This window comes from Cajanus cajan, chromosome 10, assembly GCF_000230855.2.
Source record: "Cajanus cajan strain Asha chromosome 10, NIPB_CcT2T_4, whole genome shotgun sequence".
Classification (NCBI taxonomy): domain Eukaryota; kingdom Viridiplantae; phylum Streptophyta; class Magnoliopsida; order Fabales; family Fabaceae; genus Cajanus; species Cajanus cajan.
Genome location: NC_138526.1, coordinates 17,332,258 through 17,404,346, shown reverse-complemented (window position 1 = coordinate 17,404,346; position 72,089 = coordinate 17,332,258). Strand labels below are relative to the sequence as shown.

General features: G+C 30.4%; 7 protein-coding genes across 9 annotated transcripts; 3 read left to right on the top strand and 4 right to left on the bottom strand.

Moving 5' to 3' along the window:
• Positions 1-10,510: 10,510 nt before the first annotated feature.
• On the bottom strand, positions 10,511-15,097 carry LOC109817156 (uridine 5'-monophosphate synthase / UMP synthase (PYRE-F) (UMPS)). Of its 2 annotated transcripts, none has more exons than XM_020382368.3 (7): positions 14,943-15,097; positions 12,977-13,821; positions 12,677-12,760; positions 12,323-12,405; positions 12,119-12,206; positions 11,778-12,032; positions 10,511-10,833 (listed from the first exon to the last, which is right to left on the bottom strand). In XM_020382368.3, exons 2-7 carry the CDS (start codon positions 13,775-13,777, stop codon positions 10,705-10,707), a joined length of 1,440 nt encoding a protein of 479 aa, XP_020237957.2. In that variant the 5' UTR covers positions 13,778-13,821; positions 14,943-15,097; the 3' UTR covers positions 10,511-10,704. The 2 variants fall into 2 exon arrangements, with proteins under 2 accessions (XP_020237957.2, XP_020237958.2); XM_020382369.3 differs by lacking the exon at positions 14,943-15,097 and adding an exon at positions 14,587-14,681.
• Positions 15,098-24,321: 9,224 nt separating this feature from the next.
• Positions 24,322-36,019, top strand: LOC109817142 (putative ADP-ribosylation factor GTPase-activating protein AGD11). 2 transcript variants are annotated; one of them, XM_020382342.3, is made up of 11 exons: positions 24,322-24,430; positions 25,005-25,129; positions 26,414-26,500; positions 29,171-29,255; positions 29,814-29,889; positions 31,041-31,204; positions 31,313-31,550; positions 31,941-32,057; positions 32,149-32,244; positions 33,021-33,258; positions 35,436-36,019. In XM_020382342.3, exons 2-11 carry the CDS (start codon positions 25,078-25,080, stop codon positions 35,447-35,449), a joined length of 1,167 nt encoding a protein of 388 aa, XP_020237931.1. In that variant the 5' UTR covers positions 24,322-24,430; positions 25,005-25,077; the 3' UTR covers positions 35,450-36,019. The 2 variants fall into 2 exon arrangements, with proteins under 2 accessions (XP_020237931.1, XP_020237930.1); XM_020382341.3 differs by lacking the exon at positions 35,436-36,019 and having other exon boundaries at positions 33,021-33,448.
• Positions 36,020-41,378: 5,359 nt separating this feature from the next.
• On the top strand, positions 41,379-42,718 carry LOC145952345 (uncharacterized). Its single transcript, XM_083064692.1, has 2 exons — positions 41,379-42,437; positions 42,635-42,718. Exons 1-2 carry the CDS (start codon positions 41,379-41,381, stop codon positions 42,716-42,718), a joined length of 1,143 nt encoding a protein of 380 aa, XP_082920818.1.
• A 2,552-nt stretch (positions 42,719-45,270) lies between these two features.
• On the top strand, positions 45,271-47,474 carry LOC145952344 (uncharacterized). The gene is made up of 5 exons (XM_083064691.1): positions 45,271-45,462; positions 45,596-45,719; positions 45,807-45,869; positions 46,478-46,986; positions 47,226-47,474. Exons 1-5 carry the CDS (start codon positions 45,271-45,273, stop codon positions 47,472-47,474), a joined length of 1,137 nt encoding a protein of 378 aa, XP_082920817.1.
• A 2,399-nt stretch (positions 47,475-49,873) lies between these two features.
• On the bottom strand, positions 49,874-52,810 carry LOC109817145 (heparanase-like protein 2). Its single transcript, XM_020382346.2, has 9 exons — positions 52,535-52,810; positions 52,390-52,426; positions 51,965-52,145; positions 51,696-51,853; positions 51,331-51,564; positions 51,011-51,200; positions 50,781-50,906; positions 50,470-50,569; positions 49,874-50,203 (listed from the first exon to the last, which is right to left on the bottom strand). Exons 1-9 carry the CDS (start codon positions 52,736-52,738, stop codon positions 49,874-49,876), a joined length of 1,560 nt encoding a protein of 519 aa, XP_020237935.2. The 5' UTR covers positions 52,739-52,810.
• A 10,815-nt stretch (positions 52,811-63,625) lies between these two features.
• On the bottom strand, positions 63,626-64,180 carry LOC145952343 (uncharacterized). Its single transcript, XM_083064690.1, has one exon. The coding sequence runs from the start codon at positions 64,178-64,180 to the stop codon at positions 63,626-63,628; it is 555 nt and encodes a 184-aa protein (XP_082920816.1).
• Positions 64,181-66,107: 1,927 nt separating this feature from the next.
• Positions 66,108-67,868, bottom strand: LOC109817154 (uncharacterized). The gene is made up of 2 exons (XM_083065592.1): positions 67,560-67,868; positions 66,108-67,158 (listed from the first exon to the last, which is right to left on the bottom strand). Exon 2 carries the CDS (start codon positions 67,128-67,130, stop codon positions 66,387-66,389), a length of 744 nt encoding a protein of 247 aa, XP_082921718.1. The 5' UTR covers positions 67,131-67,158; positions 67,560-67,868; the 3' UTR covers positions 66,108-66,386.
• Positions 67,869-72,089: the final 4,221 nt, after the last annotated feature.

The window sequence follows — 72,089 nt, the reverse complement described above, 5'->3', positions numbered from 1 at the left end:
GGTTAACATCATGTATACCTGAACATCCTCTTTCAAAGTCACCTTAACTTGATTGACATTCCAAAAAGTCCTCACTCTTACCCTCGATAGGCTGGCCAAAAACAATAATGGTTTTATTTGAATAGTTCAATAGGACATGGTTGGAAGATAACAAATTCATACCAAGAAAGAGATATGTTTGACTCTAAGGCAAAACAATATAAGTTAACTACAAAACTCCTATCAGAAATTTTCAAAGGCATTTAAGACAACATCAAAGACAAAAATTGGCCCACTAGTTGGTGTTTTCCCCATCACCTGAGTTATCACCTACAAGGCAACAACTAAAGTGTGATTGTTCTTCCCCACCATAACTCAAAACACTCAACATAAAACATACAAGTTTAGAGTACACATAGAACATGGCAAAAACATTACATATTAGCCAGATGAACCGATCGGCTCTGATACCACTAAGACACCTTTTTATCCCATATAAATAAATAAATATAAATATAATAATATAAAACTTTTTCATCAATAATTAGTAAAAAGGTTAACAAAAATTTATCCATCACTTTCTTGAATAAAGAAAACATAAAATATTATTTGAACCAAAATAAGGCACAACCTCCTAATTAATATTGTTACAACAATAAAACATAATCAAAAAGAAACTCAATAGTTGAACAATTACTAAAATTAAAACCTTGTCTCAATGTCACACTATCAAAGCATAACCCCTCTTTATATGTTTCTCCCTCATCAAACATATCTTCTTGTATCTGCTCTAATTCTGTATATGACATTCATCACAAGAATAAATATACAAACACAGGGAGTAAGAATACATCTCATCCATAAACATCATATACAAGACATAAAGGTAGATATATACACATTTATACCTCAATAACATCTTATATACTCATAAACATTCTCACTCATATCAATAATAACAAACATTCTTAATTATATCAATAATGACAATCAATATACCTCTATTCATCATTCTTTATCATATAGTCACTCAATAAAACATAATCATAATGTAAGACTCGTAAAATGCATGCTCCTAACTCTATATGCATGTGATACCGATCTCCTTCTCATCATTGAGAATATAGAATAACCTAGAAGTAATGGAACGGGATCACCTCATTGAATAATGTAGTGACCACTTATCAATAGTGATCCCCTTGAACCACCTCAACTAGGGGATGTTTATCATTGTCTTGTTGAAGTGTTACAACTAGACACAGTATAGCCTTCCATTCCCCTTAGAGATTTAAGTAATCCTTAACCCATGTTGAGTAAATCACCAACACGTATTGCATTTCCCCTATTATTTTTGTAGTCACCCTTAGCCAATTGCTAAGTAACTCTCAATACTTGTCGAGTAAACCACCCTCATAACTCATAACTATGATGTGTTTACAAATTTGAGAAACCTTATCAATTGATAAGGGTTTCTATGTGACTCTCTTAGGATATGAGCTTCCATTGAGGAAGTATTCTCACTCTTTCTATTGGAGATCAAATTACAAATGTGTATGGTGAGAACTTTGAATCACAGAGTATGAAGCAAGTAATTATAACTTTATCTAGATTGGATATTGATAACTTTCAATGTTCTTTCTTTCTTGAAACAGTTCCCTTGGTTTTCTTTTTATAGACTCCAAAATAGGTCCGTTGAAGTTGGCTTAACTTATAAGCAGTGTTGACATCATCTTGTACTTTTATTCTAGTGCTATCAGCATATCCTTCAAATGTAGTGTGCTTTTGAGTAACCTTTTGAACATGGTCTCTAGTACCACTCTTTTGAGAAGTTGAATTTGAACTAAGACTTTCTGCATGGGAGGCTCTACTAGATAGACTATGATTTAGGTTCCTCAAGGTATCTTTCCATGAGAAAAAAATGTTCATACTTGAAGATCCTTAATGTATAAATCTTGAGCACTTCGATCAAGGAACAAAGATAATCAATGATAGTTTTATGTTTTTAAGTGTCCTTTTGAACAATATATCTTAGAAGGTGTAATACATTTAATCTAAAATACTTGAGCAAATATGATAGAAATTATTTATAACTCTTCCAACATTTTGAACCAAGGATTTTTCATTATTAAAATCATTTAGGGTTCAACATCTCTGGTGGCTCCCATCGCTAGTTCTTTCCTCCCTCGATATACTCCTTTAGGTCTCCTCTTGTGAGAACTTTAGGTTTTTAGAAATACGCTTAATGACCTAGCCCTTCTCTATTTTTCTTCTTGAATTAGTTTCTAGGTTGGGCCTAGAGTCTAGCCCAATTGTCTTAATGAGCTCTCCCATTTATTTTAATTAATAAAATATTTCTCTATTAAGTCCTAATTTATTCTAATTCATTAATCATTTTTAAAAACAAGATGCTATAAAAAGATCTACTAGGATCTAGTCGAAGCATTATAGTTTGTTGTGGTTGCCCCCACACTCATTAGGGACTCCTTACCATAACGCCCCGAAGGTCTAAGTAGAAGACCATAGAGACCCTCTTGCATAAAGTCACACATCTCAAAGAAATTATGCATGAAATTCATGAACTCCACACAACATTCTCAATACAACAACAATGCAATTTTAGTGGCAACAAGGACATGCCTCGCCTTTCTGTCTGGACTTCTCAACACAATACCAAGCATTAGCTAGATTTCACCATTGCCAAGCCTTTGCCTAGACTTATCTTATCATTATCATTATCATTTTTGTATTCTTATTATCTATTTTCATCATACTTATTTCCTTTCTATATTTACTCATTTATCTCTTTTGTGCCCGACATGGTTACTTCCATGCCCAACTTTAAGAAGTCATGGGCCCATTTAGTGTTATACACTAAGCGTGATCCTAGTCATGTCCAATATCATCTTCTAGAAAAATGACATCAAATTGTACCAAGAGAGACACCCCTTTCCCAACACCAAGAAGATAGAGACTTATTTGTCATAGTTTTAAAACTTAAACTAGACCATTTGGCTCAACTAATTTAATCGAAACTTGATTATATGTTCAATTCGATCTTATATTCAAATAAATATGTATGTAAACCACTTTAACCCATAGGACTTGGCAATAAACTAGTGAAAACTAGTCACTTAGATTGAACTAGAGTGGAACTTTGAATTTTTTTTTACACTTTTATTACTATGCATTTTACATTGACACACTGCCCAATGTTGACAAGCTCATGGCTTGAGAGTTGAGACATTGGAAAGTGCTTCATGGCTGATTAATGTTATGTTCATTAATGGTATACATTGAGAAATGAAATGCAAAATATGGTAAAAGTGAACCTAGTATGTTATGGAAACCCTCCTAGCATTGATGAAGAAGAATTATCAATGGGAGGTCTCCTTGACTCCAAGGATCATGATTCTTCAAGTATTCTAGCCTTGGATGATGAAGATGGACAAGAATGATGATGGAGATAAGGTGTTTGATGGAAGGTTTAAGAAGCATTCTAAGGTTTGACTCACTTCATGGTGGATGAAGGCCACTCTTAGGGTTAATTCACTCAAGGTGAAGATAGGCAGGGTTTGGTCGAAAATAGCCAAGGGACTAAGGAAAGAAATTAAGGCACAAAGGCTCACTCAATATCTATAAACTCTAAAGTGAATACATGAAGCATAGCCTAAGGTATATATAGATTAGGATGTGAGGTCATGGCTATCCATTTAAGGTGACGACTAGGTATATATGTGTGCACATTTCCATACTAAATGTGAAGGAAATGCAACACAAATCCATGCCAAATGCAACCCTAAATGACACGCCTACTTGGTGACCAAGGATGGAATCTTTGGTTTGGCTAAGCTACATCTAAGTGCATAATAAGATTATGCAACCTATGTGCCCTTGTTTTGGGCCTAAGCTTCTCCAAACCCAAAATAACTCCAAAAATCACCAAACAACACATCTAGGCCATTTCTCCCACCTTATTATGATTCCCTAGCTATAAAATAAAATCCTATAATCTATGATACCCCAAAATACAATGATAAAATGGGAAATACAAGTAAAATAAATCATATGTCTAAGGTACCCAAAATACAAGGGTAAAATAAAAAATTAAAGACAAGGGCAAAATAAAAATAAAATAAATCTTATACTAACAAGGCTTAGGAGAATGATCAATACTCTATAATCATGAGGAGCATGTCTCTAGGAATGTTAGCTCCCATATCCTCTTCCACTCTCCTAGCCATCAATTTAGTGATGGGTCCTACATGAAATTCTAAGGATGGTCCTCCATCAGTATGATTTGATCCATAATCCTGACTACAAAAGAATTATTTCTTTACCAATGTGCCAATTGAAATTTATGAAAAAGTCATACACAAACACACACACACACACACATACCTAAATTATATTTTATTTAACCGATTCATGCAGTTCAATAGGTGACTAGTCAATTTGCTTAATGATATATTGACCCAGTACCTTTACTAGGTCAATCATTGGTCTAAGTTTTAAAATATTTATCTTTTTTGTTCCCACGTCTGGGTGATCCTCTCCATGCCAGCATGAAGAGTTTCAGTTATCACTCTTATCGTGTTAAATTTGGGTTCGATGCCACCGTAGATCTTGCACTTCACAAAATTGCAAACCTCACAATTCAGTGTCTACTAAAGCCATCCAGATCCATCTAATCCTTCATTCCCCCATATCAATAGGTGAAACAGTCGTATATAAGTCATTGAACAAACATATGATATCAAATCACTCCAATTCTTTCATTTTAGTCAAAACACCCAACTCCTACAAACCCTCAAAGAGGCAACATGTAGCACATCGTTCATAATTCTACATCTCAGACCATGAGTTTCATCATGATTATTCATGAAAATCATAAAAACAATAATTATATAGTAACATCAATCTCAAACCATTCACATAGGCATCAACAAAATTCAATCAACAACTTAAGAGGCTTAGGGATCGCCTTACTACTTATACTCCTCATACATGTCTATGAATGAGACATTCTCACTCTCCTTTACCTCAAGTGATAACTTTTGAGGCACCAACATAGTCTTCCTTTGTCTTTGTTGCTACATTAGAGTTACTTTATTTAAATAAAATACATACAAATGCACGAAAATGCTTTCACTCTTCTATTAACTTTATAAATTAACTTATTATGTGCATTGCATAAATTGAAATACTAATTAATTTTAAATACTATATCCTCTTTTCATATAAATTAGTGTAATTATTTTAAATGATTATTTTTAAATAATTTTTTTATATATTTAAAACTATTTATTTATTAAAAGTTAAATTATATAAGAAAGACAGTCATTTGTGTATTGTAGAAATTGAAATATTAAATTCAAATTCAATTTTTTTTGATAATTTTTTTTCATTTTTTTATAGTTTTTATGAATAGATATAAATTAAAAAAATATTAAAGAATTTAAAGTCTAAAATATTGTTTAAATTTGAATGTAAAATAAATCATAAATTTTGGTGTAATTAACATATTAAAATTATAAATTTAATTAAAAGTATTTTAAACAAATGAAATTAAAAGGGTAATTACTATAGTAAAGATAATTCACATATCCAATTATTTTAGGGAGGAGTTAACACCAATTAAATGATGAAATATGAATTTAATGATGTAATATTTGACTTAAATGCAAATTCAATATGAAGCACTTTTGGTTTCAGTTAAACCGCTCGAATCTAACAAAACAAAAATTTAGCAAAAGAAAATAAGAGTTAAAAAAAAAAAAAAAAACTTGAGGCGCTTAAATGTAATCTCTTCTTTGAAAATTTTCCACATACTATATGTTGTAAGTAGAATTCTTAGTTTGAAGTGATTCAATAGGTCATCTGCAACCTGGATTACTTATAAGCAATCCACTGTGTTACATCACCTCTTTTTATTGTTTAAGTGTTAATGAGTTGCTTAAATTTTAACAAAGTTGCTTGTAGAAACTCTGTTGCTTAAGAAAAAAGAGAGAAAAAGTGCTAATGTGACAAGTAAATTACTTATAAACAACCCACACCGGAGATGTCTTATAGAGGTGTTTTTATTTAAGGGAGCTAGTTTCTCTAAATTTCAGTATTCTATCAACGTGATTTTTTCATCTTTGATATTGATCAATGAAAAACAAATCACAAATGAATGAAATGGAGGAAGATTAATTCAACAAAATGGATTTGGGTTTGTTCAAGATGAAGGAAAGTTCGTGCCAAGTAGCAACTCGAGTTACGTGCATAGATTAAAAGTTGGCAAGAATTGAAAAGTTTCGTGAAAAATATTAAACAAATATTGTGCAAGAATCTGTCAATGTTAAATCAGATACTAAATATACGAGAAGTTACTGTCAAAACAAAGTTTCTTTAAAATATTTTTTTTAGAGTAAATACTCAAATTTATATAATATAGTGATGATTTATTTTTTATTTTCATTTAAATTAATAATATTTTTTAATAAAAATTTAAAAGACAATGAAAATAATTTTTTTTATATAAATATTCAAAGTTAGAGATTAAAAAAATAAAAACAGTTTCATAAAAGTTAAAACAAATATATGCAAAATAATCAAGATTAATTTGTAATTAGTTATATATTAAACAAAAAACAGTATTTTAGTAGTACACAATTCATCAATATTTATATAAACATGGGTATTACACATTTATCGTCTCAAAATAATACTCCCAACTAAAGGTTCAACAATTATCGAGATCATTGAGTTAACCCTCCACTATTAGACTGATCTCATAAATTCTTTTATATAATAATAAGTGTACTAGTAAGGCCATTTGGCCACCTGGTTCGGCCACTCGGCCACCTGATAGCCGACACCCAATCAGCACCTGAATGACCGAACCAGGTGACCGAATGCCGTTCGGCTACCAGGTGATCTATGAACTCAGATTCCTACTAATAGAGGTAAGAATGTACCCATAATTAAGGATTAAGGGTTAAGCATACCCGTAAGCCGATTAGGAGCGTATTACCTAATCTGGTAATCTGGTTACAGGGCCCATGGAAGTCTGGGCCCATAAATGTCAGTATAAATAGCTCTTGTCACGAGGTAAGGTCACGATTCATTAATTGCTATCGATATCTGCGCTTTGTCCTGACTTGAGCGTCGAAGTGCCTTTTGCAGGTACCTCCCCCACACCGGAATATTGGTTCGGAGCACTCATTCGGCCCTCAGAATACGAAAGGATTATTGGTGTATCCTTTAGACAGGTACAATAATAATGTATCTATTTATATATTTTTGTGATGAATAAAATTTGATAGGTAATATCCATACATTATACATAAAATATGTAATGATACTTGAATAACTAGAAAATGCGTTGAAGCAAAATACTATTTAGATATTTGATATTTGCACATCTTTGAATGGAGAAAATAAACTTATTCCCAAAGCATTGAGCCGAAACATATTGGGCCTAAATGTAAAAAGTGATACCATTGGGTGGGGACGTGCTTTCTTTTGCAAAGACATGTTTGTCTAGATCACAACACCAGACATGTTTTTCTACATTTTGCATTTTCGTCCTTTGCCATTTTTTATTTTATTTTTGTCCAGTCCTAACTCCCACATAGCATTTGAGCCACGGTATAAATTGTGCATTACATGTGTGTATTAAGAAAGTAAAAAAAAAATAAAAAATTATTGAATTAATAAGAAAACTATACAATTAAAAAATAGTTAAAGAAAAGTTAAGATAAAATAATATCAATTAATGGAACGGTATCATATAATATTGAATTAAAACAATCGTGCATATATATATGAAATAATACAATTTAAATTAATATATATATATATATATATAATTTAGAACAGATAATTGTTTGTGTATAATCCGCATAGTAATATAAATCATATATTGAGTCTATACATGTTATAAAGGGAATAATCTATTTTCATATACATAATTTTTAGACTATTTTATCTTTAAATTTTTAAATAATAAAAATAATATTAAAAATTAATTAAACTCAAGACTTGAATTCAAAATTTTGAAGTTCAAAAATTAAATATAGTATCAGTTGATTCAATAAATATTAAAAAAAATTAAATATTTTTAAATAAATATAGTAACTTATAATTCTGATTTATTTCACACTCAGAGCAGAGTGAGGGGTCACGCTCATCAGTTCCTGATGGATAAACTATAGTACACCTTCATTCTCTATCTGCTTTCCATTCTTTCCACTCAAATTTCTTTTTCTACCTAAAAAAGTATAAACTTTATATTGTCATCTCATAATGACAATTTGTTTTCCACATCATCTTTAGCATGAGTAGAAAGTGCAGGACAAAAGAAGTAGAAACTAATTTACAACATAAGGAGGATTTTGTACGGTTGACCATAATCTCACAAGAATCCCATCATGTGAGAGGGTGACTCTCATCCCATGCACTCCACCAATTAATCATCACAATTTTCCTTTAATTCACCTCCATTAAACACAATTTTGTTTTTACTAATTCTCTTCTAATTTATTCTCCTCCCCACAAATCTCTCTTAAATTACCTCCCAAACACAGGTCAAAAGTAAGGTGTATTAAAAATTTCCTTCAATCAATATCCACATCAATAGATAGTGTTCATAAATGCAAATGACAATGATTATTCTCACAAGATTAACACTTCTCGATTTATCAACATTGTAAGGAGGATAGCCACAAGGATATCCGGGGATAAGGTTATTGAGCGCATATATCATATAATATCTACTAGTTTACAAATTGAAGAATAAAGTGAGAAAAATAAATTGCAAGACATAGACAAATATTATTTACAAATTTCACTATAGTAAAAAGAATTAACTATAAGTAGGTCACTAAAATACATGTTCTCTAGAATAACAAGAATGCTTATATAAATAAGTAAATAAATGATGACCTTAATGTGCATCAATTTATGTGGTGATTGAGCATATTTTCTCTATGTTTTGGATATATTGGTTTATAGATTTCCTTAATTTTTGTTGTAATCATATAATTGATTTGGTGATTATAATATACTTTATTTTCTTTTAAGGCAATACGTTGATTTATATGACATTTCATGAAAGATAGCTAGTGCCACTGAGTATATTAATTTAATGTGTAATTATATAATGAATGTTGATATATTTGTTACTAGTGATGGGAACTTTTGAGTTTAATCCTTAAAAATTATTGTCATTTATGACAAGAGTTAGTGAAGACTGCGTGAATTGTTAATTCTAAATAATTTTATTGGTTACAGGTGTTATCCATAATAAGAAGAAGAAAAAAAAGTTATATCACTAGATTTCACTAGATTAGAAAATACGGTGTTGATTAATTAGGTCTTGGTTTTTAAAGAGATAATTCATCAATAGTTATATCACTACACTTGGTTATAATGTCGTTAGTAGGAGATCAGCTAAAAATAATTATTGATTTAGAGCTTATTACTTTGGATATGACTGGTAATGAGACTTACAATATGTTTGGGTATGCATTTAAAAAACAACTGAAATTTCTCAATTTTCAAAGCAAAAGTTAAGAAGTAAAAAGAGTCCTGTTTTAGATTGACGGGTGTTTAGAGGATTTTAACTTCAAAACAAACACACATTTATTAGTTGAAAAATCTCTAAGCAAATATGCCTTGAAAATATAAATTGAGAAATTGTGGCAAAATAATTACTTAAATTATAAAATTTATTGATTATATGAAGTCAATAATGGATTCAATTGATCCTTTGACTTTAAAACCTCAAGGAAAATATTTTTATGAAAAATAAATGCTTATTTTTAAACATTGAGAGGGATGAAATTTTTTTAAAAGAATCTCTTTTAAATCGCGTGAAACAAACTGTAATAATAATCCAACATTTGTAATTGAAGACCTTGAGTTTAAAAAAAATCATTTATTAATATTGATAAAATTAACATTGATTTTAATAAATTTTTTAGTAATTTCCTATGTGTGAAAAAATGCTAAACACTACAATACAAGGAAAATGATCTTTATAATCAAGTTTTATGTGATTATAAAAGAGTTTGACCACTTATAAGGATTTTAATCAATTTCATATCTTTACGAGTGATATTTGATTTACAACATATGATGAAATCACCGTCATAAATGGCAATGACAAAGTGTGATGGCTTGTATGAGATAACATATTTATCGATACAAAAGGTTCGGAAATTTGAGCACTTACTACACGAACCCAATTTAATATACGAAGGATAACCTTTAAAAGAAATAGAATATAAATATGCTATATTCCATTTAGAAATAGAATATAAATATGCTATATTCCATTTAGAAATAGAATAGACGAATCCTAAATCAAATCCTGGATAGTTGAGCACTTGAGATTGGGTAGCTTGCTATTTGACCACACTATTTCCTTTATATTCTTGATCAGGTGCTTTCTATTCAAGATAGTATAAGCAAACCTTAATATAGAGGAGTTGATGTATCATCATTCCTTCGTAGTTATTGTGAGAAAATCATATGAAATTCCATATTACCATTCTATAAGTTATATTTTTTATTTAATTTCCCTCAGAAAATAAAAACTCAACTTTAATATTCCGACTGAAAAATGTCTTTTAGCATTATATTGTACTCAAGACCACCTTTCCTCTGAGTTACAAGCCAGATTAGATGTCCCATTAAAACATTATTTTGGCTGATCATTTTATTCTAAGGATGTGGGCATCAAGAACATTTGGCCAAATATGCATTCCATCCTTGAAGACGGTATTCACGAGCTGCCTCAGCTGGATTTGTTGCTTTGATGATGCCACGCCCCACAATGATTATGTCACTGCCCCTATCATGAACCACCTGGAAAAATATTTGATCTGACAAAATCAGTATGCTACAAGATAAAAGAATGCTGCTTTAATGAATTTTCAATACAAAAAAGATTTTTAGACGCCTCTTATATGTATAATAAATATGATCTAGTGATGTGATATTACAGGAGAAAAATAAAGAGAAATATTGAATGTCACATGAGTGTTTAAAAATGCGAGTATCTTAAAAATAAAACCCTTCTCAATACAAGAAAAATCAAGGGTACCATTTCTAATATTCTATGCCACACCAAGTTCTCAGCAGGGAAAGATGTAGCATAAAATGAACTTGAAAAAAACACACAGAAATAAACTATGACCAACAACAACATAACCTTGTCACACTAACTAAAGTGAGCTATGTGGATCACACAACGTCCATTTGGCTCAGCTAAAAAATCAAATTTCTAAGAAACTAGTTAGTTTGCCAAAGAATTAATATAAAGAAACAAGTTAGTTTGCCAAGATGCAAACCAAGTTAGTTAGCCAAAAAAATCTTTATATATAAAGCCCAGAGAAACAAGTTTGCCAAGACGCAAATCAATAATTCATTTTGCATCTTTCATTTATCCTAATGGTGAAATTTAGGTACAAACCGTCAAACCCAAAAATATACATCACACATATTAGAATTTCAATGGCCAAGCCATATTTGATGATATCTAATAACCAAGTCAGTGTTAACTTCTCATTTTAATTATGCTTCTGTTTCATGCTCAATGCAGAAAGCAGGGGGCTGCATTGTTGTCAGCTCTTAGGACTGATGAACTAGTGCCCCCTCCCTCTCCCTTTTCCTTATCCTATTTCCTCCACACACACACACACACACACACACACACAAAAAAAAAAAAAAAAAATTCTCAACCTAAGAAAGTACAACAAATGGCGGGGCAAAAATACTTTTGCACATCTTTATCTTAACCAGAAACTTACAGAATATGGAGTGTTATATTGCTGTCCTAAAGCATCGCCACCGGTTACCATTTGAACTCCAGGGGTTGCCTGAATGAAGGAAGGATTTATAGGTGCCCCTGGCCATGATGCAGGATTGACTGAGATGAAGCCAATGACAAAGTCTGAATGATCTTCGGCAATTTTAACGGCAGCAGTGGTATAATCTCCCTTGGCAAGGTTACCAGCTGAACTCATTTCAGCAAGCAGTAATAAACCCCTACCACGAGGTAAACCCTGAGCATTGTTCGAGATACACGTTAGCCCATGAGTTGAGATGTTGCTATGGTAAAAATAAAATTGAAGTTACTAATAATACAGACCTTCAATTTTAACCCATCAACAATTCCAGGGCCTGAGATTATGTGAGCATTTACTATATGTGCCCAATCCAGTATATGAAAGATCCCTCTGAGATAATGGAACAGAAACAAGACAATGGAATAGAAACAAGTCATACTGAAAGCAAAAATAGATAAAAGGAATCCAGAAAATGGATTCCTTGATAGTTGAATGAGCAGTCTTACCCTTCATATTGCATGGTCACCGTGTTACCAATATCAGCAAATTTACGATCCTCAAAGATTAAGAAGTTATGTTTTTCTGCAATCTTTAATTGAATAAATCATATATTAGACACCATTAGACCAGAAATGTAAAAGATTGCCTGAAACTTATGCACCAAAATGCTCATAGTACATAACAACCCTATTCATATGTTAAAGGAAGGAATTGCCATCCTGTTTGAATAAATAAAAAATAAATAAATAAAATCTTCTAGTGGTTAATGTCAACAATATCAAGAACCAAAAGGTTTCTTGTGCTATCCTGAAAAGAGAAAAAGGCACATAAACAAAATAGAGTTTCTTTAAGTGTCATACCGAAAGTAGTTTTGAGCCAAAATCAGGAGTAAAATCTGGAAAAATATCCACATGAGTCTTCAGCAAGCATATCTCAGGTCCAACCTGAAAGAGTAAACCAACCAAATTAGTTAATAAAAATACATATAATCATGGCCAATCATCTAATTAGAATCCAGTTGATGTTAAGAAGCCACAAAACACCAGATTCTTTCATGTAAACGAGCAAGAAAACATTTCATGGACTAATTAAGAAAGTATTCTGCAAGCTAATGATCCAAGTGAACACAATAGTACATGAAAACTAGAGATCAGAACAACCTTTTCAGCAATTTCAAGCAATTCAGCTGCAGTTCCAACATCGGCAGCCAAACAGAGATTACTCTCCTTCGCAGCCATTATCTCAAACAACCTCTTTCCCATTGGATTCTTCGACAGCTTAGCCCTCTCCCCAAATGACAAAGCCTTGACCTTAGTTGCTGCAGGCTTCTCCACCGTTGTCAAAGCAGCAACCTTCCGATTCTCCTCTAAGAACTTTGTAACAACTCCTACCATCTCCTTGTCAAGCTTCCCATGATTGCTCAAAATTTTCACCATTTCAGACAATTTAATTATTGCATGCAGTTTGATGCCATTTTGCTCCAAATTCTCTCTCCCACCTTGCTCTCTATCAATCAAAACAACAGCATCACTGATCTTCAACCCCACAGCACGCAATGGCGCTGCAGTTTCCAAAACTGACGTGCCACTGGTAACCAAATCCTCAATGATTAAGCAACTTTGGCCAGGCTTGAAATCACCTTCAATAGCTTTAGCAGTTCCGTAATCTTTGATTTCCTTGCGGCGCATGACCATGGGAATGTTTTGAGCGAGAGAGACACATGTGGCAATGGGTAAGGCAGTGTAAGGGACACCACATACAAGGTCAAAGGAAGTGGAAGAGACTGATGATATAAGAGTTTGAGAGATTTGCTGGAGGAGAGAAGGGTAAGATATAATGAGGCGAAGATCTATGTAGATTGGTGAGGAGATGCCAGATTTGAGCTTGAAGTTGCCAAATTTGACAGCTGAGATCTCGTGGAGTTGAAGAACTAGAGACTCTACCAATGATGGTTCCGACATTTCCTCACCTTTCTCAGTCTGTTCTTGAAAGATTTAGAGATAACCTGCGTCATCCAGCATGCACAAAACTCTTCACTTTAAAATTTTGAAGCATAGGTAAAATTGCATAAGATATTGAGATACTTGTTCTACAATTTTAAGCATCACAATGGAGTTCATAGCATAACTTAATTACAGCATTCTCACCATGAAACCACAGATTGGGCAATCCTCACAACATACATAATGCAGAATAATGCAAAATGGTTGAAAAAAAAAATGAAATTTTTTGGTACAGTAGGTCACACAGACACGGATAAATCCAACAACAATACAAATTCCTAAGAAAAGAAGCCAAACAAAAAAAAAAAAAAACAATAATCAAGACTTCTTAGCATCATTATGGAACACCCTCCAAACACATTATTGGATTGAAAGTTAGATCTTAGAAACCCAAAAAATGCAATCCACCTATCAAACACATTAACATTAATGAAACCAGAGAGGATGACATGACCAAAAGATTAAAAAAATATCCATACAGGCAAAGTTCTAATATTTTCATCAACAAAGTGAGTAACACTAATAAACTAAAACTCAGCCAAAATGCAACAACACAGATGAAGCTATAAAAAAACTTAGTAAAATTAAAAAAAAAAAACAAAAAGTACTTTAAAATACTAAAAAAATAACTAATAAAACCAAACTGTGCAGAAACGATTCACTGCATGCAAAGTTCCATTTCAAAATCTTCTTCATATCAATTACATGATTAAAAAAAAAAAAAAAAAAACCTTTAACAAGAGTGAGTGAGTGAGTGAGAGAGATACCTATTATCGACTGCGTCTATATGATTCTTAAGCGACTGCGTGCAATTTAAGCAGTGTTTTTTATTCTCCAACATATGCCATGTTTGGAACTATTTACCAAAAAGGTGAAAAAGTAATTAAATGTATGGAAGTGCTTTTTATGTTTGTTAATTAATCATTCAATCATATTACTTTCACTTATTGCATTTTGGTCCTCTACAACTACAAATTAGCGAAATTTGTAACGAGGTTTCAGCGATTGGGCACGTGCAACGCAGTGGGTGGTTAGCTTAAGTACGACGTGACGTATGAGAGTGGGAACGGAAAAAACAATGCGGAAATCAAAGTAGGAAGGGAAGGAGGCGCAAACGACATACCGGAGTCGAAACGGCGGCGGGAGCGACGGCAACAGACGCGGCGGCGCAGCCACTTATGTTATAGGGTTACAGGGAAAACGGAAACAGTGGACAGTGAAAGGAATGTCTTAACTCTTAAATATGTAAAACAGAAAAGTAACAACACACTCTGCTCTTGATGCACTTCACCTCACTTATTTTTTTATTATTTTTTTAAAATAATTACTTTTATTTTTATTATATTAAAAACACATTTATTTATAAATTATGTTTTTTTTTATTAAAATAATGTAATTAATCCCAAGCGTGTGGTTCAGCGATAGAGATTGATCCACGCTTAAATAATGTTAGGGGTTCGAATCCTGCCTTGTGTATGCAGCCGCGTTAAATCTTGGGACCAGTTATCCCACATTTTTAAGTGCCTCCAACATAGCAAGAAGATTAGTCATTGTCCATGCTATCGACGAACCAAAAAAGAAATAGTGTAATTAATTAATTGTTTCAAGTTTTTAAAAATTATTGAAACAATTAAAGCATTCAAGTCGAATATATTCATATATATTTATTATTTTTACTTAAAGTGTTTATAAAATTATAATTTTTTTTAAACATGAAAAGATTATTGTAAAAGTTAAAAAGAATTTAACTTAACTTAAATGATAAATATATTTAATTATTTTATAATTATATTGTAAATAAAAAGTTATCACATATATAATATTTATGATTTTATAAATAATATTTTGAATATTTTCTAAGAATTAATCAAAAGTTTGGGTATGATAATTTGATTCCATCATGGTAAAATTGATTTTAAAAAATATTCATATGTTGATATTTTGAAATTAAATTTGATGAAAATAAATATTAGCCAATTTTTAAAAATCTAATAATTTTAAACATTAATATTTAATAATTTTAAAAATATTTTTAAATATTAAATAATTAAAAACACAAAGATATAAAAGATAAGATAAAATATATAAGTGAAATAAGAAAAAAAAAAATTCAAATCCTTATTTTTGTTTGAGAGAATTTAAAATTTTATTATTTTAAAAAATTTCACAAATATTTAAATTTAAAATTCTTTATAAAATTTTCATCCAAACAAAATACACCTCAAAAAATTTAAATTTTTTTAAATAAATGAACTACTCCATCCAAACATAATATTAAAGTTTTTCTTTTATTAACATTTCTCAAAGTTGTTTTATTTTTGTTCAATTTCCGTGCTTTACTATGGAGCAACTATGACCAATTTGGCGTGTTGTGCATCTTCAAAATTGTTATATCTTTATTCTTAAAGACCTGCTGCTGGCTGGCTCCATATCAACAAGGATTTGAAATTTCTATACACTCTTTTAAAAATTCATTTGAGGAAATGATAATTTACTATAATTAATTAGAAAAAAAAATATAAAATAGTTTTATATTATTATTCAATCACACATTATTATATATAGTAAATTTATTAACTTTTAAAATAATAATTTTAAAAATCATATCAATAGTGATCTGTAATTGGTGGACACTACACTCAAAATATAAAACTATTTTACAACTGTGATTGCATAATCTATTAAACTCCTAATTTAATGAGAAAAAAAATATTGATAAAACAAAATCTGAACCAGAATACAGTGTGTCACAGCTTGCAAGAGAATATGGTTATCCGTTGACCCAAACATCAAAAACATGGAGGCCTCAACCTGAAATATACAAGCAAATTAAAAGCAGAAGAAGCAAAGATTATAGCTAGGCCTTTAAATCTAACTTTGTTTGAAACCTCTAAAGAATAAAAAGCAGAAGAAGCAAAGCTTAGAGGAGCAAAAGCAGATGAAATAGCAAGGAAAGAGAAGTAGTAGAATATTTTTATTAGGGTAAGTTCTCACTTCTCAAGCTTTTCAATCTTCCATATTTCCATTAGTCATGTATATTTATTTTATGGTCTTGTGGGTTAAATTCTTGAATGTTATTGTTAAATGCTACAAAACATAGAAAATCTAACAATTGTGTTTCAAGATATCACCCTCATTGCTTTCCTCATAATAAAAAGAGAACATAAATTCATTGCTCGCATTGGCATTTTCTACTCGCAAGATTCTTTATGATTACATACGGAATATAATTCACACAATTCAAGTAATTTCTAATACTTTTTTTTTCTGATAATTAAAATATATTCAAAAAAGAATTTCAGAAAATTTATTATTAGCATTTCTCTGCGTAAGGTCACTAATATTATTCATATAAAGAATTAATTTCCTTGATAGTAAAATTACTTATTTTACTCTTAGGGAATGTTTATCACACAAAATTTTAGTTTCTTTGGAACATGAATTAGAAATATTAATTCCCTGCGTTTAATTTATATTTAAACATATTATAAATAATTGTTTACTTGAAATTAATTTATCATGATAAAAATATGACGCTACTATCATTAATTTATTTAAGGTGATAAATAATTAAAATTTGTCATAATTTTTTATTTATTTATTAAAACTGAATGTAAATATTTTATTTCAGAGATACATATGTAAATGTGTAAACAAATATTCGTTAGCAATAAATTTTTATTTTAGAATCATGATTTTTCACATGAACACGAATTTTAAAACATTTGAAGTGGAACACCAAAAAAGCTTGAGATGAGAATCAAATTGAATACATGCATGTACCTTTGCTGGGTGAAAATTTACTAATCACTGCCTCATCTTATATATATATATATATATATATATATATATATATATATATATATATATAAATGAGAAGGGATTCATTTTAGGGAAGACAATAGATAGGATTTGGGTATGATTTTATAGTATCCATTTTCATACCATATTTAAAAATAATACATGTATCCAGTCTCATACTTGCATGAATAACAATTTTAATCCTCATCTCTATACCCGTTGGGTACCTGGGTATCCATACCTACACTTGCAACTCACACTTGGGACACAAGAATATGGTAAGTGGTGGCTATGGAAGGCAGGACGCGATGCAAATGACGAGCAACGAGTGGGTGAGTAGAGATGCAAGAAGAAAAAATGAAGCTAGATAGGATTTTAGTTGTAATATCATAATAAAATTTAAATAAATAAATTATTATTAAGTAATTACTTATATATATATATATATATATATATATATATATATATATATATATATATATATGTGTGTGTGTGTGTGTATATAACTATGGGGCAAGATGGGTTGGGTACTATAGTTCCCCTACTTGCACATATACCTACTAAATTTTGTAGATCTATATTTGTTTATATTCATCCACATATAAGCGGATATTTATCCGTCTTACATATGGGTATTTTTGCGGGTATCCGTAGGATCCGAATCTATTTTGTCATCCCTAATTCACTTACTCTAAGAATAAATCTTAGTTCAGGATAACAAAAATACCCATACCCATAGATATTTGTAGATAAAATTCACCACAGATAATAAGAGAGTAGCCTAAATGAATATTTTGAATAATGAATACGAGTACTTTTTTTTTTACCAATTCATTGACATGATTGGAGGGGATTTGGTAGTATCCATACCTACGGGTACCTGTTAAATAAAATTATTTAAATATTTATATTTTTATCTTACATTTTTATATTATTTTTAACATTTAAAAGAAAATATCATTAATTGCAAATTTAAAAATTAATATCAATTATTTATCTTTAATATTTTATTATAATTAACATCAAATATAAGTTTAAAATTATTTTTAATATTTTTTTCATAATTTAAAAAATTTACAAATATGAATGGATATTTGCGAGTATTTATAAAATTCATGGGTATCCACTTAATGAATACTCTTGCGGGTATGAGACAAATTTTTATTCGATTAGGCAGGTACAAGCACCTTATTGCTTGCCCCTATGAGGCCCATTGCCATCCCTAGTTTTGGTGGACTTACTTCACTTAATAACTCATGTTCTACATCAAATTTCAATTCATTAAACTAAGAATTCTTAATGCATAGGTCAAATCTACAAACTTTTTAAAAAATTGAAAACTATTTGATACTTTATTTCATTAATTCAAATTGACAGATAATCATAAAATTATTTTTATATGTTGATTTAGATCTACATAACGAGCTATCATATTTAATGGTTTGATTGTTAAAATTTGATATAGAATATGAGTTATAGATAGATAGATATATGGGAAGGGTGAACTTACTCCAAGAATTAGTCTTGGTACACTTACTTGATAAGACTTGTTCTTTGGAACTATATGATTATTCATCAATTTGAACTAATAAAATAAAGTATCAAATAGTTTCAATTTTTTTTAAAAAAAATTTAGATTTGATTCATACTTTAAGAACTTTTAATTTAATGATTGGATTGTTGAAATTGAATATAAAACATATGAAGTAAATGGATACATCATCACCACTAATGTTGTCGTTGTCATCGACACCAGAACCGTAATCATCGTTGTCACCATCATCATAATTGTTGTTGTTATCGCCACCACCACCACCATCATAGTTGCCAACATGTGATGACGATGACGGGTGTGACGACCCACCATAACCACTACACTCAATGGAATCACTACTCTTAGTAGTGAAAACCATACTACTAGAACATATAGGATTAAGGGAAGGAGCATGATATACATATACATAGCATGAATATATGAGTAAAACATCCAAACTAATATAAACGAGGATGTATACATGTATATAGTAATCCTAAATAATCCTATGTCCTAGTGTCAGTCGAGCATATTTATACAAGCTACACACAATAGCATCACCATCAATAAAAGATCATGCCATCTGTCTGTAGTAGCTCTTCAAGTCTAGCCCTGATCTACTCTCTCTTTCTACCAAACCAACTCAATCATTTTTACACCCAAAGTGTTGGCTCAATCACAACAAAATGGGATACCAATCCCTTATTTGGCTTCTTGGGTTTCATCACTTACACTGGAGAAGTCTGATTCCACCATTAAAAGTGGCATAATTGGGTATAGGCATACCACGATCTTGACATGCATTACCAAGTCACATGTGGAGTTAGTTCACTGGCCATCATCATGGAACTACGTAACCTTTCCACGTACTTGGTTAAAAGTTGTAGCTCTTGACCTTCTATGTTACTCAACTACTAGCTAAGGATCTAGAAGAGACTCAACACACCTCAAAAATCCACTCCAAGAGACATATCTACTCAAGGAGGGTTTTCCAATAGTGGCTTATTTGAGCACCACTCCAAATACCTTATATAGGATCTTTAGTTTTCAAAATAATTTTCTCTCTTCAAGTCCTAAGTTAGCCATCATGCTTTAATATCACACCACATTCTCAACATCTACACCTCATCATACATCTACTATATACATCACATTCAGTCAATGTATATAGAAATCAACACACCAATTATGTATAACATACCAATGCTTAACACCAAACCAAGAATAACATTTCAATGCTTAATAATTTATTCAATAATAACATATCAATCATACATAGCATATCAATGCTTATTATCATCATCCTACATCATAAAACATGTTATAGACACAAGTATTTCATTCATGTTCACCGAATTCACCCATCATATAACATATATCAACATACAACTTATCAAAACCAACTATCATACAATGGCAATCATCACATAAAATAATGCATAAGAAGTTCTACTACCCATATCATGCTTATCCTTATCTTATATGAAATAGAAGAAGCTTTTATACACTCTCATGAAGACCTCAGGTTCTAATTCCATCATCTACCATGTTGTTGAAAATCACAAAAACTGTAACAATTTGCTTGAATGTTAACAATTTGACCTTTACTCACTAAAAAGGTTATATATAACTAAAGTTATAGACATCCTTTTTAGGTGATTTTAAAGCCATTGTAAAGCCAACATATAAGGATACAACTTTTATGAAGACCTCAAGACCAAATTTGGTTATTTACCCCTACTTCTATAGTGCTCAATCCAGCATTTCAGCGTTGGATTTTTGCCAGCCCAATTTTTTCCCCATCATTGCAACACTCAACCATCTTAGATTTCTGCTAGACCTTATTCTTCACCATTGAAACTCTCATTTCGCTACTATAGTTCTAGATCTCTGTTTGAACCTCTTATTTAAGGTATTTTCAAGACTCTAGTGTCAAAATCAACATTGAGTTCAAAGTTTTTTTTTGTATGTTCATGGTTTCTCCATCATTTATCACCTTCACTTCAAAAAATTTCTTCCTAAACACCATTTACAACTCATTTTCATTACCAAATTCCTACATGAAACTCAAAATTTCATAAAATACCACATGCAATCATCAAGATATTAAGATCACCCATTTTTTTGTCCAACTCATTCAAGAACATCCACAACTCTAACTTAACATGCAATCTACTTAAACCCAACCGACTCGGGCATGAATTTTAGGGATTCAAACAACATTCAACTTCATGAATCAAAAAATAACCCATCAAAAAATTAAGAATCCAACTTCCCTTACCTTGATTCTAAGCTCTCTAAGGAAGAAGAAGAAGAAGGGAACAAAAAACCTTGCGAGCTTCAGTTACCTAAATGAAGGAAAGAGAGAGAGGGAAGAATAAAAAACTCCAAGCTTTCTAGAAAGTAAATGAGAGGAAGAAGAAGAGAAAAATCGTTCTAAGCTCCAAATCACCCAAGCTCCACACCAACCCACATTTCTAAACTACAGGGAGAAGGAACAACATCCAGCTGTCCCTAGCACTCAAGACTAAGAGTCAATGGAAGATACAAATAGAGAAGAAGGAAAGGGTCTAAACAACAGGAACTCCAACTCACCAAAAACCACCTTAACACATAAACAACCCAAGAGAAGGATCACCTTACTAGTATAATGTTACAACGGTGGTGGTGATAGAGGGCATTTCCACCAACATCACCACCACCGTCACCACAACAATGATGATGGTTGTGGTGCAACGACAATGATGATAATGGAAGTGATGGTGACAACGATGATAGGTGGTTGTGATGGTGATATTTGTAGAGATGATAATAATAATAATCTTATATGTGGGTGTTTGCAATTAAATTTTAATCTCAATCATTAGTTATTTTTATTTTCAATCAAATGATTATTATTTATCCCTTTCATCTATCATAATAAAATATGTTTTCATTGATGACAATGATAATGGTGGTGGTAGCAATGGTGATGATGGTGTCAACAACAATTATTGTTACTCCCACCATAATCGTCCATGTTGTCACATGGTCGTGTCAACGATGGTGATAGTGGAAACAACAACCATGGTAGTGACAATGGTGGTGGTAATAGTTTTTGCGACACTAGTTGATAGTGATGTTGATAGTTGTGGAGGCAACGATAGTAATAGTTTTTTGAGAGAATGTATATGATTAATTTTCAATCTTAACTAATAATTATTTTTTACCTATAATCTAAAGATTGGAATGTTGTTTTGTCAATCATATGGGCATTGCTCCTCCCTCCCCCATTCTCAAAAAGTGCACACACCTTCCTCCATTGTTGTTTTGCTCATAACGCTACACATATTGCTTGCTTAGCACACTTTGGTAATTATTTGAAGGATTAATTCAAAGGGGATAAATGTAAGAAGAGAAATAGATTGTGAGGATTTTTTTTTGTATCATTACATGAGTTTGCAAGAGAAATCAATTACAAGAAAGATGCAAGGAGTGAAAAGGTTTTATCTATGATAAAGGAAAGAGAAATCAATTATAAATACTAATTTGAATTTTATTGAATTTAAAAAAAATATATTTAAATTACTGTAATATCCCTAAAATGAATTTATTATAATAGAAAAGATAATTGGTTTTTTTTTGTCCAACATTTCTTATGTAGGATTCTAACAAACTCTAATTAAAAATTAAGTGAAAGTATGTTAGCGAATCCTATATATATATATATATATATGTGTGTGTGTGTTGTGTCATGCTTTATCTCAAAATGTTTTTCTCTAATTGTTATTATAAGTGTTATATTTTCAAATAAATTAAAAAGTAAAACTTTGTTGGATAAAAGGTTCAAATTTCAATTTTTTTTTTATCAAATAAGCTTTAAATAAAACTTATACATATAGAAGATGAAATAATGACAAATGAGACACTTCAAATGACATTTATATAAGTTATCCAAAACTAAAGAATTCTAATAATTTTAAAACTAAACTAAAACATTTTATATAATTATAACTAAACTCCAACCCCAATTTGCCACTTATATGAAAACAAACTCAAAAGCTATAAAAAGAAGCTTAAACTTCATGTTTAACATGATTCTTATGACCTACCTAAACTTCACCCATGGTTGGCATTCAACCCAAGAGATAATTCACAAAACAAAAACAAAGTAAAGAGTGAAATATATCTCACAATATGCCTTAGTACGAATTTTAAAGGCCAAATAGTATTATCACACATCAATAAATTCAAACATATACATATTTCATCAAACCATATCATTCTCAATACAATTCTCAAAACACTTTATATGTAAACTCTTATGCATTTGGTACCAATAACACATTATCACATCATCCTTGCTATGTCCCAAAGATAGTTTTATCGGATGGCCAAGTCTGAGACATGGTCTTTGATGTAGTTTGAAAGTATATGGTAACTAAATGAATATCGCATTGTGCATATCCTTTATTCTTGCTATCACTAGTCAGATGTTCAATTGGAACAAATTAAAGTCTCATAGTTACAAACATGTATTCCTTCTCAACATGTTTATAAAAAGACCGTAATTATTAAAATCCATAAGGCCATGATAGATGATTATATAAACCTCCCCAATTGAACTCCATCGCAAAACCTCTAATAAACTTATGTATGATATGCATATTTCAAAACTAATTCATTTCACAAAAACCAAAATCAATGTTTATAAACTTTAGAAGCATGAAAAACAAAGACAAATTTTTACATGAACCAAGATCAAAATTCAATCATTTTATATGGATTCAAAACATATTTAAGTCTTATATTGTTTATAAAAGTTAACAAATTTTCCATACACAATGCTTTGTAATTGGATAATGGTATAAAGCTATTTTACATTACTAAGATGTAGCTTAATTTCTCTCAAAGTTAAATATATAAATTGATTTTAACTTATAAGAAAAAAAAATAATTCATTTTACCTTCTTATTTTCTTTATCTATAAGTATTTATAAAAAACTATCTAAATTAAATTGAAAATTCTATTTATATTTCTAATTTAAGACAATAATTAAAATGTTAAAAGATAAAATATTTTATTTTATGATTTTAAATGTAGAATTACACTTTATTTTTCAATATAGTTAAATAAAAGAAAAACTAACCGAAAAGTTCTATTTATGGATAGTAGTTGAGGAATTGATGATACCAATATGTGTTGTTTACATATTTGTTGATTTGTCATGAACAAAAGTTAACACGCCCCATGTAAGCACATTCAAGCATTTTTCCTTGAACATCAATGTTCTACGGTGGGTTAAACATTCATCACATCAATAACTTCAATCTCAATAATCGTTAGTTCTCACAATGGCTTTTGGTAGCCAATGTTCTATGTTTCCTTAAAATAAAAATAAGAAACTGTGCAATTTGTTAGAACTCAAATTCTAGGAATAATAAGTGTCTTGTTTTCTAAAATCCCTATTTAGTTTCCATTTCAATTTTTTTTTAATTTTTCAATGCACCTGAAAATTTCATGCTTGTTTCTTCAAAAATTGTCAAGCCTTGTTTCATTAAAGATTTATCTAAAATTTCTCTAACTTTTCTGATCTCATAAGACATAATTAATTAGATATTATTCTTTGATATGTGAAATATTCATTGTTGATTGTAGAGAATAAGATGCCATTCACTTGGGCCTAATTTAAGATGTGAATAGAAATAATGTGATTCGTAAGCTCTTAGAAAAAACTTTTACTTTCTTTCCTTGTTCATCGTTGTTTTTTCATTGGTATTTACCATTGTTTGTGTTTTTCTTCATGATATGTTACATTTGTTATTTTCAAGATGATCAAATATGTGAGGTAGCCTTATATCTTCATGCAGAGAAGCAATTGACAAACATATGGCTATTCCCAGATTGTAACCTCAATTTTTTTGACCTGGTTTCACATATTGGATGATGGAGATGTCTATTCAACATGAAAATTCTGATACCAATGAAGTATCTGGTAAATTATTATTCTTATAATCATTCCTTTTTTTCTCTTCCTTTATTCCAAAGGAACATTACAATTATATTTCTTTTACAAGAAGATTGAATTCATTAGTATATGATGGGTCTGATTTATTTATCTTTTCCTTTCTTTGCCTTTATTATTTATATTAAATAATTTATATGACAAACTAATTAATACATGAGAAGAGATAATATATACAATTTCTTTCCTCAAGAAAATGAAAAATGATGATTCTTATTAAATGTTTAAATAACTAGGGATGTTATTATACCAAAATTCTATTGAGTTCATTGTAGTTAAAGATTATTTGGACAATTGTTTTGTTCATTGCAAATTTGGTAGTCTTTCGATTGTTTTTTTGTTTTGATTTTTAAGAGTATAGTAGCTTTAGATAATATTTTACACCGTGGGATATTAATCCTCATTAGTTTCATTTAAGTAAATCATTAAAGAGTTCACTTCCTAAATACACCTACCCACCTTTTAGTGATAAATAAGTTAAATATATCAACCAAAGAAGCAAATGTGATTATATAAGAAGAATTAACTGAAAAAGCTTTAGATGTTTCTTTTGTGGACTTAAGGATGATTTCCAAAAGATGAAGGTCCAATCCAAGAGTTATGAATCGTAAGTATTGTCATAACGGGTAGCCATGAGTTAATTTTTTATTTTATTGTAACTAATGTTATTTTAAAAGAATCACAATTTTCATCTTTTTTTTGAAAAAAAAAATAACATAATGAGAATACTATAAATAATGGCTTTCTCATTGTCAATTTTTTTTTTGGAAAATGCCTATTTAAAATGTTCTTACTTCTTCTTTTTTCTCTCTCTCTCTTTCTCTCTCTCTCTCTCTCTCTCTCTCTCTATATATATATATATATATATATATATACACGCACATTTATTGAGAAGTATGACTTGAAATATTGCATTTTTTTTATTCTTTTTAAGTTTGTGTAAGTTTAGTTTTTCAAGTAAAAAAGATTGGCTTCCAAAAAGGTGAATTTTAATTTCTATGAAAGTAGAAATAATTATTCAAATAAGGAAGAAATATTAATTGTTAGTTTGTAACAACGAGCAAGACCAAAAAGTGGTTAAAGAAAATTAGTTTATTTAAAATTAGTAGAACATGTCATATTATTATATTTTATAAAATTAATGTCTCTATTTATTAGTAGAATTTATTGGTAGTTATTCCCTCTTGTATTTTCTTCACAATTTATTATGACATTGTATCATAATAACTATAATATGAAATGTCTTAATTTTAGGATCAAGATCTTGCCTTTATGATCTATTTTGTTCCGAAACTCCGGGTTTGGATACATTAAGTCAAAGAGAACGATGGATGTCTTCTGGTATTATTTTTACCCTTTATCTTTTTGTTTATATGTTGCATTAAATGTTTTTTCTTAGTTTGTAATGTATAAAAGGATGTTTAACTTAAAAGTATGGATTAACCTTACAGGATTTTGTTAAAGAAATGCATGAGCATTAGACTTGATCATTTAAATGAATTTCTAGTTTCATTCCTCTATTTTTTAAGTAAAAAAATAACTATTCATCTTTGTATGACATAAATTATCAATATCCCTACTATTTTCATGGTAACCAGATAACCATATAGAAATTAATTATTATTATATTATTAAAATGTCATAAACCACATGATAAAATAAAATGTGTCTTAATATAAACTTATATGAATTGTAAGTAGAAAGTACATAGTTGGGAAATGTTATTTTTAGTGATAGGATTTAGATGTATAAAATTATCGAGTTTAACCAAATAAGAATGTAATATAATACACTTGAGAAATTTTTATAACTAGATATATCTTTTGTCCAAGGGCTATAAACATGTCATGTTAAAGTATTTTATATGCGTGTGAAATATCTAATGTTCATATAAGAAACCAAATAACTACATACCACACTTGAAAAATATGCAAGCCTATACATTTTATGCCTAATGGCCTAATTGTATCATGTTTGGATATTTTAGATGCTTGTAAAATAGCTATCATTCATATAATGGATACTTCCTTAGTTTCCAGTATTCTAAATTAATGAGATTTTAATAATTAAAAGAATTAGTATAAAAAATTAAAAGAATCAAAATTCAAAATTATTGATATCATGTGAATTGTTATGTGTACCTCATTATATATATAGATTAAATGATTAATTTAGTCTTTGCAATTATATTTTGTTGTTTTATTAGTCCTTAAAACTAAGAAAAAACTAAACATTTTTATAGATTCATTTTAAGTCCCCAAATTATCCATTTTTTTTTGTTTTGGTCATTAGTCAAAGGATTTAAGTGATAACAATAACATATGTTGAAAGATCAACATGATGAAAAAAAAAGTTAATTTTAGAAATGTTAATAAAATCATTAAAAAAAAATTAGGACTTATTTGAGTTTTCTATTTGCCATAGTTTCAAAGACTAGTATGATAACGAGTTACAATTTCAAGGATTAAATTGACGATTTACTTTATAACTTGTCATTTACATAAGAATTTTATATTGATGAGATAAATATATTTTTAGTCATAAGTTTTTTTAATTTTTCTATTAGTCCTTAAACAAAAATTTGACAAGTCTAGGATCCTAAACTTTTCATTCATTAATATTTTTGGTCCCCTTGTCAAGTATCACTGTTAAACGATGATGTGAAAATTATGTTAGTTATCACATAATCAACTATTTTGATATGACTATATATATTATTTTATTCAATAATATTTTTAGTCCTTCATTTCACGAAATTCACTTTTAGTCCTTTAATAATTTTTAATAGTTTTAGTTCTTCATCTTTTCATGAAATTCATTTATGGTCCTTCAACATTTTTTAACTAATCTATGTCTTTCAATTATCATTTATCATTTTTTCTTGCCCCTTCCATCCAATATCATCATTAAACGATGATGTGATAGCCATTGTAATATTCATGTGACTTCCTTGTGGACTACTAAATGGTTTAAAAAAAAATGTAGTAAGCAAAATAAGAACCCTAAATACATAAATTAAAAATTCTTTAAGTCATAATCGAAAAAACAAAATCAACTACCCATAGTAAGCAAAATCAACAAGGATAAGAAAAATCACAAACTATTGAATCCATTAATGAAAACTCTTAAGCACCAAAACCAAAGAACCTTCAAAATTTCAAGCCTTCAACACTCCAATCTCTAACCCTTTTTCTCAAACAAAAACTAAACTCTTTCATCTTAATGTTACTCCCACAAACCTCTTTGCTCCATTAGAAGTATTGTAAACAAAAGATGGACACAAGGTTGAAACAATGGTAAGAGAGTGAGGCGGCTCTGATGAGTTTCAATGTGCATATTAAATGTTTAATTGTTATAATATTTTGTCATAAAAAAAAATATTTGAATCCTATATATATATATATATATATATATATATATTACTTAAAGTGAGTTAATCTGTTTAATGCATCATCCAATAGTGGGATGAGTTGAGATGACTATTTTGTGGCTAAACAAAAAGTAGGACGAGTAAGTTTGATTCACCTTTTTTGCCAACTGGTATCATCCAATAAAATTAAAATAAAAAATAGAAACTAAAAATATATATAACTCTTAATCAATTGATGAACCATCCTAATCCATGTATGAAATAATAAGAGTTGCAAAATAATCATTTTTTTTTTATGTTAATGCTTTTATTTTGAAATCTTAAAATTCTTAAAAATATAATGAAGTACTAATATCTTAATTAATTTTTAGTTGTATATTGTTGTTTCATAAAATGTTGTCAACCAAAACTTCTTGGTTTCAATAAATTACTATTCCTAAATATATGATATAAAGACAACAAAATGGAATAGTTTACAACTATCTATTATAGAATAAAATGAGAATATTTCAACTAAATTAGGAACAAAATACCTCTTGTATTATCTTTGGTGGAATTTTTAAATTATTATCATTTTAAAAGAAATTTCATTGCATAATTTATTGAATTTAATAGTTAAATCTTGTTCATATGGATACTAGGTCCACAAAAAAGGTTAGAAAATCTGATACGTCAAGCTGGGAATAAATATTGTGCTGATTGTGGATCATTGGAACCAAAATGGGTGTAAGTATTAATTTATATTTAAAGAAATTTACTCTATATGTATTGCAAATTTCCCATGTTGTTTTGATAACATTAACATGGATCATAAACTAGGTGTTATTTTTTGTTTGCAAATATTTTTTTAGCCTTTGTATATGTTAATTAAGAAGATAAATGTTCCTTGCATTAACTTACACTTGAATAGTAATCAATTTCAACCATTTTTCTTATTTGCTTCTTATTGTGTTGAAACATCATAAAAGACTTTGCAACTTTTACTATTTCAGCTATATATTTTACATTTGATATATCTAAGTGAATTCTTGGTAAGTTTTAGTCAATGTTTATCTCCTTAGTAAAGTTTTCTATTCTTTTTTAATGTGTCACAATAAATGATGTTGTAATGAGAGTCTTTTTTGATACTTTATTTTTTTATTTTATATTTTTAAATTGCTAAATGTAGGAAGAATATTTGGGCACATAAAATACAATATCTAAAATGTATAAACAAATAAGTTTTATAAACATGAATCTAAATATTTAAAATTAATTTTATTAACACCATTGGCTAAATACCAGGTCTTCAAGTCTTGGAGTATTTATTTGCATCAAATGCTCTGGTATACATAGAAGTCTAGGTGTCCACATATCAAAGGTATGTTTTGAACATAACTTGTAGAGATTTTTGAGATAAGATATTATAAATATTGTGTTTAGAACTTCAATTATATATGTAACATTATGATCATCTTTTCTATATCTATATTTCTTTGCCAAATTGGGAATATTGAAAGTATTAAAAATATTTTGAAATTTTTTATTAGGAGTATTAAAAATATTTTGAGCATATTTCTTCTTTAATATCTCTAACTATGAAGAAAAAAAATATTTTAGTGTATTATATGTTTACATTCTTTTAATTTTCTATTCAAATAATGATAATTTAATAGTTAAATTAAAATTGTAGTTTCTTATTTCAATTTTTAGTTTTAGTTTGGTCCTTCAAGTTTAAAAAATTTCAATTTGGTCCTTTAAGTTTAAAGTATTTTATTTTGGTTCCTTAAAGTGTCTTTGTTAAACTAAAGAATTTTTTTTAAGATACCAATTTGATTTAACATAGCCTATTTAAGCGACTGAACTAAAATTTTTGAAATTTAGAGAATCAAAGTAATACTTTTTATACTTAGAAAACCAACCTAAAACCAAAACTTGAAATATAGGACTAAATTTATAATTAAGCTTAATTCAATATTAAAAATATTTAACAATTTTTTTATTCTTAATTATTTTATAAGTTACATATAACCTATTACATAGTTTCCTAATGGTTCCCTTTTTTTTATAAATTTTTTTAATCCTTTTTTTACTGTTAACTTTCACTTATGTTAAATTTATATAGAAGTGATCTCATTATCAATCACTAGAAAGTATGGTAATAATTATTTAATGATACTTTTACTTAAGTGATTATAAATAAGATTTCTAATAATTAAGTGAAGTTCATGTAAAATAAGTTAAGAACTCATGCAATTGACAACTATCTTTGATTTTTAAACTACTATTAAGGAAGAAGTGGACAAAATGAAAAAAATAAATTTTGGTAACTTTAAATGAAAAGTTAATTAGTACACTAAAAATGTTTAACAATTTTGTAATCAAATTTGGCACCTAGTCTTTACTATTTAAGTAATTTAAACATGTTTAGATGTGTTAAAAATTTGATGATAGACAAGTACTTTATGGCCCTTCCTTTTGTCCACACATGTTTAGGAATGAAAACTCTAACATGATTTGACATTCTCGTAGGTTTTATCACTAAATCTAGACGAATGGACAGATGAACAAGTTGATGCATTGGTGAAGTTGGGTGGAAATACACTAATCAACAAGAAGTATGAAGCTTGCCTTCCAAGTAACATTAAAAAGCCAAAACCAAATTCTTCCATTGAGGAGCGCTATGATTTTATTAGGTAATTGGGAAAACACACATACACATGTACATACATATACACACATAATTCACAATTCTATAACAGAAATACATCATTGTGATTCTCATGCATTATTTTATTATTCAGGAAAAAATATGAATTCCTACAATTTTTGGATACGGAGGAGAATTTGTCTTGTCCCTTTGTACCATTTCATGCAAAAAATTCATCAAACTCACAGTACAATTCCTCAAATAACAATGCCCTACACAATAAAAGGCATTATGATAAAGTACCAACTAAAAATCGTTTTGGGAACGCCTTTCGAAATAATTGGACAAAAAAAGATTCTGATCACAAGAATGCAAAAAAGAGCAACTCATTGGTAATGTTTTATTTGATTTTTGCAACTCATATCACTCGTCCTCTATATAAATTGGATAACTCATTTTGAAATCAACTAATGCAATAAATTATGCTATACAATAAAGTAAATATGCATTATAGTGAGAATTTTGTTTGTTGTATAAATTAGATGACAAAAAAAGTAGGTCAACATAAGATTTATTTTTCAAAATTTAGACTTCAATTTTTTTTAAATTACTAAGAAGCACCTTGATTGTTTAAATATTCATATAATTTGAAACATATTATTTTGTACCTTATTTAAATCCAAAACCATGTAAAAATGACAAGTTGAAAATTAATAGTTTTTTTTCTTATTATTTTTCTCAAATATATAAACTAAATTATCCTTATTTATTTAATACTATAGGTAGGTATGATTGAATTTGTTGGGCTAATCAAGGTTAATATGGTTAAAGGCATTAACCTAGCTATCCGTGATGTAATGTCTAGTGACCCTTATGTCATCATATCTCTTGGTCACCAAGTGAGTTTTTTCATCTCTCAACTCATTGGCATCATTCATATATGTTAAATAAACTTAACATGCAATAATAATATTCATTCTTTTTTTGTAGACAGTGAAGACACGTGTCATTAAGAACAATTTAAACCCAATTTGGAAGGAAAGCCTAATGTTGTCAATTCCTGATGACATTCCTCCTCTTAAAATGGTAAGTTGAATACCATTTTCTCTAAGTGGGTAATCTCAAAAAAAAAAAATTAAATATGTCTTTTGATAATTGGAACACATAATCTTTTACTCTTTATTTGACTTTTTCTTCATTGGTAGGCTAATATTTTAGAGAAATGTTAGCAATAAACTATTTTCAACAAACTCTTTATTATTAATTTAAATGTATTAGAAATCACAAGTTTTAATGAGTCTTTCTTCTTATTTAATGAGCTAGACCTATTATTATTATTTTTTACTTTATAATAAATTTAGAGTATGATTTAGTGTGTTAAAAAAAGTGAACTAGAGATTATTTTGTTAGTGTCCTTCATAATTTAGAACTTTTGGCACAACTTTTTTTTTTTTTTGTAATTGATTGCAACATAACAATCATACTCAATGGATACTAATAACATTACGACATTTGGTGCTATTTAATAATTTTTAAATTTACCAAATAAGTAAGGTGTTATTTTGTTAAATTTGATACCTAGTGACTAAAGATAGGTATATATGTCAAACTAATTCCTATAGACCCATAAGTAAATGGTTTGGATCAAACTTGCCTGCAAAATACATGAGCCTAGACAATTGTTAGTCTACATCACCATTGTGTAGGTTGGTGGGCTAAATTAGGCTTAGTCTTGTGTAGGTTGGGAGCTAAACAAACTAACTTGTAAATAACAACTTATATATCAAGCTTTATTAGTCACTATTGTTACTTTCTTTTAGCCTAAATTTTTGAAATTTACTTATTGTGATGTATATGTGTAGGTTGTGCTTGACAAGGATACTTTCTCAACTGATGATTTTATGGGAGAGGTTGAAATAAACATTGAACCTTTAGTTTCAGCTGCAAAGGCATGCGAGAAATCATCAACCATTGAGTCCATACAACTTGGAAAATTGGTAGCGAATGGTGACAACACTCTTACTAAAGATGGTATCATCTTCCTTGAAGATGGGAAAGTCAAACAGGAGGTATCAGTGAGGCTACAACATGTTGAGAGAGGTATGCTAGAAATTGAGCTTGAATGTGTTCCTCTAACTCAGTAGTTGAGAGATGTTGAGGTTCAAAATTTAACAAAAACACTTTTTAAAAGCATGTATCGTTGTAGATTGTCTTGTCTCGGTTCATCTTTGTTCATTATTCAATGACTGTGACCATCCTTCTATAAATGATCAAACGTGAAATATCAAAAGGAGTTTTTGTTGGAACAAAAGACATTTTGAATTGTCCATCCTTGAAATGTCTCATGATCTTGATGAGAACTAATGTTATTATATTTTGGTGATCTAACGAGTTATTTCAGCTAAGTGAAAAATTCATACATCAAAAAAGTGAAAAGGTATAAACATTTTTTCTTATGCATAAGAAACTCTATTTTGGATCAAAAGCATCCAATGAACTAATTAATTTGATCATACAATGTTTTGCTAAAATCAAGTTTCAAACAAGAATTAGAAAACTAGCAACCAAATTGTTTATATCTCTAATACATAAAGTTATCGAAAAAGAACTTAAGTCCAAAGCTTATAAAAATATGTTAATGCCCTGCAATAAGTATTCTCATGCAAGTTCAAACCTTAATGAAAATTTGTTTTGGAATGAACTTACATTCTGAATACCTTAGCATTTATTGAAAAGTAGGATTTTTTAGAAATATAAAACATTAGTCTATAACTTATAATAGTGGAAACATATCTCTTTTAGTCATTGCTACTAAACTACTAAATATGTAATAAAGTATTTAGAAAATAAATAGAGTTCTTCTAACTTTTGTCCTTCCTTAAACTTATTAAATAATGAAACACCATAGACATTTTTTATAGGCAAAACTAAAGATCCTCCACCTTATTATCGTAATAACCCTTCATTAGTTCCTCCATTAAGAACCAATAAAATATGTTTATTATGATTCACAATAGTTGATTATTATTCTATAACAACTCCTTATTATCAAGTAATTAATTAGATTAATAAGGTAATTAAATTAAACACAAATTTTTATGAGCCATATAATTTTTCCAACATTCTCCAATTTTCCTCATATACCCTTTAAAGATTATCCCTATCATCAACATCTAAACATGACCATTTAACTTGAAGTTTTAAATTCCTCAAAACTACATAGAAATTATCATACATAAATCATGATGGTTATGTTTCAAGATAAACATTTCTATCGATTTATTACAAGGTATAATACTTTCTAATATCTAAAATAGGTCCATACTATATTGATTCAAATGAATCATATCTTTATATGACAAACTTAATGTGCACAAAGTTATAAAATTAAAAAGACAAACTTTAATGCAAGCCTTTGAATATATAATCCTAAAATACTATAGCTAGCAATCTTTTGCTGGATCATCGATTCTGCAACTATATGCTCAATGGAGAATAACTCTCTTTTGACCTCTACTAATTTGTTTGTCTTGACTGTCACCTTCAACATTCTTAAAAAAGAATTCTTAGTCGAGAGTTCTTAATTAGTCTTCAACAAAATTGACAACTTTAAGACTAAAAACATTATGTTTGTGATATAATCTTTTAGTATCCAACAAATATTTTTCTTTAAAGTGATATTCAAGAGTATCATATACTCCCACTTATTTTCTCAAATTTCACTTGTCAAGAATTCACTTTCATTTATTTGGAATTTTTGACTCCCACTAACTTTTGGAATGTTTGTACAAGGTGATAAAAATATATACCTTTTTTGTGATATCATATTATGATAATTCATGTTAAGTTAAAAGACGATTTTGGACCCCTCAAACTTTCAAAGTTTTAATGATAACAAACAAAATATTTTTCTAAGAGAAAATATTTTAGAGAAATACAAAATAGAAGACGTAAATCGTTAGAAAAACAATGTGTTATTAGACGAAACATATAGTTTGACTTCATAAAGTCTTAAATGCATATCATTTATAATAACTAATGACTACTAGTGACATGTCTAAGTGATTTCTAAACAGATCGAAGTAAGAAAGCTCTTTGAAACTCACAAATATGTTATAGTGAATAAAGCCATTCTTTATGCCAAAACCAATGAAAAATAGATCCTTGAAATCATGCCAAAAGTTAGCAAAAGTTGATACAAAACTTTCTCTTCACTGACACACACTATAAATAGTCCATTTAGTATCCTGAAATTGATAAGTAGCCTCCTTTATCAGTGACAATTTGGTGAAATGAATTTAATGCATCAATGGAGACTTCTCATCTCAAGAAACCTATAACAAAGACAGATGAAGGTAGCTTGTGAGGAACTCTCAAGATTTTGCAATAGTCATCTGCATCCAGACTACTATATAAGAAGCTTCATGATCAAAAATAAAAAGAACTTTTGTACTAATTATTATTCATCGATTCTTTCTTTAAAGACTTCAATTGATTGCATCACGTCTTATTCGTAAGATGAAACAAAATTTGTAAAACTTTATCCAGATATAACTATTGTTATTTGGTTGAGCTTAGAGAAGCTTGTTTGTAAAAGAATACTTGTTTTAGCATAGAAAGGATTGTTCGCAAAATAATATCTGGTGTTGAAGTTTGGAGAGGCTTTGCTTGAAAAGAATACTTGGGTAGATTGCTTGAAGAGACAATTCAAAGAACACTCATGTTTAAGCTAGAAGTGACTTGTTAAAAGAATACTTGTATCTTATTTAAGATAATGGAACTTAATCTAGTTGGATTGAGAACTACATGTAGTCTCATTGGTTAAAACGAACCAATATAAAAATATTATGTGTTTTATCTACCTCTTCTTCAACACTCTTTACTGATAGTGTTACTACTTCACTACTTGAAAAAGTGTGAGTTTTTGATTGATATTATTCAACCTCCGCTTCTAGTGTTTGTCTTTTCTCCATAATTCATAAATCAGTAAATTCAAAACTTTTGATGCAAAACATGCATAGAATTTACAAACATTATATATGGAAAAAAAATATCATAATAAAATAGATCATGTCTATGGGCATAGAAATATCCTATCATGACATTTAGCCTATAACCTTAATTAATTATTTCTTCCTTCTGAAATAACTCTTTTGTTACATTGTTTAGGATGTTATGACTATTCCAAAACATGTAATTCATATATTAATTCATGAATTAATCCTTTATCATAATTTAAATTTGAAACATTTGCAAATTGCATAATTGCAAAGTTTAAACATGATCACTTATTATTCATAATATGAGATTGATGTCAAATATATATAAATCTAAGGACATAAAACGTGTTTGTGGGCTACAATTATACTCAATTAGATTCATCACATAAGCTTATGATAAAACTATCAAATTATGTTTTTTTTCTTAATCCGTATGGGTAAGTTAAAAAAATATAATTTGATATTTTATCCTAATTGATTACACACACAACAATAATTCATGTGAGATAAAACTTATTATAATCAACTATAATCAATTACAATATTATGTCATTCTTTATGTGATTTAAGCAACAAAATATATAATTTCAATTAATTAAAGATATTATGGCTGATCAATAATTAATTAAAATTATAAGCATCACTAGACACACACACACACACACACACACACACATATATATATATATGAAGTTCTCAATAATAGAAAACTAATATGATCTTAGAAACTTTATGATTCTCACAATCATCAAGATTTGAGACATATTATTTGGTAACAATATATGCACTAACTAAATTAATTGATACCTTTGGATAATCCTAATGAATTTTAATGTACCCATAAACCAACAATCATAATGCCAACCAACTCAAGTTCAATAGTTTCTTTCAAGGATGCATGGTCTCCCTCACCATACTCATACTTTTTCCTCCTCATGTTATGGTATCTTTTTTGACTTCTAATGGTGGTCTTTAGTCTTTTCTTAGTACGGTCTAACCAATTTAGCAATTTGTGGCACTTCTTCAGGCCCTAATACAAGGTTCTTTGTAGGTTCTAACTAGCTCAAGGACATTCCATAGTTTCATTGTGCACTGTAATTATCTTGGAGTCATAAAACATCATTTATATACCCCCTTAATACCATTCTCCTATCATGGTCCAACACTAAACTAATAAAGCTAACAATAGGGATCAAACCTCTTGCCTTTCCTAATCTCACCTATCAAACTTTTGGCTTTCTTCAATATATCTCATTAAGGATGTTCTAAGGGTTACTCACATGTCAATATGGGTTTCAAAACTTATCTTAAAGGCTCAATTCTCTAGTCATCAAGGTAGATGGATTAAGAATTTCCTACCTATATGATGGAAACCTTAATTGGGAGAGACTTGATTGACATAATTTTCCCTTGAAGCTTCTTGGACGGATATTTAACTTATTGGACTCCTTCAAGCTCCTTCAATGGCTTATAATGATGTTAGAAGCCATTTCTAACACACAAGAAAAGGTAGGATCTCCCTTAGGTGACGCCACACTCTTGAAGAGTAATAAGTCTCTTCAAATTCTCACCACACTCAAGAATGTAAGAGAAAAGGAAGAAATTTCAAATAGAGAAACAAGCTTTGAAAAAGAGAATTAGAGAAAAGTTCATCCAATTTATTAAAATCTCAAAAGAAGTACAAAATGGGTCAAAACTACAATATATAGAGTTTAGTTGGCTTATAGTGCAAGCTAGACTAACCATGGTTAAGTGTAACCATGGATAGTTATCTTGTACTTAAGTTAACCAACTCTAGTTAAATTTCTAGAAGTCTAGTTAATTCTCTATAAACTTATGAAACAAACTAAGCTATTCATAGTTTAAGAATAACCTAGGTTAGCTTAAGTTAACTCCAACTACCTAACCTGATCATTATAACTACTAAACTAATGATTACTTTTAACAAGTTGTTGAGATGTCACTATCAAAATTCATGTGGCTTAATTCACAACTTGGATGGCTATATTGGCTTGGTTTATACGTCCAAACCACTTGCATGAGCAAGTGGACGTCCAAATCTATGGGCTATAAAAAAGATTTGGGCCATTCAAGCCCAATAAGTCTATAATGACTTTAGTTAGTTACACATCCCCTAAATTACTAGTTACACATCCCTTAAACTACTAATTACACCCTTAAGTAAAAACAATACAAGGATAAAATTACTTACACTACTTGACCTTAAAATACAAGACTAAAACATATCATAATACAATCACTAATAAAATGAATTATGAAAAAAATTATAACAATTATAGAAGCCCTCTAAGGTAGGGTACTCCTCCAAAGGTAGGGTAAGTGCCTTACAATTCTTCAAACCAACTTTATCATCCTTCACCATTTTTGGTCTTATCTCTTCCAAAAGGATCCTTGGGAAGTAGGTTTCCATCATCAAAATTTCAAAATCACAACTCTTAAGTAACTATAATTGTCTCACATGTATCATGCTTGACTATTTTTTTTTATCAAAAAGGTATTTAAAATTCTTGCACTCACCATAACTCCCAACTTATAATTCTAAAATATTTCTTCCAATCAATTGTTTCATCCTACCTTATTAATCACGCTTAGCGTGGCTCAACCAAAGAGTTAAAATTACTCTCTAGAAGCCTTGCACTGAGTACCCGATCTAGGGTTGAGCGCCAATTCCTCTGTTATGCTTCTTTTCTTATTTGTTTGATGGGTTCTATTGGTGCAATGTGAATCTTGTGTTACTTCTCTCTTGTGATCTATGATATTCAATGATGTGAATTTCTTGTGTTATTCAATGTTATCCTTTAATGAATATAATTGATGAGTATGTGATGTGAGAAAAATTAATATGGTGGAACAACATGATAATGTGATATGGGAATGCATAGAGTCTTGATTTACATGTATCATTTTCATAAATGTTTTTAAGGGTACAATATGGAATACATCGCCAAAGAAGGATCCCTTGTGTAAAAGCTTGGTGATTAGTCCTTGGGGATATCTCAGTTTGTAAGTCTCAGTCTCAACCATCGTATCCATGATATGTATCTTGTGTGACTTAGCTATCCTGACCAGACCCTGGTAGTATGTCCTTCTAGTGAGAGTGCATAGAGGGTGTGACCCAACATGTACTCCTAGACTACTCTATGTGTGTTGCTAGCGGCAATGCATTATGTGATGTTTGACTGGCGTTACATGCATGATAATTTGTAGTTTGTGTCCATTAGATGTGTATTTTAATATTATATGTTAATTGATTTTATGTCATGGATGGGTGGAGTGTGATATTGTTGTTAATTCGTCTATGTTATGTACATATATATGTCTTGTTTGTGTTTGACTATTCGGTGTATACTCCTACACTGTGAGCTAGAGTGAGATGTTTCTCACTCCTTTTTCTTTTGTGTTGTTTTACCTTGGTTATCATGCAAGTAATCATCAACATGAGACTGAGGATGTTGGTGAAGAAACTTAGGATTCAGTGTTGGGCTTTGCTCTAATAGGACATGTAACATCAGGGCATAGATAGGATTACATTAAGATGTTGTTTCTATTAACTTATTTTGAAAACCTTAGTTTTATTTCTTTAGTAATTTCTGCTGATTACGTTATTTTGTTCAAGTTACAAATGTGATGCTCTCTATCTAGAGATGTTGGGCATTTGATTATGAAGGAATTATGTCATTCTAATTTTATTATTTGTGTTATGGTATGTCGGGTAGAGGGTGTCACAAAATCACTATAAAAATTACTTTCTCCTTGGATTTGTAATATGGGAAAAAATCTAGGACATTCTTCTTCTCAAAGACACAAGTCAATATATGAATTTATCACATAGATTCTTAGGAAGGGGATTTTTAGACAAAGAACATTAATTGCAATTGTAAAATGCAAAATAGAAAATTAATCAAAAATTTCAAAAAAAAAATTGTAGCAATTCAAGATTTTAATCCTTGCAACAAAATTTTCATAATTCAAAATATAATTTGAATTCAATCAACCTTAAATCAAAATGAACATAATTAGAATGTATATCTAAATGTAGATCTATTGAATTTCATAAAATTGTCAAACAATTTCTGTAAAATTCAAGAACTGTGAACAATTGATTTATGTGATTTATGTTATTTTAGATATAGATCTAAATCTAAATCTAGATCCAAAATTAATCTTCAAATTTGTTTCAAGTTTATTAGAATATTATTTATAATCATTAAAAATGAAAAATAGATCTAGAATAATGGAGAAAAAGACAGAGAATTCATACGATAAAAATATATCAGAAACTCAAATTTTATGGCATTTCATGAAATCTTGAATTAATTGGACGAACTAGTCATGGATCTCCATCGAGTTGCTATAGTTCATTTATTTAGAAAATTTAGATATATATATATATATATATATATATATATATATATATATAGATAAATAGATAGATAGATAGAGAGAGAGAGAAAGAATTTTTAAAAACTTGTAGAGGAAACAACTCCAAATTTTGAAAAATGAGAGAATGTATATATAAAAAGTCTCACAACACCTATTAATAGACCAAGATAGAGGGCCAAATCAGAATATTTACAAGGTCTAACCCATTAATCAACTCATTAACAAGATTAAATTTCTTATATAATAAGTTCTTAAAGTAAATCCAAAATAAAGTGTAGAGATGCAATCTTGTGGTGCATTTTTGGATCCTAAGACATCTAAATTGGTGAAACTCCCAATAGAGAAGTTGTAGATTTTTGGAGCTTAAGATATGACTTGCGCAAGACAACATGTCAAAGTGGACAAAAATTAAATAGAATTTAGAATTGAAACCAAAATAGTCCACTAAAACAAATATCAATCAATTAATTAATTTAAAATACTTATAAATATCAAATAAGTCCAATATAATGTACTAAAAGATGTATCAATACGCACTATTAATGTCTCCTCCATTCAAAGAAAAAGTATAAGCATGAAATAATAAGTATGTAAAACCTAATTATACTATAAAAAAAAAACCCTTCTATAAAAACTAAATTTCTCGTATTTTCTTTTAAAACATAAAATATAAATAAAATAAAACTATAGTATAAACCACATATTTTTCAAAATACACTTAATTAAAGAATTAATTAAAACATATATTTTCTTCAAATACTTACTATAATAGAATAATTTCACAAAGTCAACAAAAACATTCAACTATTAGACGACATGAGAATGAGGGAGAGAAAGCATGAGAATGAGGGAGAATGGACCGTGGTGAGATCAAGAAGGAGGAAAGAATTTCGATCGGGATTGGAATATCAACAAGACAAGAGGATGCTAGAGGAAAATGTGATGAATAATTGGAATGGGTGGCAACGACATAGGAGATTTTTTGGTAAGATTTATGATGATGCTATGCCATATTTTTTCACCAATTTTCCAATGAATTTTGGTACCATAGATATGTGGAGAGTTTTCACAAAGTGGGGAGGAAAGGTTATTGATGTGTATATTCCAAATAAAAAGTGTAAGTATGGTGACCGCTTTGGTTTTGTCAGATTCATGGAGAATGAATATCCTGGGTTTTTGGAGAGGAAACTGCAACAAATTTGGATTGGCACTTTTAAGCTTCATGTTAATCCATCTCATTTTACTAAGGTGAAGGGGAATAAAGAAGTGGGCACAATTTTGGACGGTGTTATGGAAGAGGGGGTTGAAAGAAAATATTCTGGGAGAGGTATAGTCCAGGGACAAAGTTTTGTGGATGTGATTAGAGCCAATACCAAGAGGGTATGGAAGCCCAAAGTAACCCAACAAGTTAAGAGTGAAGAAAAGTGGAATGGTATGGAATTTTCAGTGTCAAATAAGGAGATGGAATGGTTACAAAGATGCTATATTGGTCAAGTAAGACAAATTGATGAAGTATGTCATTTACACAATAAGTTATTATCTGAAGTTATTCGTTCAATAAAGATTATACCAATGGGTGACAATCTAGTATTGATTCAACCACTCCTTGAGGAGAATTTTAAGGATTTGATGAAGGAGTTACATGACATGTTTTCAATTTGGCTTGAATCAATCCGTCTGTGGAATCAAGATGAATTTGTAAAAGGAAGGCATGTTTGGGTAAGATGTATTGGTGTCCCTGTACATAGACGGTCAGAAGCATTCTTTAGATCAATAGCAACTATTTTTGGTAGATTTGTACGCATTGACAATAGAACGAAGAATATGGATAGATTGGATGTTGCTTGGATGTTAATTCACGCCACTTCAGTGGAGGTGATTAATAGGTGGATGAAAATTAAGATTAATGACTACTTTTTTTTCAATCAACATTACAGAGGATCCCTTTGTTAATCCTTTGATTGTTTTATCAAGTAGTTCAGTTAGTAATTTTTTGAGCTCCAGTCATTGTTCTTCATCTCAATCTTCACTTGGGGATAGTAGTTGGGATACTTTTTTGTCATGATGTGCAGGAAAGGAATGGTATTTTTGAATTTCAAATGGAAGAGGGGAAGTGCAACCAATGGATTCAATCTGGTGAGAATGCAGAAAGTTAGGTAACTGGATTATGTGGGTGTAATTTTGAGAATCTTGATAACATGGTAGTTATGGAGAATAAGGATTTGAATTCTGGTGATATGGTAACTGATATGCTGAACGCAAATTCTGACCACATTTTGTGGGATAATAATAAGTAGGGGAGCAGCCTTTTTGATGTTGAACTTGGGCCTAATAAGGACTATGTCAATACGGTTCATCATGTTGGTGACCCATATTTTAGGCCTTGCATTGCGCCTAGCCCAATTAATGTGCATGCTTTAGAATCAATTGGAGGGAGGCGTGATGATATTGGGCCTGATGGAGTAAATCGAACTCAATTATTGGAGGTTGAAGGATTAATTGGCCCATCTTATGTGGTGGATGAAATTGGGCGTAAGGATTTGCTGCATGCGTCGCTAGAAATGGAGGTAATTAGTTTAGGCAATGACCATGTTTAGCTATCGTGTGGGGATAATATGGTGGAGGGTGTTGTTAGGTTGGGCCAAGCTACAGAAACTACACCTTTGCGGCACAATGTGGTGGAGTGTGCTACTGGGCTGGGTTTTGCACGTAATTATGAGGCAGTGGCGCACTTTGATGAAGAAATACTCAAGTTATATTTTGCTGAAGGATCCGACCCTAGGTTGTGTAGTAGCGTTGAGGGTGTGGTGCCAGGTGGAGTAGTTCGCAAGATGGATAAACAAGTTGGAAATCAAGCAATAATTTCCAAGGATGTGCCTGAAGAAAATCTTTCTCGTGAGGTGTTTTGTGATGGTCAGTTGCGGGAGGTGCCAATCTCCCTGGCTAATGCGGCAACGAAGATATTGTTTATAGGCTCGCAAGGAGTATCCGATGATGCTGGGAACCGTAAGAAGAGAGGAAGACCATGAAAAAAATAGAATCAGCTAAGTCACACCGACTTGCATCAAGCTGATAGCATACAAGAATTGAATGTTGCCTCCGTGGCTGCTCATGTGTTGGAGATCGGGAAAATGTTGGGTATAAAGGGACTAGTTCCTGATGAAGTCATTTTTAAAGATTTACAAGATATGGAAAAGCGTGACCGGGTGGCAGCTGGTAGGGATATTCAGTAGTTTTATCTAGTGAATGTGGGTTTGTGTTTGGGTGTTTTGTTGAGTAAATGATTGTGGTGTTGTTAAACACAAGGGGTTTGGGGGGAGATTGAAAAAATTAGAGGTGAGAAAATTGTTATGCAAGGAGAGGGTTGATGTTTTTTTACTTCAAGAAACTAAAAGGGAGGTGATTGATGATAAGTTTTGTAATTCTTTAACTGGTGGTGGAGACTTTGGGTGGGCTTTCAAACCATCTAGTGGTATGTCAGGAGGTTTACTTTCAATTTAGAGGAGAGGCAAATTTACTGTGCATGATATCTTTTTAGGTGAAAGTTTCATTGGTGTGGCTGGTATGTGGAAAGAAAATAGTATTCTTTTCTCTGTTATTAATCTTTATGCTCCTTGTGAGTTGAATAGAAAAAAAGGAATTATGGAGTAGCTTAATTCAGCTCATGGTAAATCGTGGGGGTGATGTTTGGTGTTTTGGTGGCGATTTCAATGTAGTGAGATCAAGCAGGGAAAGAAGGGGTGTATCTACTCATTGAAGAGATGATGATATGCAGGCTTTTAATGGTTTTATTCAAGAGGTTTTCTTGGTTGATTTACCACTTCATGGGAGGAAATATAACTGGTATAAATCTAACGGTTCTTGTATGAGTAGATTAGATAGATTCTTGGTGTCAGATGGATGGCTATCTGTCTTGCCTAATACTGTTCAGTGAGGGCTGGAGAGAGGTGTCTTTGGTCATTGTGTTGTATTACTGAAAAATAAGGAGGTGAATTGGGGTCGTCAGCATTTTAGGGTGCTTGACTGTTGGCGGAGCGATGTTAAATATGGTTCTTTTTTCAAAAGCTAGTGGCGAGAGATAGTTGTGTCTGGAAGGGCTGATTTTGTCTTAAAAGAAAAACTCAAAAACTTGAAAATCAAGTTAAAGACGTGGAATAAGGATACTTTGGGAGATCTAGATCGCAAAATTAGTGAAGCCAAAGATAACATCAACAAACTGGATCTAAAAGTGAAGTTTCTAATCTTCAGGAGGAGGATGTTCTTCATTGGAAGCGGTGGAGGGCGCAAATGGTAGCTTTTATTTCTTTGAAGGATAATCTCTTGTTACAGAAATCGTGGTTAACATGGTTGCGAGAAGAGGATGGAAATACAAAATTCTTTCATTCTTGTATAAATCGAAGGAGGTTTAGGAATGAAATTCGATCGTTAGAGGTGGCGAATGAGAGGTATTATGAGCCTTTTGCTATTAAAGAGGTGGTCACAGGTTTTTTTGAGAAACATTTTGAGGAGAGGTCTAGTTTTAATGAGCCTTAATGATCCAACTTTTAAAACTTTGCAGGATGATGAAGTTGCATCTCTAATTTTTCCTTTTATCGAGGAAGTAGTGAAAAATGCAGTGTGGGATCGTGATGGATCAAAAAGCCCTGGCCCTGATGGTTTCAATTTCAATTTCATTAAGGATTTTTGAGAGACAATCAAATCTGATTTTATGGCTTTCATTCATGAATTTCATGCATATGGGAAGCTAGTTAAGGGTTCTAACAGTTCCTTTGTGGTCCTTGTGCCTAAAATAGATAACCCCCAAAAAGTGGAAGAATACCGACCGATCTCTCTTATTGAGTTCATGTATAAGGTGTTGGCAAAGTTATTAGCAAATAGATTGAGGACGGCTATTGGATCAGTAATATCTAAGTGTCAAATTGCTTTTGTGAAGGGAAGATTAATTTTGATGGTGTTGTGGTGGCAAATGAAATTTTAGAGGAAACAAAGAGGAAAAACAAGCATGTTTATTTTTCAAGATTAACTTTGAGAAGGCGTATGATTCTGTTAGCTGGGATTTTCTTCAGTTTGTGATGGAGCAGATGAGATTCCCTTGTAAATGGAGGAGGTGGATAATAGAATGTTTATCTACTGCTCAGGTTTCAATTCTTGTTAATGGTAGTCCCTCTAGTGAATTTGGGGTTGCCAGGGGATTACGATAAGGAGATCCTTTAACACTTTTTTTTTTATTTTTACTTGTTGCAGAGGGTTTGAATTCCTTGATGACTAAAGCAATTCAGATGCAAGTTTTTAAAGGCTATTATGCTGGTCGAGAGGCCTCTTGAAAAAATGTTTGGGCCATCAAATCTATTTTACAACTGTTTGAGTTAGTAGCTGGGTTGAAAGTAAATTTTCACAAAAGTAAGCTTTTGGGAGTAACATTGATTCAGAGATACTAGGCCCAATGGCTAATTTTTTGAATTGCAAAGTTGGTCATTTTTCGTGTTCTTATTTGGGTTTGTTTATTGGGGCCAACCCCAATCGGTTTTCAACTTGGCAAACTGTTATTTCTAAGGTGGAAAAAAGGTTGACTAAGTGGAAAGGCAAACTCTTGTCTTTTGGCGGAAGACTTGTCTTGTTGAAATCTATTTTAAATTCAATCCCAATCTACTTCCTTTCTTTTTTCAAGGCTCCCACAGGTGTCATTTCTCAACTTGAGTCTTTACTTAAAAATTTCCTTTGGGGTGGGGATGATGAGCATAGGAAAATAGCTTGGGTTTCTTGGGATGATGTGTGTAAAGGAAAACATCATGAGGGGTTGGGTGTGAGAGATTTGAGATCTTTTAATTTAGCTTTATTAAGGTAGTGGAGGTGGCGTTTGTTAGTGGAGAGAAATTATTTGTGGATTAAAGTGATCACTTCTATTTATGGGGCAGTAACTTCTTTGAATAGGAGAGGTGGTCGTAGAGGGGTATCTAGATTGTGGTATGACCTGTGGAATATTGAAGAGGGTGAAACAACTACATGTAATTGGTTTTCTAAGGAGTGTGTGAGAGTAGTGGGGAATAGTAGGAATACTTCCTTTTGGAAGGATTCTTGGTGCACTACAAAACCTTTTTGTGAGAGGTATAGTAGGTTGTTTTCTATCTATAACAATAAAGAGATGTATGTGGCGGATATGAAATTATGTAAGGAGGGAGATGGTGGGTGGAATTGGTGTTGGAGGAGGCAATTATTTCAGTGGGAGCAATCTCAGTTATCACTTTTGATGATGGATCTAACATGTGTTCAAATGGATGATACAAATGATGATTCTTGGAAGTGGTCAGCTGATCCAAGCAGACTTTATCCAGTTAAGTCAGCTTACTATGTAATTGTTAATGCCTCAATTTTTGCAGAAATCCCTCTTCATAAGTTCATATGGTGTAGGCTTGTCCCTTCCAAGGTTTCTTGTTTTGCTTGGAGGGTGATGCTTGACAGAATCCCAACCAAAGTTAATCTTGCGAAGAGGAATTTGTTATTGTCTTCGGATTCTGGTTGTGTGTGGTGTAATCAAGGTCTTGATACCTCTTGCCATATATATATTTTTAGTGTTCCTTTGCATACCAAGTTTGGATGTTGTGTTTGGAATGGTGTGGCCTCTTTGCTACTCATCAAAATAATTTCATATCTCATTTTGAGCAGTTCTTAGGCCTTCCTAGTTGTGTTGCTAAAAATCAGTACAAATGGGTGGTGATTTGGTTGGCTTCAATATGGAGTCTTTGGTTGGCGAGAAATGAAGCTGTATTTGCTAATAAATTCACATCTCCAAAGGATCTGGTTGAATTGATAAAACTACGTTCTTGGAAGTGGCTGAAAGCTAAAAATCTTGGTTTTTACTATCCATTCTCTTGTTGGTCAGGGCAACCTACTGCATATCTTAATCTTTATTAAGTTGTCAACATTAGTGTTTCTGGTAGTTATGTGTAGCAGCTTCTGAATTTGGTTTTTAGTGGTCTTTGCTACTACTTCTATTTTCCTATATTTGTTGTATGGTCAGATAGAGATATGGTTTTCATCTTTATGCTCGGTTGGTGGATGGTGAGGTCATGGAGTGTTAGTTTTTTTGTTTTTCTTAGTGATTTTGGTTGACTTTGTTTGTTTTGGATTACTTTTGGTCTGGTTTTTTTTATTTTACCTTATAGGTTATTTAAGAAACTGGATTTGTCTATCTAGTTTTGATTATTTTTTGTAACTATTGATGGGTTGGAGCACCCCTTATACTCCCTTTTAATATATTTTATTTTGCCTAACAAAAAAAAAGAGAATAATTTCACAAATATTTCTTTATTAATTAAAAATATTTTTAATTATTTAAAATTCTTTAAATTATTTTATAAAATCTCTTTAATTAATTAAAACGTGTTTTAATTATTTTAAAAAACTTAAAGTGTTACATGCTGATGCGATGTATATAATGTTAAAGATAGAGTCTGTCTTATAGTTTGCTTAAAGACAATGTTAATTAATAACCAATATTTTTGTAGTTACCGGTAAAAACCTAGGAAAAATTAGGTTGTTTTAGCAACCATACTAACGACAATTTTAATGGCCACTGAAAGTAGCTTTTTAATTTTCATTTCAGCCCTTTAATGACTTCTATTATTGCTGGTAAAATCTCATTTTGTTGTAGGTGTAATCTAATTATTGTTTAACTATAATATGATTAGACATGACTCCCTTATGAAATTATAAGGTTAGTGTTCTTATTAGACAAGTCTTGTCGATTGATATCTTTGGTAAGTCAGCAAACATGACAAGTCGAGTAGCCATAAAATGAGGCGTACGATCCTCCTTCATCCAAAGGGTTTTAATTAAACAATAGTGAAATATTTTAGTTTAAATAATTTTCTATCTTATTATTTTATGACTTAATTCTTCTATAAAAACTTATCGACTTCAGGAATATAAACATTGTAATTTAAAACTTTTTTGCTATATTGAAAAACAACTACATTTAGTTATCTTTTATTTTCCCTTATTAATGAATAAATTCATATCCAACTAATATGTTATTTTTCTGTAATAGTAATATAAATACTTTAATTATTGGAGAAATTAACAAACTTATAATATATTTATTTGACAAATAGGGCCAGTGTAGTATGGGCTTGATAGATGAGGTACTTAAATTCGATCGTCATTGTAATTGGTATAATTTTTTATATCAATAAAAAAATATAATAAAAAAAATTCTAGATAATTAATTATGTTTTTCATAAGTCCATACTCTAGTTAAACTTTAATTATTAAGTAATTTTAAGAAAAATCTTTTATAATTAATTCAATCATTTATCTTCCAACTTAATTAATCTCAAATTAAATCTAAAAAAGTATGCTTAAAAAAAAGCATTTGTTAATGACGGCAATAAGAACCTAAATAACTAATCTTTAATTGGATGTATGATGTATTACTATTATATTTATCAAAAATATTATCTATTGATCAAACTAATATTACAAAATTCAATTTCTATGTGCATTTTAATATCAATTTTTAATTGAATTTCAAAGGAAATGTAAACTAATTTACGGTATAGCTTTCAAAATCTATAATAAAACTTCTCAAATAATCTATCACAACAATTATGAATATATATATATATATATATAGAGAGAGTTATAATTATACCGATGTAACTTTTACTAAATATTACACCACTCGATAACTTTATATTAAATGTAAATTTTATGAATCCAACCGTTATATTGAAAGTTTCTTATTCTTAGATCATATATACAAAATTTTATATTAATCCAAGATGATTTGATACTTCATTATTATAAAAAAAAATTTGATGTAATATATTCATTTCAAAATATACTAAAATATGAACACTTATTCATTTCAAAATATACTAAAATATAAACACTTTGATTACCTTTAAGTTGTTGTTCAATTTTAACAAAATTTGATATATACATAGTAATATGAATTTTTAATGTAACGGTTAAATTTACAAAATTCACATTTAATATATAGTTATTGAGTGGTGTAATACTTAATAAAAGTTACTGAGGTGTAATTATAACCTCCCCTTTTATATATATATATATATATATATATATATATATATATATATTGCATAATTAGCCTAATAAATCAACTACAAATTCTACATTAAAATTTATTAATTAACTAGTAATTTGAATTACAAATCATTGTCCACAATATCTTTTTAATATTTTATTGTCTTGTTGATTTATTTTATGTCCATACTGGCACACTAAAGCTCTTGATATATACAAATTGCTTTTTTTTTTTAATGTTGTTGATTAATAGTTTATGCTTCTTATCTACATGTTGGTGCATTGAAGCTCTTGGTATGTACAAATATAATTGAGTCGGGCTCTGCTTTGATTGGAGAAGAAACATCAACCAACCGTGGTTTCATTTCTGGGATGTCTAGCGATTTTGTCAATTGTAGTGGAGTTCCATTCAACAACACCACATTACTTTGAATGTTTCCATCTTTGGGTGTCAAATGGTATTCTTCCCTCATAGTCATTGGTACTCTTCCTGGTACTGCCTCTAAGACAGGGTACAAATTCATATCATCGACGAGGGATACATTGAAAGTAGTGGAATTGGACATGTTTATTAGTAACAGAGTGATACCAGGCTGAAATTAAGAAGAACAAGTGATTGATTATAAAGAAAAATAGGGTTAATATAAAATTTTGTGCATTGTCCTAGATGAAATGAAACATCTTGGTTTTACTTTGTTTTAGTAATTATATCCAAATAATTGTTACAGTTTATGATATGCTAATTTCTTTTTAGTAGCATGATGTTATTAAATTCTATATGAATAGTTATTTTTGTTTGATAAAGGCCAAAACCAGAAAGAAAAAAAGAAACAAGACATTTTGAGATAAATGAGCTTACCCCTTTCTTTGAGCAATGAGCGTATGCACGCAAAAAAGGAGATCCTTCATGAGAAACTGAAAGCACTTTACTTCCCATAAGTCGATGCCACAAAAGTGCTCTAATTGATCAAAAAGAATTTTGATTAGAAACACATGTGAATTCATACTCATACTAATCACTTAGGTTGCTTGAAAAGTTTATTTTAGACTATTAGTTTGACAAATATAAAAATTAAAGCACTTTGATTATGCATGTTGAGTTAAGTTCTAAATGAATTACACATTCACCAATCGTAAGTGTCTTTCACTCACACATGTTACATGACTTACCCATAATAATCTGGGTTAGGAATGAAGGTTGTGGTGTTTAGCAAACCATAGTTTCCTCCAACCAGAGTTTGTCTACAATAAACATTGTGGTTTAAGGTTGATGTCATCCCCAATTGGTCCAAGTACCTAGTTATTAAGTTAATAGGCGTTAACATAAATACATACATACATACATATACAAAAATTTTGAAAAGGAGAAAAAACTAAATTCATTGGCAGATTAGACTAACCAAAACCCATTTACAAAAGAGTGTGACACATCTTTACTACCACTGTTATAGGCTCCACCAGCTTCCCCAACCCATGGTGTTGCCCACGGTGTGAATTCCTTAACTGCTTGAGCAACACTTTTGAAAGTTTCAGCAACTTGGCTCAAGTAATATGGGTCTTGAATCTTGTTGATAAGATCCTTGTCGACGCCTTAATTCATTTGGAATAATTATTACATGTTCTTATAAATAAATCATCTAATCACTAAGATCAAAGTATTGAAGTGCATGCTATTGATATTGACTAAAAAAATCTTATACACACACATATACATACATACCAGCACCAAGGTTGTAAATGTGGTGAGTGACTCCATCAACCACACCAGGACCAACATTCAGTAAGAAACTTTCAAACCATTCCTTACCATAGAAACCACCGGGGCCTAACACTTTAGGCCTTCTAGAAGCATCTGGGTATAGTAGATTAACTATACGTCTGAGCCTAGTTATATCTTTAGCATATTGAACACTGTCTACTCTAGCTCCTATCCCTTCAGCACATAGCTCATTTCCTATTAAGTATGATAAATCATAATGCACAAAGGATTAATCACAGAAAATAAAACACAAAGTAGGTACAAATATATTTACATAAAATTCAAATATCAAAGGCAAAAAAAATTAATTAAGGCTTTAATTTAGCTACCTAATTCATACGAATCTATTTTATATCCTTTTGATATTGTGTACTTCATGAGACTTATGGCATTTTTTGGATTCCAATTTCCCACCCAATTTAACTTGTCTTCCATGGAATTTTTCTTTCCAGTGAGAGCATTCAACCCAAAAATTAATTTCACCCTACAAAAAAAAAAAAAAATACATGCATGTGAGAATTGAATGTAACATGCTACTAACATATATCACAGTACATCATGTTGAGAAAAGGATGGTAAGTAATTTAACAAGTACCTAGTTTTGTTAAAAAAGTCATGTACTTCATCCCATCTCATTTTAGGAAGGCATGCTGTGCTGAAACCAAAAAGGCCACCTTCTCTCTTTTTGAAATGAGGGCATTTCTTTTGCTTTCCAAATTGGTAAACAATTTGATCTTCCACTGAACCTCCTAATCTGATCCTTAGGGGATTAAATGCTGCCAAAGTTTAGAATATTAAGTAATGTGAAATTCATAAAATAATATTGTTTACATGATCATATATATATGTTAGACATTGGACCATTAAAGTGCCACATCTTGTCTCCCCAAAATTAAAGAATGAGATTGAAAATTACTGATGCAAAAACAAGAAACCCAGAAGGGACAAAAATATCTTTTCAGCATGTTTTTTGTTTATCAAATGATCATAGGATTAGACTTGAGAAAAAAGAGGACCTACCCTTGATGGCATTTGATAGAACTTTGTTATTCAAGTCCTACAAAAGTGGACAAAATATAACATGTGATAGGTAGTTAACTTTTTTATTATTAAAATTATGTAAGATGAAAATATTCAAGGTGCATTGGTGGCTAATGTTAAATACCAAATTCAAAATGCTTGTTTTTCCCCAAGGACAATCATTGTAGTTACACTTATTAGCAGGCCACCAGTCCAAAGTTGCACAAATAAAATTATTATCTGTGATACCAATGGATGTCACTCCTTTCACTATGAGTTTTACATCTTCTGCTGAAGAAATGGAAAATAATAAAAGAACAACATAACATAGAGTTACTTTTACATCCATTATGAAAAGTGATTGAAATGAAACACTAGAAAATCACACCAACTCTTTGGAATTTATTCAACTTTTATATTCGTGCTACTTGCCAATATTAGTCCACCTAATCACTATTTTTATGCAAGTTTTTAGTTGTTTAGGTTTGTCATGTATCTATCTGTTAGTTTTCCAAAAATACTATCTTATTATGCATTAATCTACCTGTATTGTTTTATCAGCAACAATATTCCCTAATCAATCTTATCTTTTAAGCGAAACCTTTTTCATTATTAAAAGACAAATTTTGGTCAAACATATGTCATGTCAGACTTTGTTGGCAAAAATTGTTGGTTAATAAATGGTATTTTCAATAACAGTTTTTCCTATATGTATGTATTGGGTATACTATAGGAACCTATTATAAATTACCTTTCATAATTAATTTAAGGATATTAGTTTTAATTTCTAGCTTGCTTAATTATTCTGTTGAAAAATTTAACTTGTTACCTAATAACAACTCATATTAAATATGAATTTTAAGATAATTGTTATAATAAAATTCAAAATACTTATCAAACATACATATATAGTAATTAATGCATAATTGAATAGCGAAGTGCAAAACTTTTAGTTATAATCTTATTGCATTTTAATTAAATTCATATGTATCTCTTCCAACTTATCTCTCTCAAAGCAAATAGTTTACACTCTAACGGTGTAAATATAAATTTTTACACTTGTAACATCCTATTTTTCAAAATTTAAAATAAAATAATTGTTTTAATACTATTTATAATATAGTTTTAATTAATTTATTTATTTAAGTTAATAATATAAATAAGGATGTTTTTAATAAATAAAGAAAAATAGATATGAGTTGTGCATTTGAGAGTGTAATACCTTTCATATTTGAGATCTTAGCGACTCCATTTCACAATACTTCACATGGTGATACTTCACATAACTCCTCTGATTAGAACCCTTCATCAGTTAGAACCCTCCGTGGGTAGCCCTTTCTAAGATGTTTGTTCACTTTTAGGATCAAGGACTAACCCCACAAATCAACACAAGACCTTTTAGTGTGCTTTGTCTTCACTCGCACACTTTCTGAAAACTTCCCAAAAGGTTACTCATTCCTAAATCACTCCAAGTCAAACACGCTTAACTATGGAGTTCTTATGTGATGAGTTACCAAAACGTAGATGCATCTTGTTGGCATAAGTAGTACGTTCCCCACTCCTGCCCTCGCAAATTTAAATCGCCCCCGTCCCCGCCCCCGCAAATTTAAACCATCCCCGCCCCCGCAAATTTAAATCGCCCCCGACCTCGATCCTATTTTTTTTTCTTTTAAATAAATATGAACAAATTTAAAAAAAATATAAGAAAAGTAAAATAATATAAACTTTTACATATAAATATTTTTAATTTTGATATATATATATATATATATATAATTTTTTAATTATATTATTAAGTCGGGCGGGGGCAGGGTGGGTATTAACATCCCCGTCCCTGCCCCCGCCCCCGATTTTATCAATTGGGAAAACCCCAACCCGAACCTGAACCTGATAAACACGGGTTTTCCCCGTCTAAATCAGGGCGGGTTCAGGCGGGTACCCACGGGGGCGGGTTAGATTGTCATGCCTAATTCTAAGTTGGAGTGGGGGATCGAAGGAGTGTGGATTGTGATGTTCGTTGGGACTTGATGGGATGACTCTTCCTGATAGGCATGCCTTGTTGGATGCCAAGATCGATTTTGGCTCTATAATTTTGTGTTTTCACATTTGAGGGTCGATATCTCCTCAACATCCTTTTCATGCATTTTTTGCATAACGATCATGTGGATTGAGAGGTTGTTTATGGTTGTATGATGTTATGTGGTAAAGTTGGTTTATGTACATGCTATATGGAGTAAATGATGATTGATTCGTACATGCTTAGGAATGATATATATCGATTGTTTGAAGTAGGTATTCTAATATAATTTGATATGCATGTATGATATGAGGATAGATGGCCTTATGGATCAATTAGCGGGCGTTTAGTAAGGTTGACCTCAAGGTGTGATATCATCAAATTAGAGTTGAGAGTGAGGATTTATCCTAGACAGTTCTAGGCTAAATTATCTAAGCATGAATTTTGGTTGTATAAGAAAAGTTTTCTAGGTCCTGTGATTTTAGTGGAGGTATAATGTAGATGTATCTAAGGTAGAAGATGTACTTAAGTGGGAGATACCAAAGTTAGTTAGTGAGGTTAAGAGTTTTCTTAGATTAACTTATTATTATAGGAAAGTTATTGAGGAAATTCCTAAGATAACATTACCTTAGAGTAGATTGACGAGGAAGAGGAGTTGCCTTTGTGTGGGATGGTAAGTATGAGAGTAGCTTCCAAACTCTTAAGGAAAGGTTGGCTAGTGCTAATATTACTGGATTTTAGTAAGCCTTTTATGGTATATAGTGATGCTTCTAAGATAGGTTTGGATGGAGTGCTGATGCAAGAAGGAAAGGTAGTAGCTTATGCTTCTAGGAAATTGAGAAATCATGAGAGGAATTACCTTATCTATGACCTTGAGTTAGAAATTATGATATTTACACTAAGATTTGGAGACAATACCTAGATGATTCTAAGCTTGAGGTGTTTAGTGATCATTAGAGCCTTAAATATATTTTGACCAAAGAAGATAGTTGAAATTTCTTAAGGACTAGGATTTTAATCTTAGTTGTGTTATCTAGGTAAAGCCAATGTCGTGATCGATGCTTTGAGTAGGGAACCTTTATATTTGCCTTTCCTTATGATTAGAGAGATGGATCTTTTAGTTCAAATTAGGGATTTAAGCGTGACTTATGAGGTTACCCTTAGTAGTGTGAGACTAGGTATGACTCGAATAACTAGTGGATTGTTAAAGGAAAATTGGAGGAACATAATTTGTTGATTCATTTTGGTGATAAGATATGAGGCTATAGGACAAGATAATGGATAAGTGTTTACCTTGGGTATAAATGAAGTGGTAAGACTTTGAGATCGAGTATGTGTATCTAGTGAACTTATGCTTAGGTGGTTGATCTTTAGAGAGGTCATAGAAGAAAAGCTAATATTATGGTAGATGCCTTGAGTAGGATGACCATTCACCTACCATCTTTGATGATTTAAGGGTTGGATTTGATTGAAGAACTTAGAGACTTAAGCGTGATGTGTGAGCTCACCCTTAGGAGCATTGAATTTAGTATGTTGAAAGTGACTAATGAATTAATGGACGAGATTAGAGAAGCCTAGGAGTTAGATCCTTTCTTAGTGAACCAAGTGGAGAGGATTGGTAGGGGTATAGATAGCCCTTTACGAGTGGAATTTGATGGTGTTTTGGGGCTCAATGATAGGATCTATGGCCTAGTAATCTTGAATTTAGGAAGATGATCTTAGAGGGAGGACATAAGAGTACTCTTAGCATCCATTTAGGAGCAACTAAGATGTATCAGAGTGGCACAGCGGAAGCGTGGTGGCCTAAGGTGAAGAGAGGAGTAGAGGAAGTTTGTGTACTCATGTTTAGTATGGTATAAGTCTAAGACAGAACATCAGAAGCCTTTTTGGACTTTTGTAGCCTTTAGATGTCCCTGTTTGGAGGTGAGATAATGCGTCTAGACTTTGTTGTGGGTTTGCCTAGGAAGTTTAGGAAGAATCTTGAGTTTAATGAAGGAGTCATAGTCGAACCTCTTCATTTCAGAAATTCGAGGACGAATTTCTTAAAAGGGGGAAGTATTGTAACACCACAGTTTTCAAAAAGGTTATTATTATTATTATTATTATTATTATTATTATTATTACTATTATTATTATTATATGGTATTTGGTCATAATTATTTTAATAATTATAGAGGAATATTATTTTGTACGTTTTAAATAATTATTATTTTGGACAATTATTTTGTACGTATTAAATAAGTATTTTTATTAGTGTTTTTAAATAAATATTTATGTTTTAAGAGGAGGTTGATTTTATATGATATTTTGTTATTGAAATTATATTATTATATTTTGGGTCAGAAATATATTATTATTATAGAGGAAAAACATTTTATAGTATACATGTATTTATTTTATTTAATTATTTTGAGGAAAAAGAGAAGTGGGTTAAAAGAGAAGGAAAACGGGTTGGGTTGACCCAGCCCAATGGATTAATTTTAAGAAAGGAGTCAAGTAGCGTTAACCCTATTTGCCTCATTTGCGTTCTGAAGGGTTAAGGGAAAAAAAGAGGGGAAACAAAGAGCTCTAAGGAAGAGTACTCAAGAACGATCTTAGACCACACCAAGATCATTCGTCTTCTGCTCATCCAGGTAAGGGGGGAGTGAGAAACCTCACTCTAGGTGTGGGAATATATGTTGGGTAGTGGGATTGGCCCCCAATCCCGTGTTTGTTGTAGTTGTTGTATGCTCATGTATGAGGAGTTTTTCCCAATTGTATATGTTTTGCCTATTATTTTTCTTATATGTAATTAATCGTATGATTTGAGATCTCTATGGGTTCCTATGGGAAACCCTAAGGGAATGCATTGGTGATTGTAAGAGGAGATGGTTTGAAGAGGTAATTGTATGGGTTAATTGTATTATTTTAAATGTTTATTGTATGAATTAGAGTGCTCTGTGGCTTCCTATGGGAACCCTATGAGAAACAGGTAACATATGAATGTTTTCTGTTTTGCTTTCTGATTGTTCTGATGTATTCCTTGTTGAATGAGATGTATAAATATGTGTTTATTTTTGAAAATATACCAGTTTTGATATGATTTTGAGTGCTCTATAGAGACTGTATGAATATGATGAGATGATGTGAAAAGTGATGACTATGTGAATATGATGAGATGATGTGAAAAGTGATGACTATGTGAATATGATGAGATGATGTAAAAAGTGATAATGAGACATGATGATGTGATATGATAATGAGACATGACAATGTTATATGAGAATGCATAGAGTCTTGATTGACATGCATCGTTTGCATAAATGTTTTTAAGGGTACGATATGGAATACACCGCTAGGGAAGGCCCCCTAGTGTAAAAGCTTTGGGGATTCGTCCTTGGGGATAGCTCGGTTTGGAAGTCGCATTCTCGCCCATTGTGTGCATGGGATGTATCTTGCGCAGGCTTAGCTATCCCGACGAGACTCTAGTAGTATGTCCTTCTAGTGAGAGTGCGCAGAGGGTGTGACCAAGCATGTACTCCTAGACTACTCTTTGTGTATTACTAGCGGCAATATGCCATGTGATGTTTTACTGGCGCCACATGCATGATAATATGTAGTTCGTGTTCATACATGTGCATTTTCAATGTTATATGATAAATTGATATTTTTATCTCTTGGATGAGTGAGATGTAATATTGTTGTTAATATATCTATGTTATACCTGTCTTGTTTGTGTTTGGCTATCCGGTGTATATTCCTACACTGTGAGCTAGAGTGAGATGTTTCTCATTCCCTTTTCTTGTGTTGTTTTCCTTAATTGCCTTACAGGTTATTATCAGCATAAGGCTGAAGATGTTGGTGATGAAGCTTAGACTTCTATATTGGAATTTTCTCTGATAGGACATGTGATATCGGGCGTAGATAGGATTAGATTAAGATGTTTTTATGAAATTATTTTGGAAACTTTAGTTTTATTTTTTTGTAATTTCTGTTGATTTTGTTTAAGTTATGGATGTGGTACTCTCTATCTGAACACGTTTGATATTTTAATTATGAAATGTTATGTTATTCAAATTTTATTATCATGTGTTATGGTATGCGGGGTAGAGGGTGTCACACTTTTCACTCTCCAAACTGGTTGCCTATCTGCACCAAGGGGTGTACACCTGCAAAAGGCACTCTGACACTCAAGTAAGTTACTCACTCAGTGCAATAAATGTGAATCATGAACTGTAACTTTATCTCGAGATACAAACTATTTATACTGATGTTAATGGACCCTGATCTCGATGGGTTGTAGGTTAAGGTTACCAATTATATCGATATTGATTTCGTACTCATGATTAAGCCCTAATCATCTTGGTTAAAATAATTGAGGGGTTTCCCATGTTCATATGTCCTTTGACCTTATCGGCTTCCAAAAGGGTTTATTTGTCTCCAATTATTTCGGCTGGTGAGGGTAACGAAGGGTGACATGATCCTTTTGGCTACCGAGGGTGCCTAATGGTTGTATGAGGGTGTTAAAGGGTAGGATGAACCCTTCAACTATCGAGGGAACCAAAGGGCTAGATGAATCCTAAGTAGGATATGTATATATAGGTGTTTCCTACTTATTGTAACTACTTTGGAAGCTATTAATAAGAATTCATATTCTTGTGAGAGAAGTTTCTCTTTTTATGGTAGAACACGATTCTTATCAAGGGTTACACCTTTTTGTCAATCTTCATAAGCTCATCAATCCTTTGTGAATGTGGTGTTCATTTATTTCTTATCTAACCTATGTTATTGAATTTTCGTTGCAAATTCCAGTTCTATTTTTGTGTGTTGATTGCTAAGCTAATTGTTATGAATGGTCAAAAATTCTGTTTCCATGGATTGGATCGTAACATTGCATCATGCATCATTGAAAATTAGAATTCCATATTATAACTTCAATTATTTAGTGTAGTCAGGCGGTAACTTATCTTTAAAATAATAAGGTAATGGGGATTGGGCATAAGTATGAATATGGGTAATACCCAATTTATTAAATTGGGTATAGAGACGGGGATGAGTATATACATATCTACCTTGTACTCGTACCTGTATTCATTTTAATTTTATAGAAACTTAATTTATTTTTTTTAGAATTGACTTAACATTTATGTAATTCTTATTCTATTTTAAATTGATTTCAAATGAAACTTAATTAATGTAATTTTTTAATTGCTACTCTATGTTGAAAAAAATTATATATATTTTTTTGCAAAAAAAAAATAGTTTAATTAATTTTTGAATGAGTACAAGGTGGGTAGAAGCATATATGATACCCGACGGGGATGAGATGAGGATGAGGATGCAAATTCCATATCTGACGGGTATAGGGACGAGGATGAGGATGCAAATTCCATATCTGACGGGTATAGGGACAAGGATGAGTATAAGATACAGAAACGGGAATGAGGACAAAGATATTGAAACTCGTACCTGTCTCACCCTTCCTAAATGTCTATCCTTATAATGGTGATCTCTTATTAGTTAGAAGACTTCTTGGAAGCCAACCTTGTAAAATTAGCAATGTACAAAGAGATAACAACTTTCATACAAGATGTTAAGTTTTAGAACAAACATGTTCTTTTATTGTAAATAGTGGCTCAAGTTGCAATTGTTATACCACAAAGTTGGTAGAAAAGTTAGCTTTCACTACCATTGTCCATCCTAAGCCTTATAGGCTTCAATGGTTAAATGAAAACAAAGTAATGGTAGTGTATCAACAAGTGAAGGTCAAGTTCTCCATTGAAAATTATGAGGATAGAGTTTTATGTGATGTGATTCCCATGGAAGCTTATCATATTTTTTTGGGAAGATTATGGTAATTTGATAAGAATTTCATGTATAATGGCCTTACCAATGAAATATCCCTCACACATAAAGATAGAAAGTGAGAGTTACTAATAGAATAATATTATTACAAATAAAATTAAAACATATAAAATAAAAATAAAATGATCAAATAATTTAAAAAATAAAGGAATAAAATATCATAAATATTATTTAAATAAATTATTAAAAATATAAAATATAAAATAAAATTATAATTATAAATGTACCAGTGCCCTCTCAAATAATATGGGTACCATAGAATTTCTCATAGAAAGGTTGTATTACATCCTCTTACACAAGGACGGAGCCAAGGGGGGACCTACGGGTGCCACGGCCCCCCCAACAATTTTAATTTTTTTTTATATACATATATATTACTATATGGCACCCCCTATTTTTAATATAAACTCATATGTATAATTAAATGAATAACCCAAATTTATTTTTTTATTCAACTTTTGGACTTCTGGTACGGCCTGCTATGTGGTATCACTTTGGAATTTTTTTTTTTTTAAAAAAATGTAGCGCCTCATTTGATCATTCCAATTCTCGGCCCCCCAGTATTGAAATCCTGGCTCCGTCCCTGCTCTTACACATACTCAAGTGGTATAGAGGCTCAAATACAAATGAAGCATATGAAGGAAGAAGAAAATAAGAAAATAAAAGAGAAACAAAAACAACTCTTAAAGGGTGAGAGGAGTAAAAAGGAAGAAAATGTGTCTTCTCAAGAGGTTGTTAAGAAAAAAAAGTCACTTTTTTCTTTTAGGATTCCTTAGTGTGTCTAACACAATTTCTAAGTAGGATATGTATATATAGGTGTTTCCTACTCATTGTAACTACTTTGGAAGTCATTAATAAGAATTCATATTCTTGTGAGAGAAGTTTCTCTTCTTATGGTAGAACACGATTCTTATCAAAGGTTATACCTTTTTGTCGAATCTTCATAAGCTCATCAATCCTGTCTGAATGTGGTGTTCAATTATTTCTTGTCTAATATACGTTCTTGAATTTCCATTGCAAATTTTGGTTCTATTTTTGTGTGTTGATTGCTAAGCTAATTGTTAGAAATGGTAAAAAATTCTCTTTCCATGGATTCGATGGCATCTCTAAAATTGAAAATTAGAATTCCATATTATAACTTCAATTATTTAGCGTAATTTATCTTTAAAATATTTAGATGTCAACATATCTTATATATAGAATAAGGTAATGTATTATTTTTAAGGTTGTGACATCTGAAGTATAGTCAATTTATTTTAGTATTTGATTTTCCACTATAATTTTATATTGAAAAGGCGTTTAATAAGTTAAAGAAAAAAAATTATAAACTATCCTTTTTATCTAAACAATGTGAGATTATCTAAGCATATATGAATAGAAAGCAAAAAAATTACATTAAAAAAGGCTCCAATAAAATCAAAATCAGATAAAATGTTTACAGAAGATTGAATATTGCGTTGCTGGAATGTTCGCTGGCTTATGCTAGAAGGCAGAATATTACAAATAACAATTTGAAGTTAATATATGGGTATGGAAAAGAATAATCAAGAATGTTCTTTTCCCCCTCTTCTTTCATTCGATTTCAATTTTTGAAGTCACGATGATCACAAATTTTGACATAAAATAACATTAGGTTCACCTACATTATTCAATATGAAGAAAAATGTGGCAACAATTTCAATTCAACATGATGAATGAGACATACACATTTCTGGGTCTCACAAACTATCACTCTTTAATGAGACGTGTGCATTACTAAATATATATGTAGTCGAACTTTAATTTTGAGAAAATAATTTGTTTACATTTTTTAAAAAGAATTAAAAAAAACATTATTTCGGTTCAATTAATCATTTCAAATATACTATTAAATCAAATTTCATTCGAGTGTCAATCAACTAGCCAGGAACTAGCTATATAACCACTAAACAGCAGCCAAACCAGAGTCACTGCTAAATTTTTGTTAACACTATGATTCAACATGAAGAAAGAGTTGGCGACAATTCCATTACGCAATTTTACAAAGAGAAAACATACAATCGTGTTTTGAACATGAAGACAGAGACATACACATTTCCAGTGTCTCAAACACATTGTCACTCTTTAATGAGACATGTATACATTAATTTGTTTAGGGTTTGTTTTAAGAAATAGTACTTCTTTTACAGCTGTTTGAAAGAAAGATAAAAAAGAAGAGAAAAAATGTCATTAAATCTCCAATATTTCTCAAACGTGCTATTAAAATATAATAATTGTATGATAATTTGAATAGCGATCAGAAATTCACGTCATTTATTCACATAATCAAAGTTTCAATTCTAATTCTTATAAATACAAAAAAGTCAAGCGGAAATTTCTATTTATTTGAAAATTTTCAATTATTTAAAAGAGATTGTCACGGTATTTAAAGAAAAAATACTCCTTAATAATAAAAAAATAATATAATAATTATATTCGAGGTCAATTGGAAGATTAATCCAAATCATCAAAATTTATTACATTTAATCTCAAAAATAAACTTAGCGTTTAATAAAAAAAATTAAAATATAAAATGAAATTAGGATCCTCTTCTATAATTTTCTTTTCTCAATTTCTTTACAACAATAATAATAACCATTAGATATATCTAAAACTTAAATTCAATCTTATAAAAATTAATAATTTTGATTAATTTTATAATATTGTAATTAATATAATTTTTTAAATAATTTTTATAAGATTGAATTTAAACTATTAAATTATATTTGATAATTATTATATTATTATTATTGTTGGAAAGAAGTTAAGGAGAAAGAATTGCAGGATCCAAATTCAGACGAGATCGATGCAGGTTTCTTTTCATTTTTTTTATAAGCAAAATAGAAATAATAAGAGTACAAAGGGTACTCTAACCTTTTTACACAAAGTACTTTACAGAAATAAATTAAGAAAGTTAATCCAATCCACGTCAACCCAAAAGCTCACCAGAAGAGCGACTTAATTAACTAATATCCAGCAAACTTCTCGTATCCCAGAAAGCTAACATCCAATGTGCAATATTAAGAAAGGCAAGCACTAGGAGAATTAGACCAAGAATAGAAATTATACTTGAAAGAAGGGAATCTAGCCCTTAACCATCTCCATGAGCGTAATTGTACCAGATTTAGCATTTCAGAAACAGGAGTTATTTTAGAGCTAAATATGAGATCATTTCTTGCCAGCCAGATGGTCCAAATAACAGATAACCAGATAAGAATCCAACAATTTTGATACTTCGCAGAACAATATCGAAGCCCATAAAATTGTTCCAAGTTTTGCACACAACAATTATGCATAACAGAATTTAATCCTAACCAATTGAAGCACGCCATCCAAAGCTGAAAAGAGACCTCACACTCAAAAAAACAAGTGAGAAGTAGTTTCTTCCTTATTCCTACACAAACCATATTCCAACTGTGTTGCTTGCAGAACACCTCTTCTAAACAAATTATCTTTAGTTGGGATTCTATTCAAAATCACCCTCCAAGCGAAAGCTGAAACTTTTGTTGGAGCAATGCTAGTCCATATCCACTGAAATATGACATTAGATGCAAATATTATGTCATTCCTCAAGACCTTATAAGCCGAGCTAACTGTATACACCTTTTCTGGTGCAGCAATCCAGGACCATTTATCTTCATCAGAAACAATGAATTTCAAACCATTGATAACATTAACAAGAGTATTTAGGAGTTGTTGCTCCCAGACCAATAATCTTCTTCTCCAGCTCCACTTCCATTTAGCCACACCCCCCTCCCATTCAGACATTTCAGTAATAGAAGCATTTTTATTAATTGTTATTTGATGTAATCGACTAAACCTATGAGCTAGAATTCCATGACCCACCCATTTATCCAACCAAAATTTAGTGTCTGCCCCGTTTCCAATGACTTTACAGCAATTACTGGACATCCACTCATTACTCACCAAATCCCCTTCTTCAATTCTATTTAAATCTACCCACCACCTTGAACCCTTTGCACCATTCCCATTTGGCAAATGTGAAGCGATGTCGTATAATGATCTAATAACTCTCACTCAAAGACTATTTTTCTCCACTAACATTCTCCAATGTCATTTTCCCAAAAGTGCTAAATTAAAGGCCGACAGATCTTTAATCCCCAACCCACCATGTATTTTGTCTCTACACACAACATCCCAAGCTGTCCAATTTATTTTTCTGTTATCATGATCTGCACCCCATAAAAAAGATTTAAACAAAGACTCAATGGAGGAGATGATACCTTTGGGAGCCTTGAAGAAGGAAAGAAAATATATCGGGATGGAGTGTAAAACGGACTTTAGGAGAGCAATTCTACCACCAAAGGATAGAGTTGTACACTTCCATCGAGAGAGACGTTTTTTAACCTTTTCAATGACTGGATGCCAAGTAGAAATCATCCTATGATTTTCCCCAATAGGTAACCCAAGGTAGGAGAAAGGAGTTGAACCTACCCGACAATGTAAAATAGAAGCCATTATTTGCAACCATTCTGACTCTACGTTAAATCCCATGAGCGTGCTTTTGGAAAAGTTAACCTTCAACCCTGATGCAAGTTCAAACAACCTTAAAATTGATTTGATGGTCCATATATTTGAATCAGAAGCATGCCCCATAATGAGAGTATCATCAGCGTATTGCAAAATATCAAACGATACTTTGTCCTTACCCACTAAGCAACCTTTGAACCTTTCTAACTGGCTAGCTCTATTGAACAACATGAATAGGCCTTCTGCTACAATCAAAAACAAGAAAGGAGCCAATGGATCTCCTTGACGCAACCCCTTTGATACACCGAATTCTTCTGTTGGGCTGCCATTTACTAAAACAGACATTCTAGATGTTTTTAGGCATTCCGCAATCCAGGTACACCATATAGTAGGAAATCCCATCTTACACATCACAAATTGTAGACAGAACCAACTCACAGAGTCGTAGGCCTTTTCGAAGTCAACCTTAAACATAATACATTTACTCTTCTTCCTCTTGACTTCCTCCACCGCCTCATTAGCCACCAAAATGCTATCCAAAATCTGTCTTCCTTTAATAAAACCGGAAATTAATCTTAATCCCAAATGGACAATCAAAAGCAAAGTTGAACGGGTACCAACTATGAGGACCATACAGCGGATTTGTACCCTCTTCATCACTCTTTTTTTCCCATTCTCTCCATCTAATTCTTCTCTCTCTCTATCATTTATCCACTTTTTGTTTTCTTTCTGCTTTATTGTACTGTAGAGAGTTGCAGAGTGCATTCAGCAATTCTAAAAGCCACGGAAGAGGGCATTTCAATGTTACCTCTTGTGACATGACCAATCATTTGTATGCATTATCATTGTCCGTATAAAAATGCACACACACAAATCAATACTAATTCCCATATAAGATCAAGTGGATGATAATAATAATAATAAAAAATTAAGAAAATTTATTTACCAAATAAAAAAAAATTAATTAATTTAATTTATAACAATAAATTTATTTTATTTATATATTATTTTCTTAAAATTGCCCTTATACTACCCTTTTTCTAATTAAAACTGTGTTTATAATTAATATATGTTATTGTATTAAAAAAACACATTTTAATTAAAAATATTTTAATCATAAAATAACTAATATATAAGATAATATGAATTAAATCTTATATAAAATAATAAATAATCATTCTAATTTAATCTTATAAACAGAAATGCAGTACTATATTAATAGTGATTGAGTACAGCTTAAAGTAGAAATCTTCATTAGCCTGATGAAAAAAATACACACATCACACATGCCTCAATAAAAAAGTGTGTAAAAAAAAATGGGCACACAAAAGAGTACACTGATCCGAGATTAGACTAAAAACAAAGGGACATTAAAAATCCCAGAATTCCCATTATAAGCTATCATCATCCAAGAACATCCCATATTTAGCAAATCCATTTACACCACTAAATATTTACACCCTCCACAAGAATAAGAATCCAATATACATGCATATATATATATATATATATTTTTTTTTTTTTTTCCCAATAAAAAAGTAAAACGAGCCATTCTTGAACAAAAGAAAAGGCATGTCGAAGGAGTAACAGAGAGAGGAATGTGAATTGTGAAGGAATAATGAATGAATCAAGAACAGCAATAAGGACAGCGAAGAAGGCCATTCTCGTTGCAGTGGAAGCACCTCGTGAGCGCGCCTTCGTCCTCGTCGAAGACCTTCCGACTGCCGCTACAATTCTCGCACGGCACGAACCTCGCGTCGCCGCAATTCTCGCACACGAACCCCAGCCTCAGCTTCGGGTAACCTTCTAGAATCATCTTCGCCAACTCCCCGCTCTCGAACAAACTCTTGATGACGTCAGCGCCGCCCACGTGCTTCCCTCGCACGAACACCTGAGGCAGCGCCACGTGGCGCTCCCCCAGCACGCGCTGCACCTCCTCCCTGTACGCTTTATCCATCGACACGTCCCTCTCGTCCACCCAAACCCTGAACCCCTTCAGGATCATGCGCACCGCGTTGCAGTCCTCGAACGTTCTTCGGATCCCGCGGAGACTCGTTAAATACACCACAATGCGGTCCTCCGCACCGGATAATCGCAACGCCGAACGCGCTTTCGGTTCTTGTTCCGATTCCGCTTCCGCCAACGCTTTCGATGAGGCTCTCGTAGACTCGAACATGGTGCAGAGCTTCTGCACCATTTTGCCGCGGATTGAGGTTTTCGCCGGTTCGGCCGAACCGTAGAAGCGGTTCAGCGAACTGGACCGGTCCAAATTGTGGTGCTGGATGAGGTACGGCTTCTGCGTTTGCGACGGTTCCGATTTTGTCGACGAGTGAATCGTGTTCGATCGGTTGAAGAACGGGAACCGCGACATCTTCGCGAGTTCGACGATCTACGAGCTCCTGAACGCAAAGAATCGAAAGATTTTTAGCGTGTTTGGGGGTGAGTTTTTGTGAAATTGATTTCTGACGAATTGAAATTTGAAAGTCATTTGTTGTATAAATTATGTAAAATTGCTTTAATTCAAAATCAGTTAGTGAAATGAAATGAAATTGAACATTTATTTAAAAATCACGTTAATTCAAAAACAATCTAGACTTGAAATCAACTTCCAAAATTAAATTGAAATCACGCTAATTGTTAGCAGATATTTCATCAGAAGATCATTTAGCGTGAAGGCGAAGACGCTATTAATCTTTCTAGGGTTTGTTTTAGGAAATTTTCATAATCAATTAATTTTCAGGGGGTGAGAATTGAAAAAGAAAAAAAGAAGCGATGGAATTTAGGGTTTGGTGAAATTCACCTCGGGAATGATGCTCCGGCGCTGCGGCGGAGGCGGCGGCGAGGAAGGACGGAAAAGCGGTAAGTTTTGGATTCGTGATGTTTGAGTTTGTGTATTTGTGTTGTTGTTTTGTTGAGAGATTTGTTGCGTGTGTTGTGTTGTGTTGTGTTTCAGTTGAGGGTTGAAACAAGAGATTGGGTTTCTGTTAGTTGCGGTGTTGGCTTTTAGAGACGAAGGGAAAGGGTAGGAGATAAGGGTAAGACTGGGTTATCCACATTCACAACAGAAATTATTTATATTTTATAGAGAGAGAAACTTCAAACAATAAATAATTGAAAAATATAAGAGCCAAGCCAAAGAGGGTGTAGCTTCTGTTTCTTCTTTCCTCACTGAGAGAGACAGAAAGTCTTTGGATTCTTATACAAGATATAAATGTCATAGTAAATTTATCCATTTATTTTTAATTAAACTTTGTTACATTCTCACTACATTATTAATTCAACTTTTTTGACTAAAGATTATTAATTTATTAAAAAATATTGTTTCAGATATGCTTTAAAATTCATGATAGAAGCTGTAAAAAAAAGTCAATAATATAATTTACAATTTATGATATTAATTAAATTGTACAATAAAAATATTTTTACTAGAAATATATTTTAATTAGACTTAAATTTTTTAAATGGTGTAAAAAGAGCGAGTTTTGACTTTAAATTTTATTTTTTATTTTGTTTAAAATTTATAAATATTAATTGTGATCCTTATAAAATATTTTTTGTCTTTGAGTAAATTTTGGTCTTTATAAAATATTTTTTTTGTCTTTATAAAATAAGTATAAATAAGTAAATTTGTAAACATTATTTTAAGGACCTATAAAAAAGTTCAGAAGTATTATATATTAACATGAATACATGATATCATTAACAATAAATAATACCGTAGATGATTATTTAATATTTTAGTAATAATAAATAAGTATTAATTATATAGTAAACTTAATTGTGTTTTTTTATCTTCAACTATTACAATTATACGATTTTGACTCTTAAAATTTTAATTGAGTAATTTAAATTTTTTTAATTGTTATAATTATATAATTTTAGTTCATTTTATTTAAGATAAAATTATATGATTGTTAATTTATTTAAGATACATATATTATAATTTTCATTCATGGATCAAATAAAATATAGTACTACTAATTAATAATTCATAAATATAAATTAATATATTAATATAATTTTATAAAAATATAAATATATTCCATAAGATAAATGTATTAATGGAAAATTAATTAAAATTATCAATACATAATATTATCTGTTAGTTTCATATGAACAAAAATAATTATATTTTTAATGAGAAGGAAAAATAATAAAGACTAGAAATAATAATTATAAATTTTATGAAAATAAAAAAATTATAGAAAATAATTTTTTTATTTTATTTTTATAGAGATTAAAATATTTTAAAAACTTTAACTATTATTTAATTGATTTCAGTTGAGAGAAAAAAGCCGCAATTATTTAAAAAAGAAAAACTAAATAACTGAAAGTGGCCTTTGTGCAGCTACCTTTTGGATCGGATATTAAAAAAAAAATTAAAAAAAAAATCTTGTTTTGAAGAGAGAAAGAAGTACTGTGAGCGCTGTTTGTTTGTTTGTGTTTCTATTTTCTTTTCGTTCTGTCTTTTAACATCAGAAATTATGAGACGATGAAGGAAATGAATAAATCACTATTAAATATTATTATTATTATTATTCTCATAAAAATATTATATATTAGTAATTAATATATACTACTAATATTAAGTTAATAATAATATGGGGAAAAAAATACTGCGAGCGCTGTTGTTTTATTTTTTTTCTTCTAGATGCAGAAAATGTGGTAATGAGTGAGTATACGCCGTTGTTCTGTCCTTTAAATCAGAAATAATGAAACGAGGAAATTAATAATATTAATATTAAAATTTTTAATTTTATCTATACTAAAAATAAAAGAGATACTATTTTTTGTCTATATTTTTTTTTACTAATATTACTCTTTAATTAACTATCATAAAAAGCTATAGATAAAAGGAAAAACTAATCATCATTTAATAAAAAAAATTAAAAAATAAAACAACAACAACTGTTTTTCTTGAAGGTAGAGTACCTTCCTTCTTTTCTTACTGGTATATGTTCCTATTTCTTCTACTATTTTTTAGCATCATTTTCTCAATCTTCTACAAATACACTATGATTCAAAGTTATTCAGAATTTTTTTTTTATGATATCTAATCCGTAATATGGTTCCTTCAACTTTTAATTTAGTAATTTTTGTTTTTTAATTTTAAAAATTTGTAATTCAGGTGTTTTACTAGAATTTCTTCCATCAATCATTAAAATTGTAGTGTTAATCATGACCATATTAGATAGATGATATGACAATTAATTTTATTTATTTTCGTTTCATTTAATCACTTCTAACATATAATAATAAAATTAAAAAAAGAATTAGCATAAATTTTTAAATATTATTTTTGTATAATTTATTTAATATTTGATCAAGATTAATGTATCAATTTTAACGATCAATTGATGAAAAATTAATCAAGAAACTAAAACTATGAATTTTATAAAATTGAAAAATTAAAATTGTAGAATTAAAATTTTGATAGAAAAATCAAATAGATGATATGAAATTTTTTTTTATAACATTAAGGTTAAATTGAACTTTTAATTTCTATTTTTATTCTATTTATCTCATTTTATCACTTTTAACTTTTAAAAATGAAAATAAAATTTAGTAAATATTTTTAAAATATTATTTATCATATAATTTATTTAATGTCAAATCATGATTAATATTTTAACTTTAATGACCAATAGATGAAAATTCAATAAAATCACAAAATTATAAATTTTATAAATTTTAAAAACTAAAATTATAGACTTAAAAATTTGAAAACAAAAATTAAAAATTACATATTATAGAAGAAGAAAAAACTACAATTTACTCAATATTTTTACTCTCATTACAACATCAACTCAAAAGTCAATTTAATTACCATTATTTTTCTAGATTATTGTCTAACTTTTGTCATCTGTATTTTTTTCAAAATAAAAATATAAAATTACTAAATGTACTTTTCTTCCTTTATATATATAAATAAGACAAAGGGATGAGATGAGTAACAAATAATATTAATATTAAATATTTTTAATATGTACTATTAATATTAAGTAGTAAAGATTATATATTAAAAATAATAAATTAACAATATATAATAAAAATAATATTATTAAATATAATATATACTAATAATTCTAAGATCAACATCAATAAATTAATAATATAAAATTAATTATGGTATTTTACATATAAATTTTACAAAATACCAAAACAATTTTGTTGCTTTTTCCCATATATATTTTGGTGGCGTGGCAACATTGCACCCAACTACCCACTTTTGTTTTGTCGTGTGAGATTGGGTAAGAGGAAACTGTAGTCAGGCCCACGCCGACGGCTACCTTTTTTGAAGAAACTTACGCGGGTTGACCATATAATAAACAAGGCTATCTTATATACACCATTTTTTTTAATAAGTACACTTCCTTTATTTTTTTAAAAAAATTTATAAAATATTTTAGTTTTTTTTTAAAAAATTTCTAATTTTATACCTCCAAATTTCAATTTGCTATTTTCTTCCTTTTTTTTTACACTTTTTTTTTCTTCTAATTTTCACATGCTATCAAAATAGGTGTGATGAAGGAAAAGTAAAGAAATGCATGTAAAAATTGAAAAAAGGAGAGAAAATATGTGAAAAAAAGTACTAAATTAAATATTGTAGATACAAAATTAAAAATTAAAACAAAAATTAAAAATATTTTAAAATTTTAATTATTTTTTAAAAAAGGAAGTGTACTTATAGACAAAAGGAGGTATATATATCATGAACCAATAAACAAACCATAATTATTTGTTATTACTTTTCTATCACAAGCAAAAACAAAATTACAAAACAAATGCATCATTCACTTCATATCTATCAATGAGTTACGACATGATTGGTAGATGCTAAATAATTAGGTTCATCAAGTATATTATTAAAAATTTCATTTCTAAACATATAAATGAAGACTCAGTCGTACAAAATACAATTAACTTTAATCATCATTAGGTTTTAAAATAAATTAGTCATTTACTATTGGTGTTTTTCTTATGTGTGAGTGTGTAATAAAAATATTGAGAAATTATATGTTGGTATACTTCAAAATTGTGTGAATGTGTAGCAAAAATATTGAGAAATTTTGTTGAAAAACATGAGATAATTCTTTTTTGAATTTTATTTTTTATAAAATAAATTTAAATTTTTACTGGATTATTGATTGAACCTATGAATTGCTGGTTTCACCTGCATAAACTACATATAATAAATATACTAATTTTATATAAAATATATTGTATATAAATTAAAGTTGTCATAATTATTTCAATCATACACTTTAACTTTAACTTTGTGGTTATAAAACGTTTTAAGCATCCGGAAGGACCATAGTTTGAAACTTAA

What these genes read in the sequence shown, in the direction of transcription:
- LOC109817156 (XM_020382368.3), bottom strand. Translation starts at nt 13,777, where the DNA reads ATGTCGGAACCATCATTGGTAGAGTCTCTAGTTCTTCAACTCCACGAG. An exon ending in TGCTTGAAATTGCTGAAAAG is followed by an intron (nt 12,761 to 12,976) that starts GTTGTTCTGATC and finishes TTACTCTTTCAG; the next exon opens with GTTGGACCTGAGATATGCTT. An exon ending in AATATAACACTCCATATTCT is followed by an intron (nt 10,834 to 11,777) that starts GTAAGTTTCTGG and finishes ATATTTTTCCAG; the next exon opens with GTGGTTCATGATAGGGGCAG.
- LOC109817145 (XM_020382346.2), bottom strand. Translation starts at nt 52,738, where the DNA reads ATGGATGTAAAAGTAACTCTATGTTATGTTGTTCTTTTATTATTTTCC. An exon ending in AAACAAGCATTTTGAATTTG is followed by an intron (nt 52,427 to 52,534) that starts GTATTTAACATT and finishes CCACTTTTGTAG; the next exon opens with GACTTGAATAACAAAGTTCT. An exon ending in CCTAACCCAGATTATTATGG is followed by an intron (nt 50,570 to 50,780) that starts GTAAGTCATGTA and finishes TTGATCAATTAG; the next exon opens with AGCACTTTTGTGGCATCGAC.
- LOC145952343 (XM_083064690.1), bottom strand. Translation starts at nt 64,180, where the DNA reads ATGTCCAGTAATTGCTGTAAAGTCATTGGAAACGGGGCAGACACTAAA.
- LOC145952345 (XM_083064692.1), top strand. Translation starts at nt 41,379, where the DNA reads ATGAGAATGAGGGAGAGAAAGCATGAGAATGAGGGAGAATGGACCGTG. An exon ending in TTCACGCCACTTCAGTGGAG is followed by an intron (nt 42,438 to 42,634) that starts GTGATTAATAGG and finishes CATGATGTGCAG; the next exon opens with GAAAGGAATGGTATTTTTGA.
- LOC145952344 (XM_083064691.1), top strand. Translation starts at nt 45,271, where the DNA reads ATGGCTTTCATTCATGAATTTCATGCATATGGGAAGCTAGTTAAGGGT. An exon ending in TTTTAAAGGCTATTATGCTG is followed by an intron (nt 45,870 to 46,477) that starts GTCGAGAGGCCT and finishes TTTATGGGGCAG; the next exon opens with TAACTTCTTTGAATAGGAGA. An exon ending in GTAGGCTTGTCCCTTCCAAG is followed by an intron (nt 46,987 to 47,225) that starts GTTTCTTGTTTT and finishes CATTTTGAGCAG; the next exon opens with TTCTTAGGCCTTCCTAGTTG.
- LOC109817154 (XM_083065592.1), bottom strand. Translation starts at nt 67,130, where the DNA reads ATGTCGCGGTTCCCGTTCTTCAACCGATCGAACACGATTCACTCGTCG.
- LOC109817142 (XM_020382341.3), top strand. Translation starts at nt 25,078, where the DNA reads ATGATGGAGATGTCTATTCAACATGAAAATTCTGATACCAATGAAGTA. An exon ending in GAGCGCTATGATTTTATTAG is followed by an intron (nt 31,205 to 31,312) that starts GTAATTGGGAAA and finishes TTTATTATTCAG; the next exon opens with GAAAAAATATGAATTCCTAC. An exon ending in ACATTCCTCCTCTTAAAATG is followed by an intron (nt 32,245 to 33,020) that starts GTAAGTTGAATA and finishes GTATATGTGTAG; the next exon opens with GTTGTGCTTGACAAGGATAC.